Genomic DNA, 72089 nt, shown 5'->3' with positions numbered 1-72089 from the left:
ATTCTAAATGTTCTTTTTAAAGATAGTTATTTTTCTATGTTTCTCACTTATAATTTTTTGAAATCAGTCTCATCAATACTTGAGTGTACATGCGTATCAATCTTCCAACCCCACTGTTTCTGTTGGCATAAGGCTTCAAACTTACCTTCATGCTTCATTGATTTAATAGCTATGAGATTTAATTTTCACACCCTATTCAAGGGCCTGGCTGGGTATGTCTACCTGTTCCTCACCTTGATGAAACTTCCCAAGTCCCCTGATGTGACCAATATCACCTTTCTAGTTCTCAGGCCTGGTCTAGCCACTGGCCATTCACAGGAACCACCACCTCCAGGCCTCTCCCAGGCCACTAGTAACTTCTCAGCCAAGCTAGATTCTACAGATATTTCCCAAGGTCTACATCTTCATAGTTTGCCCTCCATTTACCCTCCTCAATCCCCAGATCTACCTCCCATCTCCATGCTTGAACAAGGGTACACAGCCTGCATGAGAGCCCAGAGCCCTGCATTTACCTAACTAGGCTACGCAGATAACATCATTTCACTTAAACTCTTGGAATTCTTTTGTTTTCTTAGTTTTTAAATTTAGCAACTTATTTCATGAAAATGACAGATGCACAGAAACACACATACATAATAATCACCAAAATTATTTCCTAATTTCAGACCCACTGAGAGAATAAAATTTCAAGAAAATATAAATACCAATTCTGTAATATGGGATTTGCGTTTCTTGTTGTTATCTCATGAAGTCTAGAACATCAAAGGAAACCATTTTACAATGTGCCAGTGACAGAACAGTATGCACTCCTAGCCATGTAAAAACACAGGGAGGACAAATGCTGCTATAAAAACTGAAGAGCTCGCTCAATCCTCTAAAATGACATTATTTTTGAGACATACATTGGAAAGAAAGTTTATGAAATCCCCCAAGTAGGGTGGGAAAAATTCAAAACAATTTAATGCTTTATTTCAAAGGAATTCTCATGGAAACTATCTTATGTATTATTTCATAATTAATCTTATGTAATTCATATTAATAAATATAAATAAATGTAAATAATATTTCTAAATATACTCAAGTGAATTCATATTAATAAATATAATCAAATGAAATGCACATTGGAAGAGACCTGTAGAATAACATGCATATTTATTTAGAGACATTTTTTCAATTTTCTTTTTTTAATTTTTATTTAAATTAAAAACAGTCTTATTTTACATACCAATCCAAGTTCCCTCTGCTTCCCATCCACCCATTCCCCCACGATCTCCCCATTATAAAGATTCAGGCATTCTTCTGGCCTGCCTCTGTCACCTGGCAGAATGCCAGACTTGCCTGTATCCCTTTTTTCTGTCCTCTCTCTGTGACTCTTCACCTCTTTTCTCTTTCCTTACCCCTTCCTCCTCTTTCTAATAAAATTAAATTCTTTTTGCCTGGCATGTTTGTCCCTCTACCTTGCTCAAAATCGCCAAACATGGAGCCCACCCAATGTCCCCTTTTGAGATTTCTCCTAACACCCATCAAACCCTATTCACTCCTCATGGAGGGTGAGGCCTCCCATGGGGAATCATTAAGGTCTGTCAAATCATTTGGACCAAAATCTAGACCCTCCCCCGTATATCTATGCTGAGAGGGTATCATCCATAGGAAATAGGCTCCTAAAGTCCATTCATTCACTAGGTATAAATACTAGTTCCTCTGCCAGCAATCCCATATACTGACCAAGCCCCCCAGCTGTCACCCATGTTCAGGAGGCATCGTTCAGGCTATACAGGTTCCCCAGCTGTCAGTCTGGAGTTGATGAGCTCCCATTTGTTCAGGTCAGCTGTTTCTGTGGGTTTCCCCAGCAAGGTCTTGACCCAGGTGCTCGACTCTCCTGCCTCTCTACAACTGGGTTCCAGGAGTTTGACACAATGCTTGCCTGTGGGTCTCTGCTTCTGCTTCCATCAGCTAATGGATGAAGGCTCTGTGATGGATTTAAATAGTCATCAATCTCATTATAGGGGAGAGGACATTTGAGGTAGCATCTCTATCATTGCTTAGATTCTAAGTTGGGGTCACCATTGTGGATTCCTGGAAATTTCCCTAGTGCCAGATTTCTCGTTAAGTCCATAAGGACTCCCTCTATTAAGATATCACTTTTTTTGCTCTCCTCTGTTCTTCCCCCAACTTAACCTTCCTGATCCCTCAGGTTCTACTCACCCCTACCTTTTTCCCCTCCTCTTTCTCCTACCTCCTTCCCCATCCCCCATGCTCCCAATTTACTCAAGAGATATTGTCCCTTTCACCTTCTCAGAGGGGTCAAGTATGTCTTTTTTAAGGTCCTCCTTGTTTCCTAGCTTCTCTGGAGATATAGGCTGATTATTCTTTGCTCTATGTCTAATGTCTATTTATGTGTGAGTACATTCCATGTTTGTCTTTCTGTGTGTGGGTTACCTACCTCAGGATGGTTTCTTCTAGTTCCATCCATTTTGTTGTAAATTTCAAGGTGCCATTTTTACTGCTGATTAGTACTCCATTGTGTGTATGTACCACAGTTCTTTATCCATTCTTCAGTTGAGGGGCATCTAGGTCACTTCCAAGTTCTGGCTATGACAAATAATGCTGCTATGAACACAGTTGTACAAATGTTTGTGGTATGAGTGTGCATCCTTTGGGTATATGCCTAAGGGTGGAATTGTGAGGTCTTGAGGTAGACTGATCGCCAATTTCCTGGAAAATTGCTATACTGATTTCCAAAGTTGCTGTACAAGTTTTCATTCTTACTCCCAGTGGAGAAGTGTTTCCATTTCTCCATACTCTCTCCAGCATAAACTGTCAGGGTGGTATTAATTTTAGACATTCTGACAGGTATAAGACGGTATCACAGAGTTGTTTTGATATGCATTTTCTTGATGGCTAAGGATATATAGCAATTTCTGAAGTGTTTTCCATTTTAAAATTCCTCCACTGAGAATTCTCTATTTATATCTGTACCCCAATTTTAATTTGATTATTTGGTGTTTTGTGACTAGCTTCTTGAGTTCTTTGTATATTTTGGAGATCAGCCATCTGTCAGATGGGGTTAGTGAAGATCTTTTCCCATTCTGTATTTTTGGTTGTGAGCCTAGGCTTTAACGGCTGAGCCATCTCTCCAGCCCCTTTTCCCATTCTGTAGACAGCTATTTTGTCTTGTTGACTGTGTCCTTGGCCTTATGAGAAATTTTCCAGTTTCATTAGGTCCCTCTTATTAATTTTTGATCTCAGTGTCTGTGGTACTGGTGCTGTGTTCAGGAAGCAGTCTCCTGTGACAATGCATTCAGGGGTACTTCCCATTTCCTCTTCTAAGAGATTCAGTGTGCCTGGATCTATGTTGAGGTCTTTGATCCATTTGGGCTTAAGTTTTGTGCATGTCAATTGTATGGATCTATCTGTAGTCTTGTACATGTCAGTATTCAAATATGGTAGCACCATTTGTTGTAGATGCTTTCTTTTTTCCTTTGTATAAATCAAGTGTTCATAGGTATGTAAGTTAATATCATGGTCTTCAATTCAATTCCATTTGCCTACCTGTCTGTTTTGGTACCAATACGTCAATATTATATATCATTAATAGATATATAATATTGTCAATGTTGATTTTTATTTGTGTGAAGAAGGAAAAAGTTATGTGACCTAAGATGGATTTGTGGAAAACCTTTGAATGCAGATGTAAATGTTCAGCTTATCTCCAAGCAACATTGTTAGAACATGATTTGACAGAGAACCATCTCTAAGAAGATATTTATAACAACTCCATCATTTATTAGAAAAATAAACTCACAAATATTATTAACTAAAGGTTACCTTTAGATTTCCACAAGTAAATTGACTAATTGAAAGAAAACATCAAAGTATTTAGGATGTGTAGAGTCCAGGTGATAATTTGACATTTATAAACTTCCAATTGTAACAGTATTTGTGAATTTTGCTTTATGTCCTTGGAACTCACATTCTATTAAATTAATGAAATACATATTTTTAACATATTTTTAAAGAATGATATAGCTCACTTTACAGGACCAAGAATACTAAATTCCATTGTATAATGGTTATTTTTACCTCTGCAAAACAATATGTAGAACTAAATATGGCTTAGAACAAAAAGTAGAGAAAATAAAGCAATACCAACCATTCTAAGAAAAGGTTAGTGAATGAGGTTGCTTGGAATTTGAAAGCAGACTCAATCAATTTTAGATAATGAACATTTAATATGACAAGGGCTTATGTATACATGCCTGTGGCAGATGGGTTACATGCGATTGTATTTTATTTATCAGGAAGAGGAATTCCCAAATTCCCGTACTTACATTAATTGATAGTGTCTTCTGGAAATGAGTTAGAGAATTCCTCTAATACCAGTTCCATAGATAGTTATTGACTTTTTCTTGGTAATGAACACTAAATAGATAAGACTGTTTCTTGTGATAAAACAATAGCTGGAAGGGGTTGAGAATATATGTCAATGCTTCATTGAGAACCATAGAGGATATTGTAATTGATACTATTGGTATTAATACTTTTCCTGGACCTGAATAATAAATTATCAAAGTGTATATGTTTACCCTGTTTCTCATGTAATATTGCATCAGTATTCAAGATTTATCATTCATGTTTACTTTTGTATTTGTTTACTTCAGAGCCCATCTGTTTAGGCATTTGTTATGCTCAATATTGAATGAGATAAAGCAATAAGTGATTCTTTAGTTTTTATCTGCTGTAATTTGAATTGTTTATAGTATTCTTGAAAATAATAAAAATCAAAAAGTAAATTCTTCACATGATTATTACTGTAGTAGAATTAGACTCTCACCATTTTTATTTCCAATGTACCCACACTTATCTTATTTCAAGGTAGTAAATTACAGATATATTCACTTGTAAAATTTAAAATGTATAAAGCACATGGCCCAGATGTCAAGTCACTAGGTACATACCCAAGGGATTAAGATCAGTACAAGCACTAACTCTCCACCCATGTTTATTGCAGTTTTATTTATGTGAATAAAGATAGAAAATTTCTTAATTAAAATACAATTACATCACTTACCCCATACCTTTATTCTCTTCTGCCATTTTCAATTACCTTTTTTTGAACCATCCCATGCACCCCCACCCCCAAGTGAATAGCTTATTCTTTTATTAATATTGTTATGTATGTAATGCAGAGATCAACATATCCTAGAGAGCCAGCCTCAACAGGTATATATAGATCACAGATCCACCATGTATTACTCAGTGTACATTGCAGAATGGGGGGAGGGCTAATATTTTCAAATTACAACAATGTCAAAAATACATATAATTTGTTCTAAGTAACAGAACTGGAATGCCCCAATAGAAGGCAAGTTTTGCTTTCCAAATTAATGCAAATAAGAAAGTATCATAGTACATTAGACTTAACTTTATAGACTTTATTTTTATTTCAAATATACATATCTGAAATACAAATATATATACACAGGGAGAGAATTGCATTAAATTTTAGTAACCATCACAACCACTTTTGTTTATTGTTTATTTACGCAATTCATAGTTTGGTACTGAAGGCAATACTTGAGAATACCTAGTGAAATAATTGACTAAACACTGGCCATATTATTTATAAGATGAAGAGTAAATTGATGTAATATCTCAATTCAAGCTCTACTTAGAATCTTATAGTCTTCTGTTACAGTACAGTTATATGTATTTCCTGTAATTTTGTATTTTACAAATACTAAATTTAGCCACGATTTGACAAAGGTAAGTGTTACACACATACAAAGCCAAACCCATGTTCACCACTACCCTTTATTTTCTGCATAACTATGGCATCATTTATCCTCTATGTTGTTTCATTATTTTCTTATCATTATACTGAATTATACTTACTGTAAGTGTTTCTTTTGTCTTACATCCTGAAATGTTATGTTCAACGGAGATGCAGGCTGTACTATTTCAGTACAAAGAAAGAAAGAAAGAAAGAAAGAAAGAAAGAAAGAAAGAAAGAGATTAAAATGATTAATGTAGGACTACAAGAAGGGTTTGGCTACCTCAGTTTAGCCTTGATTCAAGCTCTATATCTATATTGGTTCAAACACTTGTCCATAACTGACTTGAAAGCCTTCTTGGTAGTTATGAAATATCAAGTATAACAAATACCAAACTGGGCAATGATGGATTATTCCAAATGAGCAATAGTTGTCAATAGATAGTTTATCATACTGTGAAATCTGAATTCATTCTTGTGAACACAACATGGTGCAGGTCAGGAAGGGTAGCATAATCAGTAAAGAGCCATACTAATACCAATGATGTGAATGTGGGGTCTGCTGTTCTCAAAATTATTTAATTGTTACACATGTGTGATCCAAGAGGGTGCTAAACATATAGTTTATTTAATGTTCAACTATCTTGTCTAAGAATATCAGAAAGTCTAAAACAATATATTCACCAGATTATTTAAAATATTAGTGCCAGCCCATAAATTAAAATTATTCATGCTCCTAAATTTGTGAACTACTATTGAAATTATATAAGCAAAAACATACATTATACATTGAAATAAACACAAAAATTAAAAAGGTACTTATTGAGGTCACCATGATTTAGTCATATCTTTACTTTGTTGTAATGTAGAATTGGATATTGGATATTGGAAACCAGAATATTACTTACATATTTCCATTGTCAAGTTAGGGAGCCAGTGTCATTTTACAGTGGTTTCTCTTAAACACAATTATATCTAAGTAGGTGATGACAATCCAGTTAGTTTTGTTGTTTCAAGATTTGATTTTATATACAAAACTTTATAACTATAGAACAAATTATTGATAAAATTAGAGTGGATAGAAGCTAACCAGTAGGAGAGAACTCAGGAAAGTAAGGATTAATAATCATTTCATAATGAAGACAAAATATAAGGAGATAATGATACACTTGGCTAATTATTAATATCCCTTTTCTAATAAATCAAGAGTTTAAAGTTTTCTAAAACAGTATAATATCAAAATAATTTTTACTACTTCATCTGTCTTCACAGTGACTAAGAAACAGACATTACCAGAGTAAAGATACTGGGTAGTTTAAACATTTTTGTTTTTTCCAAGTTTCTTGGGAAGAAACTTATATTTGAATATGTTTTTCTAAACATTGTATTCAGTCTAAGCAGATTACAAATTCTTTAGACTCCAGCTTATGATATTCTTGCCTACAAAGTCCTCCTGGGTTCTGAGTTTTAGGTATAGAGACCAGGCCTGGATTATGTGGCGCTGAATATATATATATATATATATATATATATATATATATATATATATACGTAATTTCTGTACTATGCAAACACTCTAGCAAATAATTACATGCTAAGCCTGTGTTTTGAAATTTTGAAATATCCTTTCACCTCGGAGAAGCGAGGAATCACTACGATCAGCCATCACAACAAGGGTTGTGCAGAATGCTATGGCAAGTGCAAACTGATTGTACTGCTTTGAAATTAGTGGAGGGCATATAACATTTTAATCCAAACAGGTCCCTGAAATCTGAAGGTTCCTTCCACTAGCACACTTCTCTGGTCCTAGAAATACATAAGCATTTTTTATGACAAAAAAATTCTTCTTGTCTAGCATTCAAGTAGATAGACATGGCCTGGGATACCTGTAAAAAGGCAGAACTTCCCCATGAACATTTTTACCCACCATCTTCCTATTAGACTTACATTGTAATCAGCCAGATTAAGGACAAACAAGGATAGCAAGGTTGCTAGTTTGCCTAACACCTACTTTAGCAGAAATATGGTGAGGAGCAAATAATACTGGAAAGTAGAAGCCTGACTGTATTGCTAAATATTTCTGTCCCTAGAGTGAGTAATTTAACACATTGGCCCTAGTTATCAAAACTTTGATGCAAGGCAATTAAGATTGGCAATAATAAACTCTTCCTATAAATGAGCTTTCCAGATTCTCATGTATATAAATAACGCTGAAGATATTACTATGCTGAACATAATTCTATATCAGGGAGTTGTTTAATTCAAGCCACTAATCACTGTCTGGCTTCTGTGTTCTAAAGCTGAAATTTGAAGGGTTAAGTTCCACAGCCTTTCATTGAAATGAGAACTTTTCAGTATTTCCTATGTTTCGTATTCGTATGGCATATCACACAACTACAGATATATTAGTGTATTCAATAATTACTGCAAATTTATGGGATGCTCAAAGTGACAATATTGTAGCATTAGAGAAAAAAAAGAACTTTTCTCCAAATCAGACTTCATTTCTTCTCCATTTGACTTTTATACAATGAATGTTAACCTAAAAACTCATTAGATATTTACGATTTTAAAATTGTAATAGCTCATTAAAATATATAATGCTATATTTTTCAATTTATAAAATTATAAATAAAAAGCCTAGACTTATGCCCCAACTTAAATTTATGTTTTTAATCTGATTGTAGGCCCTTGTTTTGTAATTAACTTGGTAATTGATGGCAGAAACATAAGGATAGTGATGCTTGAACACAAATAGGAAGTGACGAAAGAGTTCATCAGAACAAGAGGAAAGGCCTCCCGCAGACCTTAGCATCCTTTTCTCTTTACATCTGCATAAACTCTTGTTTCCTGGCATCTCCATGCCAGTGGCCTGGAGATTGTGCTCTCCTTACTTCTTGACTCTTAGGGGAACTTCGGATACGCTCCATCATCGTCACAACAAGGTCACACATGGTTAGCTGATGGTCCTGTTAGGTCTAATCTGTTTTGAAAACAGAAGCACCTTATTAAAAACATACGCAGCATGGACATTAGTTGAAGTGTACAAACTTGGAAATCCAGACAGATGTTTACTGCTGTAGCTCCTCTACGCAGGTTCAGAGTGCCGGCATTAGCTTAGTAACCTCAGTGAAAGCTTCTGTGATTTACTATGTGTCACCTATACTTCATAACAGCAATTCCCAACTTGAGGTTGCTGAAATTCTGCTTATTTCTTGTTCAGTACACCTCAACAACTGCAACAACAGCAGCTACTCCAACAGCTGTCTAGGTAGTGCCTGACTGGACTTTGAGAATCTTCTATGGAGGAGGGGCAGACTTTTAAGTTGTGCCGAATCCATGACCTGAAACCAGGGCTGAGCTCAAGCAGAAAATATAAGTTGAAGATCTTCCCAAAATGTGGTATGCGGTAGCACTTTTGCTTGTGCTCTGTAAGTACACCAGTCTGTGTGCCCAGGTGCAAATTAGAAAGACAAAATTTGGACAGCAATATTCAGCAGTCTATCATGGATGGAAAAAAGAAACAAAATATACAAACAGAAACAGCAATGATTGTTGAAAATCTAATAGAACATTCCACACAATTGGTGACAAACACCCATTTTCATCCCTTCCATATTATTTTAAAGGCATTTCTTCATGCTTCCTGAAATAGAACCGCTCTATCCCATCATTATGCAGTCAAATCACACAGCATGAAATAAACTTCTGTGTGTATCTTTTTGCCCCCAGGTACAAATATGTTGCTATTGTACAGTCACCAACAAACACTAACCAGACTAGGGTATACGGACATTGAAAGGGGAGCTCCAAAGCTAGTGTAGAGAGGCTTAAGTTAGAAGCTCCACTTGACCACTCAGAACAATCCCTATTGTACTCAAAGTCTATTAATTCAAAGTGATGAACCCTGTGGCTTTTGTTTTTTTTTTTTTAAATTTGTTTCCTTCCATTGTGGTCCTTTTATCTATTCTAAAAAAGCACAGGTAAACAAGGTAAACATGCATTTCTAGAAGATGGGACAAAGCCGATCTGTGTGACTGAGTAATGTGTGTTTCACAAAACAACACTTACAGTTACTGCTCCAAACTGGAACTGAAACTTTTGGTGTAAATGTCTCAAACAATATCTTTCTACACTTGTAATTAATATTTTGAGCTTATTAGCTCCATCAATACTATCAACTACATTTCCTGTAACATTATCATGTTATCAATACAGGTCTACATGCATACATATATATTAGATATAGGTACAGATATGTATGAGCTTGTTTCAGTGTTTTCTTCTATTTCTATAACTGTCTATTAGTCCTGGATATGGTTGGTTTTGTGTAAAAGGAAATGTTGATATGGAAAGTACTTGCTTGTCCTCTCCTCAGCATAAGAGGAAAGTACTAAATATTTTACTGGTGAATTATCACACTTCAGTAATTGTTTGGTTTTGATTTTGTTTTAGTAAATTTGATTTATCCAGCTATGATTCAGTGGATCCTATATCCACTGTCTAGTTTCCTTGAACTTGAAATTACCACACAATTTTTGTGTTCATTATTATAAGTGATTTTTCTGAAGTTGTGTATCACTACAGGGCTTCACAGAATAATTCTGTCTATGTAATACCCATAGGCAATGTATTACCATGGGTGATATGACACATCATAGTTTTAAGTAACACTGGACTTGAGTAACTACTGATTTATTTGAGACTATATTTAAACTATCATTTTCTTTGACACAAATGATTAATGACCAGAGGCAGAAGATACAGGGGTTCAAGCTTCAAGCTGAAGATCAGAGAAGTAAAACAGATCTTACCTCAACTTCATGCTAAAGGGGCTCTCTAGTGCTCAGCATGGCTGGAGAATAAATCTCTGCACCAAACCTCAGACTGCAATCCGGTCTCCACCAAGCCTCACACGGAAACCCTATGGCTTCTCTGTCTGGAAAATAAATCCCACTTCTTCTTTTTATACCTCTCAAATCCTGCAATTAAAGTTGTGAGCTCTGATTCACTCTCTTGTATCCAAGGATGGTCTTGGACTCACAGAGATCCCCTGCCTCTGTTTCCCAAGTGCTGGGATTAAAGGCATATGATTCCAAGTGCTGAGATCACTTTTATGTGAGCTGTTTCTCTTTAGGACTAGATCAATTTATTGTAGCCCAGTGTGACCTTAAACTAAGAGAGGTCTATCTTCTTGTCTCTTGAGTCCTGGAATTAAAGGTGTGTGCCACCAATGCCTGGCTTTATGGCTAGCTTGTACGGCTGCTGGGATTAAAGGTGTGTATCATCATTGCCTGACTGTATGGCTTGTGGCTAGCTTTGTATTCTGTCCCCTCTGGCAAGCATTAATAAATCATAAATAACATATCACCACACTGCTCTTTATCTTTCTCTGTAGGGTTTGGGCTAATCTTTGCTCTCAAATTTATGCTTTCCAAATGAAACAAGTTGGCAAATTATACATTTTACCATGAATTTGTACAAAATATTCATCATTGTAGGGAGAGATCTAGGTACTTGTGGTGCTGACCACGCCCATTCTGGCCAGGGCCACAGGTACATACAGGGCATATGCATTAAGGACTGAGGAGAGGGGCACTCGCCATCTTTCAGGGTTCTGATCGTGTCTCAAAAGGCTACATAAACTAACCTGGGTTTTTGGTTTCTCATGTAAGTAATATCCCATAATAATAAACCAATAACATCCACATCCCATGTACTATTTCCTCTACAGCTGGTGTCAGGTACAGGATCAGGAATGGCCACTCTTGCTCCGGCCTGTGCTCTGCATTGGCCCATAAGAGGATGCCAAGGAAGCCACCACCACTGCACACCGCTGGCTCCAGTCACAGGCTTTCTGGCAGTCTCCCCCCATCTGGCTGCAACCTCGCAGCCTGAGATTTCTTGCTCAGCCACATTCACATAGGTGAAACATACGGTTGCCCGCCACATTGCAGCCTCCCATTCTGAGCTCTGCTCAGAACAACTTTCATCTCAGCTACACTCACAGCGGGACCAGCTCCCACTCCCCAACAGACCACATCCTGCTGCCTGCTATTTGCACGGGACTGTTTAATCTCCCTTTTAACAAAATCCTGCTCGTTCTAAATTTGTGATTAAGCTATTTAGAATTTTTCATATTCCATTTAGAATTGAACAACCATCCGCAGCTGAATTGTGTTTGGCAGTACACCTTTGCCACCTGCTGGCCAAATATAGTTACTACAAGTTGATATCCACAACATAACCCAGAGACTAGAAAACCATGGAAAGTAAGCATTTCATTCCTTGTATTTTTATTTTTAATTTTTTTGGCTTTTCAAGACAGGGTTTCTCTGTATTGCTTTGAAGGCTGTCCTGGAACTCTCTCTGTAGACCAGGCTCTGCCTGCTTCTGCCTCCCAAGTGCTGGGATTAAAGGCATGGGCTGCCAATGCCTGGCTGCATTCCTTGCATTTTAAGCATGTAATAATAAATAAGATTTACTAATCTATACCAATGGCAGATAATCTTACAATGCAGAACATTAGGGATTTTTTTTGCTTCTTATATGGATGAGATTTTAGCAGAGGATTACAACTTGCCCAGAATATATCTATTTTTAATAGCAACAATTAGCTTCATAATCCATATAATATCCTTAAAGAAATGGTTTAATAATAGAACAAAGAACAAGGAATTTATGCCAACTGTTCAGATCCTATGACAAAATAGTTATACATTGGAGAAAAGGATTCAGAATATTGAGAACAATAAGGAATGATGAACAAAGTGGAAGACTTAGAATGTAAAAATGGCCAACTAGAAACAGAATTTGTTCCACGTGTGCTGCTTTAATGACCAAAGTAGGAACAATGAGAGGCTGAGAGTCCAGGGAAGCAGCTGTTCCTCCAGCAGCATCAGGTAAACAGGCAGGCTTCGCGGCCTGTGTTCCAGTGCCTGCAGATTACCTGGGAACTGCACAGAGCTCCCAATCCCGGCGGGAGCCAAGCACCCCAGACTCCAGGTCTTCTCTCCCACCAACCAGACCAGGAAACCAGAGGAGGCTGGGAGTCCAGGGAAGCAGATATTCCTGCAGCAGCATCAGGTAAACAGGCCAGCTTCCTGGCCTGCGTTCCAGTACCTGCAGATCGCCTGGGAACTGCACAGAGCTCCCAATCCTGGCAGGAACCAAGCACCCCAGACTCCAGATCTTCTCTCCCACCAACGAGACCAGGAAATCAGAAGAGCCAGGGAGACCAGGGGAGTAGCTCTTCCGGATCAGGTACAACAGGACCCAGCATAGGGTCCAGGGGACCAGGTAGGAGGCTAAGCGCCCCAGATTCCTCTTCTTCTTCGCCACCCACAGGACCAGCATTTGAACAAGGAATACAAGAACCACCAGATTATTGGACTTGCTAGCACCCACCAAAAAGGGAACTCTGGTCCCCAGACCAGTAAGGGGCTCTTTCTGCACCCACTAGAAGAAGAGATGGGAAAGAGACAATACAAAAACACACTCAGCAACAGAAAAACAAATATGACACCGCCAGATTCTAGAGAATCCACACCAGCAAGACCCCAACATTCCAATGCGAACGAAGCAGAAGAGAACCACCTTAAAAGCACTATCATGAAAATGATAGAGGCCCTAAAAGAGGATATAGGAAAATCCCTCAAAGAAATGGAAGAAAAAACAAACCAAAAAATGCAAGAATTGGAAGAAAAAACAAACCAAAAAAGACAGGAAATGGAAGAAGAAACAAAGCAAAAAATGCAAGAAATGGAACAAAAAGCAAACCAAAAAAGGCAAGAAATGGAAGAAAGAACAAACCAAAAAATTCATAAAAGGCAACAAATGGACGAAAAGATAAACAGAAAATTGCAAGAAGCAATGCAAACACTGCAAGGGTTGAAAACTGAAATAGAGACATTAAAAAAAACACAATCTGAAGAAAAGCAGAAAATAGAAAAGCTGGACAAACAGTCAGGCACTACCGATACAAGCATTACCAAAAGAATAGAAGAGATGGAAGAGAGAATCTCAAGTGTTGAAGATACACTAGGAGAAAAGGATTTATCAACCAAAGAAAACCTTAAATCCAACTAATCCTTAACACAAAACGTCCAGGAAATATGGGACAACATGAAAAGACCAAACCTAAAAATAATAGGTATAGAAGAAGGAGAAGAAATCCACCTCAAAGGGGCAGAAGGCATATTCAACAAAATCATAGAAGAAAACTTTCCCAACCTTAAGAAAGACAAGCCAATGAAGGTACAAGAAGCCTACAGAACACCAAATAGAGTGGACCACAAAAAAAAAAAATCCCCTCGCCACATAATAATCAAGACCCCAAACATACAGAATAAAGAAAGAATATTAAGAGCAGCTAAGGAAAAAGGTCAAGTAACATATAAAGGCAGACCTATCAGAATTACACCTGATTTCTCCATGGAAACTCTGAAAGCCAGAAGGTCCTGGATAGATATTCTACCTACACTAAGAGACCATGGATGCCAGCCCAGAATACTATACGCGGCAATGCTCTCAATCACTATAGACAGAGAAAACAAGATATTCCATGACAAAACTAGATTCAAGCAATATATGTCCACTAACCCAGCCCTACAGAAAATTTTGGAAGGAAAACTCCAACCCAAGGAAGCTAACTACAACCAGAAAAACATAGGCATTAGAGAATCCCTCTCTACCAACAGCCAAAGAACAAAGGGGTGAAATTCCACACATAATTCCACCCCCAACAACCATTGCAAATCGAAGAAGGATGAGCAATCAATGGTCATTAATATCCCTCAATATTAATGGCCTTAACTCACCCATAAAAAGACACAGACTAGCAGAATGGATTCAAAGACAGAACCCTTCCTTCTGCTGCACACAAGAAACACACCTCACCCTCAAAGACAGACATTACCTGAGAGTTAAAGGTTATGAACCTTTTTTCAATCAAATGGACCCAAGAAACAAGCAGTGGTAGCAATCCTAATATCTAACAAACTAGACTTTAAAATAAAATCAATCAAAAGAGATGAAGGAGGTCATTACATACTCATCACAGGTGAAACCCACCAAGATGAAGTGTCTATCCTGAACATCTATGCCCCAAATACAAATGCATCCACATTCGTTAAAGAAACATTATTAGAACTTAAATCTCATCTAAAGCCCCACACAGTTATAATGGGAGATTTCAACACACCACTCTCACCACTAGACAGGAATACCAGACAGAAACTCAACAAAGAAGCAAAGGGTCTAATAGAAGTAATGACCCAACTGGGATTAACGGATATCTATAGAACATTTCATCCACATAAAAAAGAATATATCTTCTTCTCACCACCACATGGAACCTTCTCAAAAATCGACCACATACTTGGCAACATATCAAACCTCAGCAGCTACAAAAAAATTGGAATAACTCCATGCATCTTATCAGACCACCATGCTTTAAAATTAGAATTCAACAACAACACAAATTGAAGAAAACCTACAAACTCATGGAAATTGAATAATGCTCAACTGCACCATCCCTGGGTCAAAGAGGAAATAAAAAAAGAAAGTAAAGACTTCCTCGAATTCAATGAGAATGCAGACACAACATACCCAAACCTATGGGAAACTTTGAAAGCAGTGCTACGGGAGAAGTTCATAGCACTAAGTGCTCACATGAAGAAACAGGAGAACAGTTATACCAGAGAATTAACATCAGAGCTGAAAGCTCTAGAACACAAAGAAGCAAACTACCCCAGGAGGAGTAGATGCCAGGAAATAATCAAATTGAGGGCTGAAATCAATAAAGTAGAAACCAGGAAAACAAGACAAAGAATCAATGCAACGAAGAGTTGGTTCTTTGAGAAAATCATCAAGATAGACAAACCTTTGTCCAAACTTACCAAACAGCAGAGAGTGAACACGCAAATTAACAAAATCAGAAATGAAAAGGGGGACATAACAACAGACTCTGAGGAAATCCAGAGAATCATTAGGTCATACTTTGAAAACCTGTACTCCACAAAATTCGATAATTTAAAGGAAATGGATGACTTCCTTGATAGCTATCACTTTCCAGAACTAAATCAAGAACAGATAAGCAATTTAAATAGACCTATAACCCTTATGGAAATAGAAGCAGTCATCAAAAGTCTCCCAACCAATAAAAGTCAAGGTCCAGATGGCCTCAGTGCAGAATTCTACCAGAAATTCAAAGAACAGCTTATACCAATTCTTCTCAAAGTGTTCCACACAATAGAAGCAGAAGGGTCTTTGCCAAACTCGTTCTATGAGGCTTCAATAATCTTGATCCCCAAGCCACACAAAGATACAACTAAGAAAGAGAACTTCAGACCAATATCCCTCATGAACATTGATGCAAATATACTCAATAAAATACTGGCAAATCGGATCCAAGAACACATCAAAACAATCATTCACCACGATCAAGTAAGTTTCATCCCAGGGATGCAGGGATGGTTCAACATACGAAAATCCATCAACGTAATCCACCATATAAACAAGCTGAAAAACAAAAATCACATGATCATCTCACTAGATGCTGAAAAAGCCTTTGACAAAATCCAAAACCCCTTCATGATAAAGGTCTTGGAGAGATCTGGGATAAGAGGGACATACTTAAACATAATAAAAGCTATATACAGTAAACCAACAGCCAACATCATACAGAATGGACAGAAACTCAACGCAATTCCTCTAAAATCAGGAACAAAACAAGGCTGTCCACTCTCTCCATACCTTTTCAACATGGTACTTGAAGTTCTAGCTATTGCCATACGACAACAAAGGGGGATCAAGGGGATACAAATTGGGAAGGAAGAGGTCAAACTTTCACTGTTTGCAGACGATATGATAGTTTACATCAATGACCCAAAGAACTCTACCAGGGAACTCTTACAGCTGATTAACACCTTCAGCAAAGTGGCAGGCTACAAGATCAACTCAAGAAAATCAGTAGCCCTACTATATACAGATGATAAAAGGACTGAAAGAGAAATCAGGGAAACATCACCCATTACATTTGCCACAAACAGCATAAAATACCTTGGGGCAACACTAACCAAACAAGTGAAAGACCTGTATCATAAGAACTTTGAATCTTTAAAGAAAGAAATTAAAGAAGCCCTCAGAAAATGGAAAGATCTCCCATGCTCTTGGATAGGTAGGATCAATGTAGTAAAAATGGCAATCCTGCCAAACGCAATCTACAGATTCAATGCAATCCCCATTAAAATCCCAGCACAATTCTTCACAGACTTTGAAAGAACAATAATCAATTTTGTATGGAAAAACAAAAGACCCAGGATAGCCAAAACAACCCTGTTCAACAAGGCAATCTCCAGAGGCATCACCATCCCTGACCTCAACCTCTATTATACAGCTATAGTCCTGAAAACAGCTGGCACAAAAATAGACAGGTAGACCAATGGAATTGAATTGAAAACCCGGGTATTAACCCACACACGTACGAACATCTTATCTTTGACAAAGAAGCTAAAAATATACAATGGAATAAAGAAAGCATCTTCAACAAATGGTGCTGGCATAACTGGAGACTGGCATGTAGAAGAATGCGGATGGATCCATGTTTATCGCCATGCACAAAACTTAAGTCCAAATGGATCAAAGACCTCAACATAAATCCAGCCACACTGAACCTCTTAGAAGAGAAAGTGGGTGGTACCCTTGAACGAATTGGTACAGGAGACAGCTTCCTGAACATAACACCAGTAGCACAGACAGTGAGATCAACAATTAATAAATGGGACCTACTGAAAATGAGAAGCTTCTGTAAGGCAAAAGACACAGTCAGCAAGACAAAAAGGCAGCCCACAGAATGGGAAAAAATATTCCTAATCCCACATCTGACAGAGGGTTGATCTCCAAAATTTACAAAGAACTCAAGAAGCAAGTCTCCAAAACATCAAAGGATCCAATTAAAAAGTGGGCTGCAGAACTAAATCGAGAGTTTTCAATAGAGGAGTCTAAAATGGCTGACAGGCACTTGAGAAAGTGCTCAACATCCTTAGCCATCTGGGAAATGCAAATCAAAACAACTCTGAGATACCATCTCACTCCTGTCAGAATGGCTAAAATCAAAGACGCCAATGACTATTTATGCTAGAGAGGATGTGGTGAAAGGGGGACACTCCTCCATTGCTGGTGGGAGTGCCAACTGGTTCAGCCACTTTGAAATCAGCATGGAGATTCCTCAGAAAAATGGGAATAAGCCTACCACAAGACCCAGCAACTCCACTCTTAGGCATATATCCAAAAGATGCCCATTCATACAACAAAGATGTCTGTTCTACTATGTTCATAGCAGCTTTATTTGTAATAGCCAGAACTTGGAAGCAACCTAGATGTCCCTCTACCGAAGAGTGGATAGAGAAAATGTGGTACATCTACACAATGGAATACTATTCAGCAGAAAAAAATAATGGAATCATGAGATTCGCAGGCAAATGGATGACACTAGAAGATACCATCCTGAGTGAGGTAACCCAGTCACAAAAAGAGAAACATGGCATGTACTCTCTCATATATGGATTTTAGACATAGATCTGGGGAGTGCCAGCCTACAATCCTATGGCCAGAGAGTCTGGGAAACAGAAACTTCATTAATGGCTGATCGAAGAAGAGGCAGACTCCCTTGGTTAATTACTGAGTTGAACTCAAGAAAGCCAGTAACAGAGAGGGAGGACTGATGATCAAAGAGATTAAGACTGGGCTGGTTGAACCCCCAGAAACAGCTGACCAGACAAAGGTTAACTCTTGAATCCCAGGTATCAGCCTGGGAATCCAGCATGGGACTGATCAAGACCCCCTGAATCTGTGTGTCAGTGAGGAGGCCTAGGTAATCTATTGAGCCTTGGGCAGCAGATCAGTACCCATCCTGAGTATACACACGGACTTTGGACTCCCATAGAACAATGTGAGGTGCACTCTCACCCTGAACTCTTGGGGAAGGGTCTAGGCCCTGCCCTATATGAAATGACAGACTATGGACACCCCCATGGAGGGCCTCACCCTCCCTGGGGGAATGAGGAGATAACGGGGGCGGGTTTGGGGGGAGGGCACGGGAGGAGGGGAGGGCAAGGGAGAGGGACCTGGAACTGACTTGTGAAGCAACCTTGTTTCTTATCTAAATTTAAACTGGAAAATAAAATAAAAATTAAAAAAATAGGAACAATGAAAGACAGCATTAACAGACTAGCATAAACAACTCTTTCCATGTCTGATGACCCAATTAATAAAAGTCAAAGACTGAAACTTCAGACTCAAAAACTGACAGGCAGAATTTGTTCCAAATCCAAGGATAATGACCAGCTAGCAGATATAACACTTTTTTTCTGGAAGATAGTTTACATGCCATTCAGATAATATCTAAGGATGATAATATTAAATGTTTAGAATTGTATATAAATGAAGAACACAAAAAACTGACCAATTCTATGAAATCTTTAGAAACTCGTTGACACCCACATTCAGGAGGTCTGGGTCAGTCCCATGTTTTCCACACGGCTATCAATCTGGGATCCAAGATCTCCCCCTTGTTCAGGTCAACTGTTTCTGTGGGTTAAACCATCCCAGTATTAACTCCTTTGCCTATCAATTCTCCCTTTCTGACACTGGATTCCAGGAGTTCAGTGCAGTGTTTGTCTGTGGGTATCTGCCTGTGCTTTCCTCAGTCACTAGATGAAGCTACTGTTTCGCAGACTCTCTGGTGGTGGGATTGTATGCTAGCACTCCCCTGATTCATGTCTAAAATCCATGAATGAATGAATATATACCATGTTTCTCTTTTTGTGACTGGGTTGCCTCACTCAGGATGATTTCTTCTAGAGCAATCCGTTTGCCTGCAAATTTCAATACTCCAGTGTTTTTTTCCCGCTGAATAGTACTCCGTTGGGTAAATGTAACTCTGAGGTAATGTCTGTCTTTGAGGCTGATGTGTGTTTCTTGTATGCAGCAGAAGGATGGAGTCTGTCTTCGAATCCATTATGTTAGCCTGTATTTTTATGGGAGATATAAGACCATTAATATTGAGGGATATTAATGACCATTGGTTCCTCATTCTTGTTTGTATTGGAATGGTTGATGGTGGTGGAATTATACGTGGATTTCCATCACTTTTTACTTTTGGCTGTTGGTAAGGTGGGATTATCTATTGCCTATGTTTTTCTGGGTGTAGTTAACTCCCTTGGGTTGGCGTTTTCCTTCCATAACTTTGAGGGCCTCTATCATTTTCATGAAAATTTTTTTAAGGTCTTTCTCATCTGCTTCATCAGCAATGAGCTGTTCAGGTCTTGCTGGTGTAGATTCTCTAGTTTCTGGCCATGTCATATTGTTTTTTCTGTTGGTGGGTATATTTTTATGTAGTCTCCTTCCTATCATTTCTTACTGTGTGTGCAGAGGGAGTCTCTTCCTCTCCTGGTGGGTATGTGACCAAAGTTCCTTTCCAGTCGGTGGGAGCAAGCCCACTCCCCTGGTGGCTTTCCTTTTGCATGGATGGAGACTCTCCTGGTATCAGTACCTTGGCAATTTCTGGGTAGGCTGGATCCTTGCCTGTCCCATTGGTAGAGAATGGGATATGCACTCTGGCAGTCTCTGGGTTGGCTGGCTCCTGCTGGGATGGGGGGCTGCAGTGTGCAAGTACCCTGTTCTTGGCTAGCTGTGTGCAGAGCACTGGAAAGCAGGCTGTAAACAGGCCCATGACTATCTAGCGCCTTGGATGAAGAAAGGACTATGGTGCTGGAAGTCTCTGGGCAGGCTGAATCCCATTGGCCTGTTTCCACTGTGCAGTCCCCAAGTCTCCAGTGGTTCTGCTTAGGCCACCAGAAAGCAGGCTGGAGACAGACCCACACTTACCTTACCTGTCCTGTGGGTAAAGAATGGGACTTGGATGCTGGTAGTCTCTGGGAGGGCTGAATCCCTTCGGGTTGGTATCCATATCTGCCACGAGCAGTTCTCAGGTCTCTGGTTGTTCTGCTCAGGGCACTGGAAGTTAGGCTCACCTTACCTTGCCTGTCCCATGGGTGGAGAATGGGACTTGGAAGCTGGCAGTCTCTGGGCCGGCTGATTACTGTTGGGCTGGGATCCGTATCCAGTGTGCGTATTCCTCAGGTCTCAAATGTTTCTTTATGCTCAGGGCACCAGAAGTTAGGCTGCCACAGACCCATTTAAAGTTGCATCAAAGATATTAAAATATCTGGGAACAAAAATAACCATGAGGGTGAAAACTTCTGCCATGTAACTTTCAAATTTCTGGAAAAAGAGACTGAGAAAGACCAGAGAAAATGGTAGTTAGTGTTAAAAATAAATGTTAAAATGTGTTTATTTTGTGAAGGACACAATTATGTCATGGATTGCTTACAGGGCTCAAAGGACAATGTGTGCAAAATTTTCCTTTATTCCATGCATGTTCTGAGGATCAAGTTAAGGTCATTAGGCTTAGAACCAAATGCCCTTGCCCACTTAGCCACCTGGCCAATGCCTTCTTATTTTACACTGTTATATGTGCTCCTGTAATAACTTCTTGTTATATTTGTCTAGGATTTCCACAAGTTATAATAACTACTTTTATTATTTGAAATCATTTAGGAAATGTTTGTATCCTTATTTAAATCACAGTTGCCATTCTAGGTTGGATGTTGGGATTATCTAGTTGTTCACTGCTATATCCCAAGTGCAGACATAGTGATAGGCCCTTGATGCTTCTTCTAAATAATGGAAAATTAATGACTCTAGATTAGACTATCACAGTTACACTTGTCACTAAAATAATAAGATATCAATTTCTCCTTGGTATCATTTTAAACAAATCAGTTACTTGAAATGCAGAAACATAAAATGTATTTTCTATGAGCCATTAAGCCTTTAAAATCAAAGAGAGTTTGAAACTATTTCATAAAACTTACTGAAGCGATTTATTGCTCTAAAATTATAAAAAATAAGTGAAGAAAATCGAAATGTTAAAAGTGAGCACACAAAAACCTAGGTCATATAAATTTAGCAATATTGCATTTTTAACCTCTGCTAAAATTTGTCCTATTTCAAAGCTGATATGTTGAAATAATATATGACTAGACATATAGCTTTACCAACTTTAAGCATACATATCCCTATTTACCAGGAGGCTTCTACATCTGCTAACAGCTGTATCTAGTTATATATGAGTGAGGTTCTCTGCATTTTACTTCATCATAAGCATATAATTACACTATAATATATCTGGATTATAAAAGAAAACAAATTCAATGTAACTTTTTTGTGTTTTTTTTTGATACAGGATTTCTCTGTGGCTTTGGATGCTGTCCTGGAACTAGCTCTTGTAGATCAGGCTGGTCTCCAACTCACAGAGATCTACCTGCCTCTGCCCCTCAAGTGCTGGTATTAAAGGCATGCTCCACCAATGCCCGGCTCAATGTAACTTTTAAAAATCTTCCTCAGCAAATATGTATATTAGCCACTATACTGTGTTAACCTGTTAACCAAAGTATTTCAGATGTATCCCAAATTAATCGTGGATGTGATATGCATAGACATATATATATATATGCAATTATATATACATAGAGATATAAAAATAGACATGATATAATATACTTTCCCACAATGATTGTATGAGCCATATGTAAAATGAAACAAAGACAATGACTTGTGTTTGACATATCACTAGAACTTTAGCTACATCTTAGTGTCTTGCTACCTTTGTCTACTGGGAAGTTGGAAGTTAGATGTGACAGAGATACTTTTTTTTACTTTAATGTTAAATAGCTTCCTTCACATGTCACAGTTCTCTGTCTCTCTTCCCTCTCCCTCCCATTCTCCTGCAACCCCCCATTATCCCCACCAATCTCCCACCCTTTCCCCACTTCCTTCCACATAGGGGATATCCAGGGTCTATTATTTCACGCAGGACAGGGTCCAGGCACTGACCTAAGAGTCCAAACTGAGAGAGCATTCCCACATTGTGTTATGCACACATGGAGTCTATTTGTATGCCAGGGATGAACACTGATCTCCTATCCAGGGTGCCATAGGTTGCCCAGGCCTCCTCACTGACTCTCACACTCAGGGGGTCAGGATCAATCCCATGCTGGCCTCCCAGCTGTCAGTCTGGGGTCCAAGAAACCCCCCCCCCCGTTCAGATCAGCTGTCTCTGCTGGTTTTGGCAGCCCATTCTTTGCCAATTTGCTCATTGCTCCCCTCTCTCTGTGTCACTGAGATCCATGGGTTCAGTTCAGTGTTTAGCTGTGGGTGTTTGCCTCTGCTTCTATCAGTCACTGGATGAAGGTTCTAGGACGGCATATAGTGCAGATGTCAAGTTCAGCATCAGGAATGGGCATTTAAGTTGGTCTCTCCACTATTGCTTAGCTTGCCAGTTGGTGTCATCTCTTTAGATCACTAGAGGTCTCACTGGTGCCAGATCTGTCTTCTAATCTATGACTCCCTCTTTTATGGTATATCTCATCCTGTTCTCCTCCCCATTCTATCCCCCATTCATCCTTCCAATTCCATGATGATCTACTCTCTCTTGCTCTTCTCCCCCCCCCTCTTCTTCCTAGCTCCCACTCCACCCCACCCATCGCCGTGTTCCCAAACTGTTCAGAAGATCATGCCTCATTCCTCTTTGCTGGGGTACCATGCATATCTCTCTTAGGTTCTTTCCTGTTTCCCAGACTCTCTATCAGTAGAAGTGTAGACTGGCACTATCCTGATCCATGTCTAAATTCCATAAATGAGTGAGTACATACTATGTTTGTCTTTTTTGTGACTGGGTTACCTCATTCAGGATGGTTTCTTCTAGTGCCATTCATTTACCTGCAAATTTCAAGATTCCATTGTTTCTTTTCTTCTGAGTAATACTCCATTGTGTAAATGTACCACATTTTCTCTATCCACTCTTCAGCTGAGGGGCATCTAGGTTGCTTCCAGGTTCTGGCTATTACAAATAATACTGCTATGAACATAGTGGAGCAGATGTCTTTGTTATATGAATTTGCATCTTTTGGATATATGCCTAAGAGTAGAATTGCTGTGTCTTGTGGTAGATTGATTCCCATTTTCCTGAGGATATTCCATACTGATTTCCAAGGTGGGTGTATGAGTTGGAACTCCCACCAGCAGTGGAGGAGTATTCCCCTCTCGCCACATCCTCTCCATAATAAAGTGTCTCTGGTGTTTTTGATTTTAGCCATTCTGACAGGAGTAAGATGGTATCTCAGAGTTGTTTTTGATGGGGAAGTCCTGTATATATGTCATTAAAGGACTGTTAGCCAATAGATAAGCAAGATAGGTGGGACTAGGAGTCTAGGAGGACTCTGGGAAGGAGAAACACAGAGAGTCACCATGTTGCCGCCATAGGGATAAGAAGTCTGGACTCTTTCTCCCCTAAGAGAAATACTGAAATTAACAATTATGGAGTAAATACTTAAGTCAGAGATAGGCAGTAAGAAACAAGCAAATGGCCAATATCTTCATAATTAATATAGTCTCCTGTGTGTTGTTTGGGGCCTATAACATGGCAGAGCCCAGGTGACTGGTGGGGAAAAACCAAAGTGGCAGGCAAGGAAAAGGCTTCACTCAACATAATAGTGTCAGCATGTGGGATTGAATTTCCATGTAGAAGGACAAAAGCTTTCAAGGAATTTTATAAACAAGAGAATGGAGAAAAGCATGGGTTCTTGGTGGCAGCATTTTCTCAGGATGGCTCTGTTATGCTAGCAACAAGCAGAGACTCACATGGCTCACTTAAGGGAGTTTTACTGACTCAGCATAAGAAAAAAAACAAGGTTCTTTTAAGAGGCTCTGCTAACAATTCAAAGGTGTGTATGTACAGCTAGAAGTGGCAGTGACCATATCTCTAAACTGGCAGCTTTTGCTGGATGTCAATTTTGACTGAGACACTGAGCTGGAGTCACGAATATGCCCACCATCTTGGAATAACTACAGTTTAAACAGCTGTGGTTTTAACAGATAAGACAAGTAGCCAGAAAAACACAATGATTTACAGTAAAGTCAGGTTTGGATGAATAAAAACCTCTGCAGGTTTACAGTGTGTTTAAAAATATACATAGGATTGAGAGAGAAAAAGAAACGGCATAGTAGTAAATAAATAGAGAAGCCAGCTGTGGTGATGCATGCTGGTAGGATTTGCTCCAGAGGCAGAGGCAGGCAGATTTCCAGAGAAACCCTATCTCGGAGAAATAAATAGATAAATAAAAATAATAGAAATAGAGTAATGATAATAGATAAATAAATAAGCCACGTAGAGATGGAAAATACACAGAGAGTCTGGATACTGTATGCTTTTGTGTTTTTCAGTTTTTTGATTGCTAAGGAAGGAACAACTACTAAAGTATACTTGATTAGAAATGCTGCTGAATTAATTCAACTTATATCTTTTGAAAAATGCCTTGAGTTCAAAATTTAAGTATAAGGATATGTTACTTTGAAAAAAAGTTTTCGTTTATGCTTCTACGGAAAATGGAAAGCTGTGGATTCCTTCTAGGCTTTTGTGGTTTAATGAAACAAGACCCCCAGTAGCTGTGGGCCAGGTGTTCCAACAATTGAGACAGCTAAGATGATGCAGCCTTACAGACCCCGAAAATAAGGACTTATACAAGTTTCTGAGTCTTGTCATGATCCCCATGGTATGAACATCGCCCCCATCCAGCAGGAAGCAGTTTGGAATGAGCGACGTGTCTCTCAGCCATTTTAGACTCCTCTACTGAGAATTCTCTATTTAGTTCTGTTACCCACTTTTTGATTGGAGCCTTTGGTGTTTTGGAGACTGGCTTTGGGTTAGAGGAATAGCTCAGTCGTTAAAGGCAAAGCTCACAACCAAAAATATATAATAGATTGTTTTTAGTAGACAACAATGTTAGAAAAAAATTCTAATAATAGCAGAAACAATACGGAATAAACAACTCAGAGGAATGAAAAATGTTATGTTCTTTTCAGAAGATAGTCACTGATTCTTAATGTTATCTTGCAAACATTTGGTAAAACCAAAATGCTATTACAAATGCAATGTAATACCTAACTAACCATGAAGGTTCTAAAATAAAATATAAATGTTTAATGGGAATAACGTTTTTAAAAAGTAGTTAAAAAACCCACTGATAAGGAAAAGAAAAATTAGTGAAAGATGCAAAACAGATACCAAATATAGTAATTAAAATACCATAGTCTACTGGTACATACAAGAGAAGAATAGTATCCTTTTATGTGAACCTATTAAAACTCATGAAAGAAGTTAGAAGTCATTGCAAATTCTTTCCTCCTGCTTATAATCCTTCTCTTCCTCTTCCTTTTCATCATCGTTGTTGTCATTGTAGTCCTCCTCCCCCTCCTTCTCTTCCTCCTCTTCTTTCTCCTCCTTCTCCTTCTCCTCCTCCTCCTCCTCTTCCTCCTCCTCCTCCTCCTTCTCCTCCTCCTCCTCCTTCTTCTCCTCCCCCTCCTTCTCTTCCTCCTCTTCTTTCTCCTCCTCCTCCTCCTCCTTCTCCTTCTCCTCCTCCTCCTCCTCCTCTTCCTCCTCCTCCTCCTCCTCCTCCTCCTTCTTCTCCTCCTCCTCCTCCTCCTCCTCCTCCTCCTCCTCCTCCTCCTCCTCCTCCTCCTCCTTCTTCTTCTTCTTCTTCTTCTTCTTCTTCTTCTTCTTCTTCTTCTTCTTCTACAATAACTTCTTTTTCAGTGATTTCTGCAGTTTATCTACCTTAATATCAGAAAAAGATAATTTTTATTTTAATTTTTGTGAAAGTATTTTTAAGTATATTTCTAATAAAGGGCAAAGGCTTCTTAATGCAAACAAATGAAACAGGAGAAAAGAGGTAGTCCAAGGAAGCTATTAGTTAAAAACAAAATAACCTAAAAGCAGTGGGAATCAAGGAGAGGAGAATTACAAAAGACGGGGAAAAGTAAATCTAACATACCTACAGTCGAAGAAAAGTACATAGGTTTGCTTTTTATGTCCTTTTTTATAAACATTCCAACTAATGTTATTAGTAAAGCTTATTTTTGATGTAAAATACTATGCCCCAAATATAATTGGCAAACCAAATGATATATTTAATCTAATAGCATATAGTGTATCATCCAGAGAATATGGTTCTTCATGGTTTATTCAGCCTTCTATTTTTTAGTACATAGGACTACCAGTCCAATGGTCACACTATACCCACAATAGTCTGAGCCCTCACCTGCAGTAGATTCTAATAGAAGCATTTTCTTAATTGATGTTTCTTCATTTCTGATGATGCTAGATTATTTCAAATTGATATAAGACTAGACAATATGAGTCATTTGATTGCATTTGGGTTTGTTCATTTTTTTCCATTTGTTTTATTAAAATTTTATTGAAAACCCATTCAAGAACTTTTATTTCAGACATCCTTGTAGATCACAAATTAGTCTTTAACTCTCTGTGTAGCAGAGGATAGCTTTGCACTTCTGATAGTCCTGCTTAATTTCACAAGTGCTAGGTCTGCAGGATGTCACCCTCACTGGTTTAAAAAGTTTACAGGAAGTATAATTAATAAAAGGAAATAATTATTCATCTTTTATATAGAATGGGCTCAGAATTATTACAACTTAAGCTACATATTAGGTCATTAATGTAAAGGATATTTAAATAAATGAGTATCAGAATTTGGAACTCCAGAATTGTAAAAAGTTGATCTTGCTTATTTACAACATACAAAAATTTCATGGAGAAAATAATGTTATCTTAAAATATTGACTCCAGAAATAATTCAATAATTTTAAGAAAATTCTCAACCAAATGTAAAATCTAAGGAAATACTTCATTTAATAAAGCAGAAAATAGCTATCCAAAATTGAAATATATTCATGATCATTTTGTATTCATTTTATGCATGAGACTTTTCATATACTTAGACAAATATTCAAATATATTGCTTTTGTTTGAAGCCACAAGCTGTTGATCTTATTAATACAATTTATGGCAGTATAATTTTGTGAGGGTTAGTGCTTGGTCTGGAGTATGAACTTTTATATTTAAGTAAAAAGAATTGCATTACTCTTCTCTTTCTGTTATTTTAGGGAAAATAATGTTTTGGAACAAACAAGTCAATTAATTCTGAATTCAACTGTTCCCTGAAGAATTCTTCTCTATGAATGCAGTGTCAATAATTCTAGCTTTACAGATTCAAACATATATATATATATATGTCAATACATCATGAAAATAGATGCAAAAGTAGAGAGATAGATGATAGATTATTAAAAATATGGATGCAGTTGAGGAGACAGTAATATAGACTTTCCTGACCTAAGTCTAGAACACAAAACACAATGCAAAAATACATATATTCCTTTTTACATTTAGATATTGTATATCTTTTTCACTTTCAATATTTATTTTGTTTTTCATTTATCTCTATGTATTTGTTTATCTGTGTTCATACATAAATGTGCGTGAGTGCCCCCAAAAGCCACAAGAAGAGGACATCAGATCTTTTGGAACTAGAGTAAGGGTGGTAGTGATCATTCTAATGTAGGTAGCTAGGAACTGAACTCAAGTCTTCTGGAAGAACACAAACATTATCAACGTCAGAGACATCTCTCCAGGTTCTCTTTGTGTTTTTAATATGAATTGTCAGATAAATGTCTTCCTTCCCAGGAAAATGAAAAGAGAAAATCATATTCAAACAAAGCATTTTAACCAGTATATTCTCCTATTATATGCCATGATTTTATTTCTTTATATTTTACATTCCAGTCACAGTTTCCCTTCCCTCCACTCCTGTCACTCTCTTCACTCACCCCCTCCTCCCATCTGCTCCACAGAGAGGGTAAGGCATCTCTTAGGAAGTCTTCTAAGTCTCTCCCATCATCTAGTTGGGGCAGGACTAAGACACCTCTCCACCCCCTACACCCCTGTGTCTAGGCTGGGAAAGGTATCTCTCCACATGCAATGTACTCCATTAGTCAGTTTGTACATTAGTGTCAGATTTTGGACTCATTTATATGCCATGTTTTTTTAAATAAAAAAATGTTTGCAATTATTTATCTGAGATGTGTTTTGTCTTCACATAAATTTAAATATATGATTAGGAAAAATAATATTTATTATTATTTAAAGATTTTGTTATATGATTTTGATCAATTTGTTTTCTCTTGTGAACTTACATGTCACTGGGAGAAGAATGAGGTAAAAACATGAGCCTCGATCAAAAAAGATAACTTGGTAAAAAATGTGTTTTCCACTTAATGACTTCTACATGATCAAAGAAGAAAACATACTGCCATAAATTGTTCTCTGACCCTATGTCCATGTGTATGAATACACTCCAAATAAATAAGTGAATATATTGTGAATTTTCATTCATACAAAGAATATCTACCTGCCTGAAATATTAACTACACTTCAGGGGGATTATATTTTATTGTATCTCTATTGAAAATAACACAAAAAAATATCCGATTTGAACTAAAATGACATGTCATGGTTTACTACCTATGCTAATGATGGTTATTTAAAAGAAGCATAATTTTCATATAACCATTAATTCTAGATAAAAATATATGTGTAAACTTAAAGTCGGGTTTTATTTGATATGCATGTTTTAAAAGATAATTTTATAAACAGTCGCCGGGCTGTGGAGGCGCATACCTTTAATTTCAGCACTCGGGAGGCAGATGCAGGCGGGTCGCTGTGAGTTCGAGGCTGGGCTGCACTGACAGCCTCCAAAACAATACAGAGAAATCCTGTCTCGTAAAACCAAAAAAAATTATAAACAGTTAAGTAATTGTAGTGAGGCAATACTGAAGAGTTAAGGAATCATACCCTTCAAGGAAATAATATAAAATTAAAATATTGAAAACAAAATTAAAATTATTTTCATTTTTGTTATCACTTATAGAGAGGATCTGCAGACATTACTACTTCAATTTAAGAATAAAAAGGTCAATCATTTTTAACAGAATTCAAACTAGGAAGTAGAATGTATTCAAATTGTTTGAACTATTTAAATCATGTTCATCAGGCTATCTCCCTAAAGGAGGATAATTTAATTTAAAACGATTAGAATATTGACTAAGGCATAGATCCCTAGGTACTTAACAGATAAATGAAGCAGATTAAAATGAAACTTACCAGTGTGATATATTCCATGTGGATATTTACATTTAAGCTTATTTTCTTAGAATAGTAAATTATTTACAAGATGATACTGCTTAGAAGACTTTCACTGACCATAATAAAAAATATAGTAATTTATAGCACACAGGTCAATTGTTAAATATCATGAGATGGCTATCTTGTGAGCATATAGTTTTCAAACTTCCATTGTGTTTGAAAGACAATTGGTAGTGTTTTGGCCTAAGGACTCTTTACTTGCTTACCAGCAAAATACCCTTCAGTAAGTTTGTATTAACTCAGTGTGAATATTTTTTACCTTTAAAAGTTTGGTGATGGAATGATCTAACTACTCATAAAGTGAACATTAAACAATCTCATATATGTAAAACATTCTGCAAAGGATTATCATACATAAATGTTAGCTCTTCTTTTATTGGTGATTATTTGACTGTTTATATATATCCTCATCATCCTTAGAGTAAAGAATCCTACCAAGTTTGTCATTAACACAAATATTACTTTGTTGAAATACAAGTTGATAAGTAATCTATTAATCAAATGATATTGTCTTGTTAATAATTCATATTAAAACAGCACAAGTATACACCTATAAGGCCTTTAAGTATTCATTATGCCTGTCATCATTAATGAGAGGAATCAGTCATTATTCATTCTATAAACATTCTATTGTGTTTCATGTTGCAGGCCTTAGAGTAGAAATCTAAAGTTAGGCAGCACTTCAGTTACTTCTGTGTTTGAATTGCAGATACCCAACAAACCACTCCCATCTCTAGCAATGTGCTAGGTAGAAACAGAGACAATAGAATTAGTAAGTGCCCAAAGACTAGAGGGAATACTATATGAGCCAGAATGACATAGAACTGTAGAAGGAGGATGTAAGGTTACAGGCTTCCTAATTTCTACACCTTAAAATAAATTTTGAGATTAAAAAATCACTGAAAATAAATGTAATTGTAAGACAATATGAGAATGTCTCCTTTAAAGTGAGAGAGGAGTATGGAAGGAAAACAGGTAGGCCCAGATAAAATGTAACACCTATTTGAAGGGTTATATGGAAACTTAATGCAGTAGAAGTTTCCAAAAATACTTATGTACATGAATACAATCTAAATGAAATTTCCAAATTACAGGTGAAGAGTTCCAACTTGATATTTTTCATTATGAAATGAAGCTCCCAGTAACAGGAATGTGTTGCATTTAATCTAGTTTTGGGCCAAAGGGTTCCCCTGGGAATCCCCACACAACCTACTGCCAAAGTGGTTCACTACAAGCTAAAAAATGAGTCTACTGCTGAATACAATATCTAAGCAACTCATTCAATGTGGAGAAGTCAAGCTGGAGCCTACACTTAGATAATTCACCCCTACAGAATAGTGTTCATGGTACAGAAAGATTGTCTGCATGCTACCAAGAGAGAAACATAAATACCAACACAGCTACAAGCTCTTTGTTTTACAACAGTGACATGTCTCCAAGACATACTGATGCAATAGTGGCACAAAGCTTGTGGATGAAATCAATGTCTGATTTGACTTAAGGCCTATTCTGTCAGATGGAACCAATCTCTGATGCTTCTTGGCTGGCCAAGAAGCTGAGCCTGAGAACATAGGTGGAAACAAAATACTAGAATTATGCTAAATGAACAGAGATGTGAATTGATGTATAATGGCATTATGTTATGATCATAGATTCATACCTTGCTCAGCCATTGCCTTCTCCTACAGTAGATGTGAATGAATAAGGACTCATATCCAGACAAAAACCTCAGAAACTCTGATATTGTGCAACTCTCAGACCCAAAAAAGGGTGTCTCCATCAAATTCTTTCCCTGGGATCTCAGGGAACTGTAAAGAAGAGGAAGCTGAAAGAATATAAGAACCAAAGGAGATAGGCAGCACCAAGGAAACAAGGCCTTCTATACATAACAGGGCTGACTGACATATGAACTTATAGACAAAATTTTCTGTTCCACCCAGTCCTGCAACTGTTTCATCTCAAATAAGCACAGTGAGTCTTATATTAATTATAAACTGTTAGGCTGACTCGAGCTTATTATTGGCAAGATATTTCTCAATTATTAATCCATTTTCTGTGCATCTCTACATGGTCTTGGCTTACTGCTGAAGTTTGAGCCCCTTTCTTCCTCAGCAGCTACATGGTGTCTCCTTGATGACTCACTCCCTGCATTCCTCTTTCCATAATTCTCTTAGTATAGGTAGTTCTGCCAATACTTCCTGCCTGATTACATCCTGCCTTTCCATGGGCCAAAACAGCTTTATTCATCAACCAATAAAAGAAACAAATATTCACAGCATATAGAAGGACATACACGATTATGAATATTCACAGACAATGAGACAAAATGCACATGTCTATACTAGATAGGCTACTAGAACTAAGAAAAGAGATAGACAGGTGCGCTCATCTCTAACAAAGACACTGTCTTCAATTGACAGCAGTTTTAAAACTGAAAATTCCTGCAGCGAAATTCCAATGGGAAAAACAAGTCTCCTTAAATGTGGGTCCCACGGCCAGAAACAGATGTTCAAACAAAATGAACTCAATGGAATCTTTGGAGTTTCTTTGTATCATAATGCTTTAACGTTTGTTAAGTTTTGGCCTTTGTTGTTATTATTGTTGTTAAATCAACATGTTTTTGCACATATATTATAACTTACAGTTTTGTTTGTTTTTTGTGGTATTCCTTTGTGTATGTACATGCGTTATTCTGGGTCATAGGAGGATATTTTTCTTTTGGCTTTTTATTTAGTTCTTTTTATTTTTTGGTTGTTTTGTCCTATTCTGATTTGTTTTTGCTTTATTTTGTTTTATATTATTACTTAGATGTCTCCTTTTGTAAGGAGAGACAGAAAGTGGGAGAGGAGGAGGGGAGGAAATGGGAGTGGTAGAGGAAATAGAAACTATAATCAGAACGTGTATGAAAAAATCTATTTTCTATAAAAGAAAAAGTAAACTGTAAGGATAAAATGACTATATGTAAACTGTGCAGACAGTTTATCTGACAGTTTAAATCCATGGATATTTGTCATTCTGAGCCCTAAACATTAGTTTTCTGCAGCTGTGGGACTTTCAATATCAATATGCAGTTTTTGGCATAAAGGTATATACAGGTGTTAGGGTCCCAGATAGAAATATAGAAGGATGGAAGGACAAGAAACAACAGGAATTTGGGAGAATATGGGCCATTGATTAATTGCTATCTAAAGAAGAAAAGTGGTCTTTATCAATGAAGCAAATATATGATGCTTTGTGAGAGTGTAGTGTATTTCACTGAAAATTACTATTTCAGAATGAATGAGATTTCTGATCATTCAAAAAATACCATAAATAATAATTAATACTAACTTGTTATGGTAACACTGAGAAATAAGTGAGTTCAGTAATGTCATTAATTATTCACTTTTTACATTTGAGTGATTTTTCATCAGAAAAATTTTCAGGCATTCACTTATTTATTCATTCATGTGTAAGACTGTATGTGTTGTTTTTCTTTGGGGTTCAAAGAACAACTCAAAGGATTCAGTTTTTGTCATCTAACTTGTGTGTACAGGTGATCTCATATGTCAAAATTAATAATTGTGTAATGATTGCTTCCTATTGTTAACAAAAAGACTTTGAAGCATATTTTGAAGCCTAGTGCTTTCCCTACTTAGTATATGGATGGACATTACTCACAACAATTTTGAAATCAATACCAAAAATTCAGTTGATTAAAGTATCAGAGAAGTTGCTCCCCAAAAGAGAAATACAACTAATTGAAAAAAATACATGACAAAATCAAAGCCTAGAACACCAGCATAAGCCATTGTGTTTAGTATGTATAATTTAAAAACAATATAAACTTAAATTACTCTAAATTATCTGATCATCATTTTATGAGAAAGTATGCATGGATCAGTCAGAACCTTAGCAGGAAACTGCTTTCATGACAGAATCATCTAGAACCAGATACAAAACTGTAACAAGCAACAAATATTCATGTAGGTGATGCTGAATTTTTTGTAGTCTTTATAATAAAAGTGATTTTGTAATTCATACTAAGCTGAATAAACGAAAAATAAATATTTTATATGCTATTATAGTAACATGTTTTAAGGAAAACCTTTCTCTAATATGACAAAATGTCAGGCTGCAATACAGTAGTGTTACAGTTCTGCAATAAAAAATAATAACGTTTTCCTCAGAAATGATTTTTACTCTTGGTAATCATTTTAAAAAGTGAGAAAAGAACGGCTCTGTAGGTGGTGACTAACAGAAATAGCTTTTACTGATAGCAGCAGAACCTTGGTTGGCTTCTGTGTTAATTTGTACCACAATGAGACAGTTGCTAAGCAGGACACACTTTCGTTTTTTTTATTTCTGGGGGTTATATTATGTAGTGAGTTTGTTTGTACACACAGCTCATATTCTTCCTCTCAGATTGCTAAAGTGAAAGAAAGACTTCTAGAGCAGGCTGGCTTTGTCAGTAATAAATCCTTGCAGAATTCATATCCAACTCGCTCTACCTTAGTCTATACCATCATATAACCAAGACTTTGTTCAGGATAAGAAAGTATTCAATTTTAAAGAAAGTACTCTAAAGTCTAGAATCAACATCTCTTTAGTGAAAAAATGTACTCTCATTTTATTTCATGACAACACATCGCTAAAATCACTCCTTGAAAAAATTAATTGAAAAATTGCATTAAACATAAGAATTATGAAAAAAACTCATAAAAACCTGTTTCCTTTCACTTCTCAGCCTCTGATTTGCAGTAATAAAAAGCTTAAAGTCAGTCTGAAAGAAGTGCTCTGAAGAGGAGGCCACTTCAAACTCACATTGAGCAATCACTGGGTCATACAAACACTGACCTAATCAATCAATTGATAGATTGATTTAATATCATTTAGGAAGGTTACAGAAAGGAAGAATGTCAGACTTTTTTTTATTTGAATGAAGGTACTTAGAACTTGTCTTTGTTTATCTGTTCCCTACCCTCCTCTGCTCCTGGCTCCAAAAAGGTGAGTAGCCTCCTTGACTATTCTCCCACTTTTGTGAAGTTTAGCCTGGCCAGAGACCTGAAATAAATGGAATATTTTGACCATCTATAGGTAACATTCTACTCTTACCCACCATCGTCTCTTATACTTTTCCCACATGAATCAACCTCCTTCCTCTCAACAAGTCCTACTCCCAACTACAGTTTCTCCTTTACTTAATTTTTGGTTTTTAATTTGTTTTGTTTTGATTTGAAACCTGCTGAGTTTAATAAAAGCTATCCATTTGGGCACTTTAGAGCAGGCTATTCAACAATGGCTACACCACTGTAGGCAATGACTCCTCTTCCCCTCCTGTTGCCAACTACTTACAGATCCACAGGAAGATTGCTAGTCCCATGAACTCTCTTCCACCTTTGACTAAACAGAAAATTATATTTTCCTAGTGGCTGGAATTACTAAATTGTGTAGTTACTTTGGGGTCAATGAATTATAACTAACAGAAGATAATTGACATCATCTATTAAATCAGCTACAGTTTGCTCATTTTTTTTCATTTTTGTCCTTGTATTGAAAACATAATTTTCTCATACAATATATCCTGATTATATTTTTCTCTTCCCTCAAATTCTTGCCATTACTCCTCACCTCTTTTCTCTTTTGAGTCCACTTCATTTTGTCTCTCACTAGAAAAGATAGGTTTCTACACATTAACAACCAAACATGACGAAATAAAATTAGATAAAGCAAAAATATGACATCTTGGCTGCACAAGGAAACCCAATAGAAGGAAAAGAGCCTCAAGAGCCTCAAAACTCTGGTGCAGATATGTACAAGTGCTGTGCTTGCTGCCTCATTATCTGTGATTTCATAATAACCTTGCTTCCCCTAGTGCTTTTCATCTCCTCTGGCTCTTATGCTCTTTCCTGACGTCTGAGGGAAGGGATTAGATGGAGATATATCATTTAGAATCTCTCTCCACAAATAATGTCTGCCTATGTGTCTCTACATCAGTTTTTCTGTTCTATCTGCAGGAGGAGGCTTCTTTGATGATGAATGAATATGGCACTATGACTAGTAGAATATTATTAGAAGTGTGTGTGTGTGTGTGTGTGTGTGTGTGTGTGGTGATTCTACCCTAGGTCTCTGGGCTGTTTTATCTAAGGCAATTGTAGCACAAAACTTATGAGAGTAACCAATGTATTTCTGATCTGAATAAAGTCCCAGTCCATGAGATGGAACCCATGCCCAAAACTGGATGACCAAGAACCAGAGACTACATATCTCTGAGACATAGGATAATTTTTTTTAAAAAGAGATAGGGGCTGATTTGATAGTACTAATACCTCCATTTAGATTTAGTAAACCTTTTACATATGGACCCTTCTTCTGTTTTGTTTGTTCATACAATAACCACGTATCTCATTTAGTAAATGATGCATGAAATTAGAAAAGTATAAAGAAAAAACAAGACAAAAATCACACACACACAGAGACAGAGAGACAGAAAGACAGAGACAGAGAGACAGACAGAGAGAGAGAAAGAGAGAGTGAGGGAAGATGTATTCTGTTTTGTGGTGGTCAGCTATACAAGAGAATGGGGATTGCCCTGGAGTTTGGTTGATATATTCAGTTTCATTCTATTAGGGAAGATTAATTTTGCCTTTTTATTAGTTTAACTATATTTATTCATTTTCATTTTATTTGTTATTCTGTTGTTTTTAAGTTAGTTTTGTAAAGAAAGACAGAACATGAAGTTGGTAAGAAGGTAAGAAAAAATGGGAGATTTGTGTGAGGGGTAGAATATGCTACATCATTCAGTGGTTAATAAATAATAACCCCTTAATGAATGTTTAATACATATTGACAAAATGGTGAATGGGCTACCTGACAACTAAACATTGTAATGGAATATACAGAGCATTATTAAGGAATAATAGGCATGCTTACCTTATATGAGAAACCTCTATGTAAATTTACATAATGAGACATACCAGCCCTGTGCATTCCTTAGGATTTAGTCGGTTTTTGCACCCTTGCATAGTAAAATATATCATGTTAGAAATTAGGCAATTTATACATTTCTCAAGGTATATCAAAATATTTTACCCAATATCATTTGGATTTGTCTTTCACTCAGATATAAAGACATGAACTACTATAGACATTCTTAAATGAAGTATATGAGTAACATAAGCCTTATTCTCCATAGATAGATATTTAGGGGTTCAACTTTAGTGTATATGAAAATGTATATTAAAAAGTAAGAGAAATGAGAAAAATAGGCTTCAAAATATTTTTACCATTTACATTTAGGTCAGAGAAGTACAAACACTATAGTTGGTGAACATTTGATTTAATAGTTTGCATTTTTAATATTTTATATTCACAACCATAGTAGGTATAATAGTCTCACACTACGGTTTTCAATTATGCCATCTGGCTATAATAATGTAGAGTATATTTCCATGTGCTTGGACTCAAGTCTATCTTAGTATATGAGATACAAATTTCAATGCCTTGGGTGATTTTCCAAAATTGTATTCAAAGTCTTTGAAATGCAATAAAAGTTGAAAAATGTAGCACATGGACATTCATGCTCATAACATGAATCTCAACATTAATTATTCTTTCTTTATCAAGAATGACTATATCCCATCATCACTGTTTCTGTCTGTTTACATGACCTCTTCCTGAGGAAATGTTAAAGACCTGTATCTGGCCCAAACAGGGTATTAAGGGAAAGACAAGGTAACAATTCCACCGAAGTTCAACTTGGTAAAAAAAAAAATGAGTTTAATTGTCTTAAATGCAGAACTGCATAAGAGTTTACTGGCATGAGCATATGTGACCCCAGAACAGCTGCCTCACAACAACGTCCTACTTAATCACAGATACCAGGGTCATGTATGCTGCATATTTCAGGTAGTCTTCCAAGTTTTATAAACTCTAGCATTTTTCTTGTTTTTATCAAAGCTTCATATTCACATTTTAATCATTCATTTGGAGACAGGGTTTCTCTATGGCTTTAGAGGCTGTCCTGGAACTAGCTCTTATAGACCAGGCTGGTCTCAAACTCACAGAGATCCACCTACGTCTGCCTCCTGAGTGCTGGGATTAAAGGCATGTGTCACCGCCGCCTGGCCAATAAGACAGTATTTTATTGGAGAGATAATTCACTATGTTCACCTTATATTTTCATTTGTGTATCAGCAATTAGTTTGTTTTATTTACCAAAAAACCGAAATATATTATTATGAATTTAGATTGCCTTATCATTTGTTTTGTTTCATTTTGGTTTTTAAAGACATATTCCCTGTGGGAAAAAGGGCAAATGGCTGTTTTCTAACTGAGATGTTCATGGACAAATCAGATATGTTTATTTCCTCTGCATATTTTCACTCCTTTTGAGTAAATACCTAGTAGAATTTCTAAATGTAGGAGATTTGTGTTGTGTGGTGGTGTGGTGTGGTATATGCGTGTGTGTGTGTGTTTGTGTGTGTGTGTGTAAGTGTGTGCCTGTGTTGAGTCAGGCTCTCTCTATACCCTGACTGTCCTGGAGATTACTATTTGAGCCATGCTGACCTAGAACTGTCTACCTCTTTCTGCCTTCCAAGTGCTGGGATTAAAGACATACAACATCATGGGGTCTTGTTGCTGTATGAAATTGAAAGAGGGATTTTCTCCGGGTAGTTATGCCAACCTAAACAACAGTGAAAAGTGTTTTAGAGACTCATGTCATATATTTTATAACCAACATTGGTTATTTACAATAGATTTTATTCTTTCCATACATCAGAGAGTGAATCTAGCTACTGAGTAATTCTTGGCCTTCTCCAAGTACACAGAACATTGAGAATACATAGTACTCTTGGTTTCCTAGTGAACCCTTTCATTATTTTTCATGTAAGAGTTATTTTAGTAGTAAAATAATTTCTTAATTATCTGTGATGTTTATGAATTTTATTGGGCTTTCTTTCCATATCCCTAGTCTCTGTTTATAAATAAGTATGAAGCCGGGTGTTGATGGCACACATCTTTAATCTCAGCACTCAGGAGGCAGAGGCAGGTGGATTTCTGTGAATTCAAGGCCAGCCTGGTCTACCAAGCGAGTGTCAGGACAGTCTCCAAAACAGTACAGAGAAACCCTGTCTCAACAAACGAAAAATAAAAGGAAAAAACAAACTTCTTTTTGACATTTATCATTTCAGACATTGGTCCACATCCTTGGAGGTTTTTTGAGGCATACTTATCTGAGATGGCTTATTAACCCCTCCCTGATGTATTCCTAGAATACTCAAATGTCTCATAATCATACTAAGTATAATTTAGAGCTGATTTGTCCTTTGACCACATCAAGTTCCTGGGACACTGCAAATGAAGCAGAATTATTCTTCTCCTCAGGATGTCCTAACCACTTGAAAGTAATTCTGAATTCTACTTGCAAAATTAACAATCACCTTCTTAGTTCATTTCAGTATTCTATTTTATCATATACAGATGAAATTAAATGAAAATTTTCTGTATTTGCTGGAGAAGATACTCATCAGAACTGTCCATTCCCTTTTCATTTCTCAAGCTAGGCAGATTAAGGAAGTCCACGAGCACCTGAATAAAAGAGTAACAGATATTTATTTGGGGAACACTCACACAATGAAGGTGAATAGCTGCCACAATCTTCTGCCCCTGGAAGTGTCGGATGCTGTGATGCAGGATGCTCAGACCTCCACCCAAGAAAGACCCCTCCTCTTCCTTATAAGGGATCATACCCACAGACAGAAGCCACACCCTAAGGGCCGTACCCCAAAACTATTGATGAAATAAATTCCCACTACAGACAAGTCTACAGCTTTTACTTCAACAGCCAGAATGTTGTCTTTCAGAACTCGAGCATACTCTGTGACTCATTTTCTGGAAAACTTGACTCCTCTGTTAGCAAGTGTTTACATTATAATAGTTTACTTTGATTTAGCTACATCTTTCCCAATTTCCAAGACTATTCCTTCTATTTTCATCATTCTCTGGTGCCTAATAATAAGTCAATACTATTATTATTTCCTCTCTGTGAAACCAGGGACATCTGGGAGACACATGCTATTCTTGAAATCTTAATGTCCTTTTTATGTTTTCTATTTATATTTTCAAGCACATTAACAGAGTAATTTATCTGGGTTAAAACCATCAGATAACTCTGTTATTTTTACCAGGTGTGTGAATCATTTTGCTGTGGGTTCTGTTCTTGAAAGGAAGACAGGAGCAAATGCTAATGGAGAAAAAGGATAAACAACACCTTCGTTTTCATGATACTGAACTTGGAAGAGTGGCTGAATTAAGGACTTACTATGTTTTCATGAAATTTGTTATAGGATAAGTGCTAATGGTGGGAAAACTGAAAGGAAGCTCAGTTTTTTCTGACATGATTATATATTGGATCCTCAAGATATTAAAATGTTAAATAAACTTGTTCCTAGGTGTAGGATAAAATAAAATGTCAACATGAAAGAATCCATATATTCATATTCTGATTTCGTTTCAATCACTGATGGTGATAAAACAGTTTTGCCTAAAAGCAAAATGCAGATACTAAAGCACTTTGTTCAGAACAATTTATTTTTGTTAGATTTGGAAGCACAACAGTTTATTTATCAACCAAAGCACAATCTGCTTAACAGAGGCTGATGCTCAGCTCATGCAAGATACAGGGACAATTGCAACTCTACTTAATAAGTGCTCATTGTCAAGGCCTACACAGAAAGTACTGTGAGAAAGTTGTGCCTACTCTGAAGTAATTATCAGCCTGGTAGCAGTTTTATAATACAGAAAAACAGATAATTTCCAATACTTATCTCTGAATAAATACTTACATATACTTAAAAACTTGTGTAGCAAACATTTCTCTGTTTGGCTCTATCTCAGCTGTTTGACAACACATACCATGAATATAAATGAATAAATCAATGGAATATTCATAGCCTTTTAAAATGAAAATATAAATTATATCATTTTGTATTTATAAAAAGTGACATTTAATAAGTATTCATCATGTTTAATATGCTTATATTGTTATATATAAAGACAGTTGTTTTATTATTAAAACATTAGTTATAATAAAATAAAAATCACACGAAGAAGACAAACATGCATGTTTCTAATACTAGCTATGTACTCAGGTAACTTGGTCTTTGCCATATAATAGAAATACAAGTTCTCTCTGCTGTTTTTTATCATGACATGGTGGCTGGTCAAGAATCCATGTGCAAGGATGGAATCACAGTAATACAGCCAGTCCAGTACTTAATCAAATGTTCTGCTAGGCAGAATGGCTAATCTAAGGACGGACATTAATGCAAAAGATTGTACTAATGGTGCCTTCAAGCCATTTCATGTTTTAATGCATTCTGATGGACAAATCATCATTTTACAACCATGTGAGTTCTTCTCTGAGTAAGGTAGAAGAAAGAATGAAAAGAATATTCTAATTATTGGATCAGAAATGAGTAGAAGCCCTAATTCTTACTAGTTAATGTAGGGACAATTTGTGGGAAAAAATGTCTACGATATATCAACAAATCATTCTATTCTGTGTACTAGAAAAGGAAAGGAATAATTTTTCTCTCAACCTCAGCAGAGGTACCAGTAGGAATATAAAAAAGGTGAAGGCAGCAACTCTGACCCCATTCTAAAAGAAATCCTAAGCCACCTACTAAACACATTGAGGAGATGGTTTTGAATACTGAAGAAGCATCTTCAAAAGAGTAGAGAAGTGAATAGCTAGTTCTTCTCTTTCCTAGCTGTAAATATATATACACACATATATAATATTTCTTATAAATACACATATATACAGAGAAACATAAGGTAACTAACCCAGGTGAATTTCCTTTGTGGAGAAAGTGGCACAAAATCCTTCCATCATCAATTAGGATATACACTAAGAAGACATACAGATACACTCAGTACTTCATTTCTAATGCAAAGCCACTTTGCACTCTGAATCATTTACCCATGTGACACTGCATTCCTGTGTCTGTGTGGGGAACAAAAACACCAATCCCAACCTAAAATTATCTAATAGAGAAAATGAAAATTAAGTCTTTGTTATTTTAAATTTCAGAGTTTCATCCTAGGATAATGTTAAATAAATAAAATGATGCTGAAATGAATGAGAGTCATACTGTCTCCAAAAATGTATCAACCTACCCATCAGCATGCCCCATCATTTCTATGCTGGTAATAGCTGATCATGGAAAATCAAGCTACCTAAAGAGAGATGAGGGGGGTGCCATCTTTAGACCATTGGGGTACATAAATATTTAATAGGAGACTAAACAATGATTAAAATGATCTGTGACATCAAATGAGCAAGAATGAAGTCAACTTTAGAAACATCACCAATGTATATGAACACCCTTTATTCTTCGAAATCATACTAATATAAAACAATAAAATTAACTTTTATAAAACCCTAAGTATAGGGCAAAAAACCTAGAATTATATATCTAAGAATATTTTAATCATTATAAATCAACATAGTCTAAATTTTTCCTTTTTATTGAAATAAGACTTTCTTGTATAATATATTTTGAATAGTTCCTGCTCCCTGTACTCTCCAAGTTCCTACAAACTTCCCCTCTCATGTGGACTCAAACCCTTTCTGTCTCTCATTAGAAAACAAGTGGTTTCTAAGGAATAATAATACAAAACAATAGAATATAATATAGTAATCTAAAACAAAGCCAAACACCTCAGAATGAGATAAAAACTAATAAACAGGAAAAAAGTGCACATGAAAAACACCAGAAACAAATATATATGCACAGACCTAATCATTTACACAGTAAGGAATTACATAAAAACACTAAACTAGAAGACTTGATACAAATGCAAAAGACATGCATGTTAAAAAGAGAGAAGAAAATATATACAAATAAAATTAAAATTAAAATAATACATTACCAAAAAATGAAAGGGTCCTGGCACAACATTTTGAGACAAGGAACATCCAGAAATAATACTGAATTAATTTTCTGTTGTCCATCAACTGCTGGGAATGCAGGCTACATTTAACAGAAGTTTGTTGACACAGTTAGAATCCCTCAGAGAAAATTAAATTTTCATTTGCAAATAGTTATCAGTTGAAGATACATGAAGGGGTAGTGTTGTGTTCCTGTGTCCATGTCTCCTTTCAGCTCTAGGAATTAAAGTGGTATACACTAAATAAGTCCTGTGCATGTTGCCTCAGTCTTTTTTAATTCATTTGAGCATCACTCCTGTTGTGTCTAAAGAGTCTTATTTTCTTGCCATCCTCAATACCCTCTGCCTCTTAAAGTCTTTCTGCCTCATCTTCTGCAGGGTTCTAGGAGTTGTGTGATATTTGATGGAGGGATCCCATTAAGTGCTGAATAATTTATAGTTTCTGGATGTGTGTTTCTGTATTTCTCCCCATTTGCTGTAGAAGGAGGATGAATGAGAAATGCCCTAATATATGAGTATAGTACAATGATAAGAGCCATTGTATTGCTACAATTTTTGAATGATTTAGTTTTACCCTCAATTATTGGCTCATCTAGTCATCAGTGTTGTGTTTTTGTTCCATCTCACATATGGTGTCTTTAGCTAGATCATATACTGGTTAGTTGCTCCCAAAAGTTTTGCTCCTTTATTGTACTAGCATATCTTACAGGTAGGATATCATTGCAGGTCAAAGGGTTTATGGCTGGGTTGGTGTTTATATTTATCCTTTGGCAACATAGCAAATGCTTTTCTGTACCAGATACTAGCACATAGGGTTGAAGACCTGTAGGCACAAGTTCAATTTTTCCATATTCAGTGAGTTGTGTAGATGTTATCTTCAGAAACAGGGCATTTCCAACAGATTTGGGAATAGCAATGCATAGATTTGACCACAGATTTGTTTGCTTGGGGGTAATCATGAGATCGTCTAAGCCAGCAACTCAGTTAGATATAACCCCTTACCTGTACTGAAAAATAAAATTGGTGACAAGAGATGGCCAGTTGGAGCTCTTTATCATCCAATATTTGGCAATTATATTTAGGTCATCCTTCTTCATATATGTATACATGATAGGAATCTTTGAATACACGTTTTCCATGCTATACTTCAAATGGTCCTTAATTTTGTGCTTCTACTTGTACTCACTCCCTCATCCCCTTTTACAAAGATCTCCTCATTTTATCTTCCCCACTCTATAATCTCTCCATTTATCCATCCATAAATATCTATTCAATTTTCCTTTCCTTGGAAGATCTGTATATAACCCAATTCCATACTTTAAATATAATTTCTGGAATTCTATGGATTGTTGCTTCATTTTCATTGACCTAACAGCTAATATCTACACCAATCAAAATTATCATTTACCTGAGAATTTTATGACTTTGCCATTTTAATGGCTGAGTAATATTCCATTGTGTGAATATACTAGTATGGTGATATCTTGCTTGTACAAATAAATCCTATCTGAAGATCAGTGGATGGAGTTTGTTACTAGCTAATCACAGAGGTCTGGAGGTCTGTACAGATTTTCCTTATCCATTTATCTTCTGTGGAATATCTATGTTGTTTCTGGCTATTATGAATAGATCAGAGATGAACATGAATGGAAAAAATTGCTCTGGTAGGATGATACATTGTTTAGGTAAATACCTAAGCATAGTATAGCTGTGTTTTGATATACATTTATTTCTAGCTTATTTAAGAGCTACCACACAGATATGCAAAATGACTGCACAAGTTTATATACCCATATGCAATGGATGAGTGTTTCCCTTAGTTCACATCCTTGCCAGAATGTGATGTCACTTGTTTTATTGATCTCAGCCATTCTGATGTGTATAAAATGAAATCACAATCCCAATGTAGTTTTGATTTGCATTTCCCTGATGTCTAATGATTCTGAACACTTGTTAAGGTGATTTTGAGCCATTTCAATTTCCTTTTTAAATAATCCTGTTTAGATCTGCACCCCAATTTTAAAATCAGGTTATTTATTTTTATAACTAGTTTTTTGAGCTACATGTTTAAGATTTTCAATATTAAATTGCCATCTGATGTGTAGTTGGTAAGAAATTTTCCCATTCTGCAAGATGTTGCATTGTCCAAATGAAGTGTCCTCCACTGTGCAGAAGTGTTTGATTTTGTGAAGTCTGATTAATTGTTGATCTTTGTGGCTATCCTAATAATGTTCTGTTCATAAAGGCTTTTTCTGTGCAAATGAATTAAAGATTAATCCCCACTTTCTTTTCTATCATGTTCAGTTAATCTGATTTTAGGTTGATCATTATAGAATTGAGTTTTGTGCAGGGTCTTAAGTATGTTTCTACTTGGATTCTTCTACATATAGTTATCCACTTTGGCCCACTTCATTTATTGAAGATGTACTTTTTCCAGTGTATATTTTTCTTTTTATTTAATAAAAAATAAAATGTCCATATGTGTGAGTCTTCGATTCCTTTTCATTTATCTATGAGTTTTTTTTTTCTGCCAATACAATGCTGCTTTTTGGTTTTTGTTTTTCTTTTTACTTTAGCACTGTAGTACAATTTGAGGACATAGATGATGATACCTCCAGCAGTTATTTTATAATTCAGGATTATTTTAGATGTTCTGATGTTTGTGTCTGTGTTTCCAATAGAAGCTTAAAATGAGCCTTTCAAGGTCTCTGCAAAATTGTGTTTGAAATTTGATGGGGATTTTATGCAGTCTGTAGATTGTTATCGTAGGATAGTCATTTTTACTGTATTAATTCTACCAATCATGAGCACAGGAGATCTTTCCATATTATAATATCTTCTTCAGTGTCTTCAATTTAAGTCTTCCATTGTTTGATTAGAGTTATCCTAAGATGTGTTATCCTATTTGAGGCTATTGTGAAGGACATTTAATTTACCATTTGTATACAGGAAAATTTCTACTTCTTGTGAGTTATTTTTGTTTCCTTATATTTGGCTGAAGGTGTTTATCAGTTGTAGGAATTTTCTGCTGGAATGTTTATGGTCATTTATGTATATTCTCACATCTTCTGCAAATAAACACACTTTGACTTCTTTCCAATTTGTATTAACTTGATCTTCTACAGTTGTTTTATTGTTCTAGCTCATACTTAAGTACTATAGAAGCTAGATGACAGCTTTGTCCTGTTTTTTATTTTAGTTGAAATGTTTGTGTTTGTCTCTGCTAAAGATGATGTTGGCTATAGACTTGTAATAAACTGCCTTTATAAAGTAGAGATACTTCTGTGTACTCCATGGAAAACCTTGACTTTTATCAGGAAGGTTACTGGATATGGTCAAAGGGTTTTCTGTATCTAATGAGATGATCATCTGCATTTTGTCAGTTATTCTTAATGTGGTGGATTAAGTTTACAAATTTGCATATGTTGAAATATTCCTGCATCTCAGGAAAGAAATCTATTTGATTATGGAGAGTGATCTTTTTGATATGTTCTTGGTTTCAATTTACAAGTATTTTATGGAATTTGTTTACGTCTGTGCTCAGAGGGGAATTTTATAATTCTCTTTCTTCATTGGATCTTTGTGTGGTTATTATTATTTTCCTATCAGGGTAATTGTGACCTCATAAAATGATAAACAATGTTCTTTCTTTTCTATTTTGTGGAATAATTTGAGGAGTATTGATATTAACTTTTATTTGAACATCTAGTACAATTTTTTGCTGAATGCCGAATCTAACCATTCTTTGAGCATTTGACTGTTTTCTTCTTTCTTTTTTGTTGTTCTTTTTTTCTTTTTTTCCTGTTGGGAGATTCTTTTTCTTTATTCTTCTCTCATGCAATGCATCTTTATCAAAGACTCCCCTTCTGCCAGTTCTTCTCCACACCTCTCATCTGCTCCTCCCTTTCCCTTCAGAAAAAAAAATGACCTCCCAATGATACCAACCAAACAGAGAACAGCAAGCAGCAACAAGTATATACATATATTCTAATATATAAGATAGAAGAAGCAATCCAGTGGGAGGAAATGGGTATCAAGAAGTGGAAAAATCAAGCTAAACAACTACAGCAAATATGCAGAGGGCCTACTTCTTACTCCTGAAGTCCCCATAGTTGCAGCTTCAGTCTCTGGGCGCCCCTATGAGATCGGTTTAGTTGACTTTGTGGGCTGTGCTCCTGAAGCTTAAGGAGACTTTTAAGAACCATCTCTGTGCCAGGCTATGATGGCGCACGCCTTTAATCCCAGCACTCAGGAGGCAGAGGCAAGTGGATATCTGTGAGTTCCAGGACAACCTGCTCTACAAAGTGAGTTTTAGGACATCCTTCAAACCAATACAGAGTAAACCCTGTAACGAAAAACAAACAAACAAAAACCAAAGACAAAAAAAAAAGCTATCTGTACTTTGCTAGGGTTTATACTGTTTATCTGATCTTCATTTAACTTTAATAGGTGGTGTGTATTGAGAAAATCCATTTGTTTCTGAGTTTCAAATCTGGTGGAGTACAGGTTTTTAAAGTATGTTTTTACGATTCTCTGAATTCCCTATTTTTATGTCCTCTTTTTACTTCTACTTTTGTGGCTTTGTGTCTTCTTTCTCTCCTTCTCTGTCTTTGATGAGCATGTACTTTATCTCTGTTGTTTAGTTTTGAAGTCTATGTTTTCAGCTATTAAAATGGTTGTCCCAACTTTGTTCTTATGTCATTTGCTTAGAATATCTTTTTCCATTCTTTTATTCTGAAGTGAAATTGGTACTTGACGCTAAAGTATGTTTTTTTTTTGGATGTAGCAGGAAGATGTACACATTTGTGAATCCATTCTGTTATTATGTCTTTTTGTTGGCAAATTGAGACAATTATTATTGAGTGGTATCAAGGAACAGTGTTTGTTGATTACTGCATTTTGCTTTGGTGTGTGTGTGTGTGTGTGTGTGTGTGTGTGTTTGTGTGTGTGTGTGTGTGTGTGTGTGTGTGTGTGTGTGTGTGTGTGTGTGGTTTGATTCCTGGGTGTGATTGACCACTTAAGTTGTAATTTTCTGTCTATAACCATGCGTAGGGCTCCTTTGAAAAAAGATTTTGCTTAAGCTTGGTTATATCATGGAATTTCATTTCATCCATTGAAAACATTGCTGATTATAGTACACTGGGTTTACACTGTGGTTTCCTTGAGATTGCAGATTGTCTGTTCAAATACTTCTGTGTCTTTTCACTAGGTAATTGAAATCATTGGTGTTGAGGGCTATCAATGAACAATGTTTGTCATGTTATGATATTTTTTTTTACTTTGTGTGTTGGTGTATTGGTGTGTGTGTATGTGTGTGTGTATCTGCGTCTGTGTGTCAGTGTGTCTGTGCGCGTGTGTGTTTCCTCTCATGATTTTCTGTTTTGAGAATATTTACTCATTTTGTTTTCTTGGGATTGGATAAGCTTTTTAGGTTTCACTTTTCCTTATAGCATCTTTTGATTGACAAGATTCATAGCTACATAGTTCTTAAATTTGATTTTATCATGGAATGTTTTATTTTATACATCTCTTATGATTAAAAGTTTTCTGGGTATGATAGTCTGGCCTGGCATCTGTGATCTCTTAGAATCTTTGGAATATTTGTCTAAGTTCTTCCGTCTTTTAGTCTCCATTGGGAAACTATGATGTATTCTAATAGTGCTGCCCTTACATAATACTTGACCATTTTTTTCTTGCAGTTCTTAATTGTCTTTCTTGGTTCTCAATTTTTAGTGTTTTATTTGAGATGTGCTTACAGGATTTTCTCTACTGATCTAATCTGTTTGGTGTTCAGTATGTGTCTTGTACCTTGAGAGGTATCTCCTATTTTAGTATAGGGAAGTTTTATTCTGATATTTTATTGAAAATATTTTCTGTGCCTTTGAGCTAGGTTTCTCCTTTTTCCTTATTCTTAGTAGTCGTAAATATGGATTTTTCATAGTACTCTGGATTTCCTGGATGTTTCATACCAGGAGTATTTTAGATTTATCATTTTTCTTTGACCATTGTATTTATTTCTTCTAATGTGTCTTCAATATCTGATATTATATTGTGCATCTCATGTATTCTTCTGGTGTGCCTTGCTGCTGAGATTCCTGCCTGTGTTCCTTTTCATTTCATATTTCTCATTTTCAGTTTTCTTCATTGGTTCTATTTCCAACTTAAAGTCCTACAACATGTTTTATTGATTCTTTTGACTGTTTTCATGTTCATAGATTTTCATACTATATTTTATTCATTTCCTGATTAAGGATTTCTGTAATATTCCTAAAGGCTATGCCAAGGTCTTTTGTCTAATAGTTCAGCTATACTGCAATTCTTAGTTCCTGCTATGGTAAGATACTTCACTCCAGTGGAGGAATATTGTCCTGGATGTTTTTGATTATGTTTTTACAGTGGAGTCTAGGTATCTAGGATTATGGATATTGTAATTATAGGTACTGATATTTGGTCATGGTTTTGTTGGGTGGGTGTTCTTTTCCTTGGTTTTTGTTTCTTTTCTGTTTCTTGGCAGAGTGTGGTGGCTCTGTATTGCCAGAGTGGAGAATCTTCTGAGGTCCTCATAGATGTAACCACTGGGTGATCCAGGTATTGGGAGAAACACTTAAGAATGTGAATGCCTGGGTATGAGGTAGAGGTTAAGTACACAGAAGGGAAATAAGCAGAGTGTTCCACCAGGATCTGCTTGTTTACTTGGAAATAGGGTCAGAACATGAGGACACTTAGTCTGCTACAGTGATAGGCTGAGTCTGGGAGCTTGTATATGGAGAAAAAGATGGAAAGTGGAGATCAGAAGCTTATCAACTGTCATTGCTGACCTTCTTTCTTCTCTGGCAGGCTTGCTGGTAGATTCTAAGGGAATGCCTGCTGGAGTTTGGTGTTTGATAACAGGATGAGTTGTTAGGAAGGTTGGAGAAGAAGATTTGCATGATACCCGAGATGGAGCAAAAAGGAGAATGAGGCTGTGGCTGTGGTTTCCTACTAAATTAGGGGTTGGGATTGGAGAATTGTAATTTAAGGAGAATACATGAAACCCACAGTTTCTCTGATGGCTTGCCTGGCCAAAGTGGCCTGTGAGTTCCCACGGAATGTTTTCTGGAGTTAGATACTGGTATAAAGTGATGAGTGTGAGGAAAGAAGGTTGGGGTGAAAGATTTATGTGATACTCTGGAGATGGGATAGGAGAGAGGCAAGGCCAGGTGATCTGCTACAGTCCTTAAGGTGAGACTAGAAGATTCGATTTAGATGAGCTGAAGGAGAGGTGAAAATCTACAGTTAACCTACCTTCTTCCCTGGCTGGTTTCCTTCAGGTTAACAAAAAAATTCTGATTTTGCTTTAATCTCCTCACCTCCATTCTCTCCAAAATCGATTATGGGAGACTCAAGATGGTCTTAAGCCCCCAGAGATTCAGTACAAGCATCTACCGTTGTCAACATTTTGATCTAGCTTGAAGATTACTGGCTACTTCTATCTTCTTAGGATTTTGTGGGATTTGTTGTTGTTGATTATACCAGAAGGGGAGAACACACAATTTCCAGGCAATCCCTGAATGAAAAGAAAGAAAGAAAGAAAGAAAGAAAGAAAGAAAGAAAGAAAGAAAGAAAGAAAGAAAGGAAAAGTAAAGAATCTACTAGCAACATCTTTTTTGTCTACAGCCCTGATCTCAGTTGGTGCCATTTGGTAAGACATACAGAAGGAAAAAGGAAATGTTAGAGAACTTTATTTCCTATGGAAACTTTATAAAAGCTCCAGAATCTACAATGTCTGTGCATATTCAAAGCCATTCCAAAAAAAGAAATGTTGGCAGAGTGATTGCCACACTACCTTATATTTGCTGACCAGGATCTTACAGAGAGAGTCACTAGATGATGTAGTATGTTGCAAAGGAGTTGATGTTTGAGGATGTTATATCAAGTATGTTTTTTATGAAAAAGTAGCATGAGCAAGAAAATTAATAAATCTTCCAATTGATCTTAGGATAGCTACTCAGCTCTTCTTACTACCTTGTGAACTCTGAAACCAGGCACAAAAGTGAAAACAGGCACTTACAAATTAACAAAATCAAAACAAAAACTAAATAGCTATCAGTGATGCAGATAGTCATATACAAGTCATACAGTTTCCATAATTTTCATTGAGAATAATAGTAGAGATTGAACAGAACAAAGGAAATAAAAACAAAGTCTGAAATAGACTGAAACCAAACTTTGGGAGCCTTGTGACTGTGAATGAAGTGAGCTCTATTGTTCAAAAACCACAAAACAGATTACTAGATACACAAACAGGTAATGATGCAAATGGCAGAAACGAGAAAATGCTTCCCAGAGATAGTCCTGAATATGTATATCTGACCCCAAACAGAATTAAATACAATCATTGTGTTAAAGAATATAAAACTATGTGTAATGAAAATAGTGAAATGTGTATCAAATACAGAATGTCAAAAAGATAAAAAGTAAGCATGATTCTATTGTTGAAAGACAGCATGAATAAAATGTCACATTCTTTTCAATGACATTCTGTTCCAGTAGATTAATGTTGACACAAGTGATGATAAATCTATATAAATCATCCAATCTGAAGAAAGCAATGTTGCTGAACAAAATGAACATAGTAACCTTCTGAACACATAAAAGGATGTATGTTGGAGAAACAGAAATTTCTATGACATTGATTTGATGACATTGATTTGATTATTATACATTTTGTGCAGATATGTAACTATAATTCATGTCATATAAGTTTATAAAACATTGTTGCAAGAAAGGTGTAAGTACAAATAAAGTGTAGTGCAACCAGATAACCAATAAAGTACATGTATGTGAGTGTATGAGAGAGAGAGAGAGAGAGAGAGAGAGAGAGAGAGAGAGAGAGAGAGAGAGAGAGAGAGAGAGAGAGAGAGACTGCCAGGGAAAATAAGAATGGAATCAGAAAGAAAAAATTTTGAAGGAGCACAGTCTCAAGACTTCCTAATGGGATGCAAAGTATTGGTTGGCATATTAGTCAAAATAAACAAACTTTAAAGCATACATACACCAAAGCAATCCAAATACTGTGTGATTTCAAGTCCAGTTGTAAAGAAAAAACTACTAAGAGAAATATAATGCACTGTTTACAACCTAGTAACATTGCTAAAAATCATGACATTTAGAAGAATGAAAAATACTATATTTAAATTTAAGGAAAGAAACTCTACACCAAAAGCTATACCACCACTGAAAGACATTAAAATAGGAAAAGAAGATATTTAGAAATGCAAATATAGAGAAGGTTTCAGGGTAAATGTTAATTAAGGAAATATGAAAATCAGTGTTTCACTAAGAAACTCCACATGCTAGATTACATTTAAAATACAAAAATTATGGAATAATGAAAGGTGTTGAAAACTACAAGAAAGAGCAGTCAAGTCATTTATAAAAGCAGCCACATTATAATAACACATGATTGTTCTATACAACTTTTAAAGCCCAAAGACCTAAAAACATGTTGTCCAAGCTGCCAACCAAGACTATTCAAGAAGAGCTGTCTCTACAGGAGAAATGAAGACTTCACATTAAAGATAAGGCAGACACATCCAAAAGGCTGCACAGGAGAAACATAAAAGGAACTAACTAATCAAATCACTGTGAAAACATGGTACCTTTGATGATTATTATAAGCATAACATGACTACAACAACAAAACACCCAAAATGTAAATGGAAACTAGATTGTAACACCCTCAGCTGGATAGAAAACAACTGCAAACATGCACATTTAACACCAGACTTACTTGGGATAAATGACAGACCTAGCATAATTACACGAGCAAATGAAACAAAATACATCTCATTTAAAAGCTAATAAAAGTCATATATTTATAATGACAATACTTGTAGATATTAAGTAGATTCCATTATAATTTCCTGGTTATCTAGTTATCACACCTTTGGAATAAACAACATTCTAAAACACAAGATGAATAGAAATTTATTGTATTCCTTGGAACTAGCTTTGAATTATACGAAAATCATTTAATAAACCAAATGTTCATAGGTATATTTCTATAACCATAAGGAAAATAAAACGCCTACATTACTGGTATGCCTATATTTAATCAAATGCATAAAATAGTTTACATTCATATTATACAACACTAGTGAAGAAAATACCTATATAACTAAAGATAACACAATGTTTATGACTTGAAAAAGTTACCCTTTATAAATGACAATAACTGGCTAGTGATCTTTATATCAAAAAAGTTTGTAACAAAATGTAAGAATATTTTGTTTCTGTAATTTGGGCTTTGGTTTTGTTTGCTTGGTTGTTTTATAGAAGTAATGAAGCTGAATTTAAAATATATTTCTGTTTATAAGTGGCCAGGATATGTTAAATCATCTTTAAAGATAACATAGTCACAAAACACAGTGATCTTAGTCTGAAGAGATATGAAAATCTATAGTAATCAAATGATATGGTATTTGTATCCACTTAAACATATAGATCCCTAGAAATGATTTCACATACAGGGTTAAACCCTCATACTTTTGGTCAGTTGATCCGTTATCAGATCCAAAATAATTTTGGCTTGGTGAATTATTTTAGCCTCATCAATAAATGTTTAAGGTTCATTAAGGGATAGTTTCTAGTGTGGAGGGAATCAAAGCTGTGTGACAGGATTTCAGGCCCACTGCCTCGGCAACACATCTCAGCTGTCTCACTATTACAGACTAGTCAGAGGGAAGTGTCCTACCAGAAGATTCATGCCACAATAAGACAATGTGCTGGCTTGGCACCTGCAAGCTAACCTGGCATTAGGGAATATTTACTTTTTAAATGGTGAATCATTCACAGTCAACTAATTACTGTAGCTCTCCTCTGTGCATTTGAACTCAAAATGTGCTAAAGAAGCTTATTAACAATCTCCAAGAGCCGGTTTGGCAGGGCATGAAGATTAAATGTTGCTTTTTGATAAAGGTCTCACAATCTGAAGATTTTATCACTGTTTCCAGGCAAGGCTGCTGTGCTGAGAGGAGGTATTTCCTTGCCTGTCTTTACAGAGAACAATGCACAGATAGGAAATAGATATAATTACTAAGGACCTTTGCTTTTCAGCCTGTTTAAGCTATCTATGAACAACTTATTTTATAAGAGAGATGGTCTATACTAATTTGAGATACAAATGATTTGTCCTTCATGTGACGCTCTGACAGAGACAGTAATGCAGATGGTTATTATGTTGTTCTTGCATTTTATTACTATGCCCAATTTCATGTGTTTTCTATTAGATTCAAGAAAAAATTTTAAACTACCAATCTAAAATGAATAAAATAAAGCCCCTTTAACTAGAAAATTCAAACAAATAATGTCCCTTTCAATGTCGTCATTTTAATGCTTTCCCTGCATGCTTCTGTGCCTTAATTTGTTGTGGTCACCTCCTTTTAAACTGTTTTCTTTATTACCTTTTGCTAAAATAACTAATGCAGGGGCTTTGCTCTTCTTAGTATTGGTGACAATTTCTGGATGTCAGATATATTCAGTAATTCCCAGGTCTCATTTTAATTAAACTTTAAATATTTAGATAATATTAAAATATAAATACAGTTGATATAGAAAACATCAGTTCTTCAGCATACAATACTTCATTGTATCTACTTAGGTAGTTTCAGACTTTTTTCATTATGTTTGTGTGTGTGTGTATGTGTAATTTATGTGTGTGGTGTGTTTGTGGATGTATGAATGTGTGAGGTGGGTTTAAATGTGTGAGTGTATGTGTGATATGTGTGAGTGTGTGTGTTTGTGTTATGTGTGTGTGAAGTACATGAGTGTGTGTTATGGGTCATTGTGTATGTGTACATGTGTTATGTTGTTTAAGTATGTATGTATGTATATGTGCATGTGGCTACTGTATTGGTATGGTGTGTTTTGGTGTGTTTGAGTATATGTGTGGTAGTATGTTTGCTATGTGTATGTGATGTGTGTAGGTAATGTATGAACTGTGTTTATGTAAGTATGGGTTTATGTCTGTGATGTGTGAATGTCTAAGTATGTTTGTGTATGTAGGTGAAGTGTGTTGTGTGCTGCATGTAAGTATGTGTGTGTTGTGTGTTTGTGTATGTGTTTGTGTATGTGAGTGTAATGGATTTGACATATGAGTGTGTGAATGTGTCTGTATGCCTGAGTGTGTATGTAATTGGGTGATGTGTGTATGTGAATATAAGTGAGGTGTGTATATGGGTGTGTGCTGTATATTGTATAATATGTGTGAAATGTGATTTTGTGGGAAGTGTGTGCGTGTATGATATGTGTGTTTGCATGATGTGTAAAAGTGAATGTATTTGAGGTATGTTGTAAGTGTGTGTAATGTGTCCATGTGATGTGTGCATCAATGTGAGACGTTTTAATGTGTGTGATCATAAGTGTTAGATTGTATGCATTTGTCATGTATTTGATGAGGATGTGTATGTATGTTTTTGTTTTATGTGTGTCTGTGAATTTGATTTGTGTGGTGAATGTGACTATCTTTTTATGTGATATGTGTTGTCTGTGTGTGTGTATGTGCCTCTGTGTGTAAGTCTATATGTGGGATTATGTAGGTCTGTGTGTGTGTGTGTATGTGTGTGTGTGTGTGTGTGTTGCTGTGCATATGCCACAGAGAGCATGTGTAGGTCAGAGTATAACCAATAAGCTCTTGCCTCCCACTATTATAAGACAGGATCTTTGTTTTTCTGATTTTCTTTGAACTTCATGGCAGTAAGCTCATGAGTTTCCACCCTATTCTCATGTCTGCCTTCCACCTCCCCAGAACAGTGCTGGGTCATAGAACACACACTGCATGTATCTAGCTTTTTCTGTGGCTCTGCTGAAAAAACTCAGATCAGTCCTATGTTTACACAGTTTTACCAATTTAAATACTGTCCTACCCCTTACTCCCTTTTTAATCAATTCTTCCTGAAAAATTTGTTGTGTAAGTCCTGGAACTACTGGTCATCAAATCCTTCTAATCTCTTTCCTCACTAGGCAGGCTTGCCACATGTTATTGAGTGATAGATTACATACCACTTAATAACATAAAAATTCATTTCTTTAACCTAATTGTTATAACTACAAATTAATATGTCCTACTTCCAGTGGCCACATCAGAGGAGCAGCAGGTGGGAATTAAACTTCCAGGTGCCAGCCCACCAGAAGACACTCTACTCTCTGATGGCTCATTCTTGCCTAGGTAAGCCAGGACACTGCAGATGCTGGAATATCTTTTGCTTCTGCTGTTTATTTACATGTCTACTGCATCGCTCTTTCTCTGGTAACTAGACTGGTGTGGGTGAATATGGGGAGAGATCCACTGCCTGTAATGCAGTCTGTTTACCTCTTGGAGACAAACCATTCTGCTGGGTATATTTGTAACGTGATAAAAAAAATCCAGAGACTGATAGTTGGGTTCAAGCTTCAAGCTGAAGGTCAGAAAAGCAAAGCAACTGGTCACTAGCTCTTACCTCTACCTCAGGCTGAAAGATGATCCTGGCTCCACTAAAGCTCAACCTGCAATGCCAGACTGCTATATTCTCTTCATTAGAGCTGGAGAATCCTGAAACTGACTACTGGAGACCCTGCTCCTATCTTTAATATATCTCTAGTGATGGGCTTAAAGGCTGATTCAATATCATGTAGGCCGGTGTCACCTTGAACTTAGAGAAATCCATCTGCCTTTGTCTCCTGAGTCCTGGGATTAAAGGTGTGTATCACCACTGTTGTTCTCTATTGCTTGATGCTGACTTTGCTTTCTAAATCCTCAGGCAAGCTTTAATAAATAATAAATAATAGATCACCATAAATATTTTACCAGTGGATTGTCAAGAATATGACCTCTCTCTAAGCTGTATTGTCTAAATTGATAATAACAATGATAGTCTATACAGAGTTTTGAAGAATAAAAAAAAAAGAAGGATATGTTTCACAGAAAAAGCTTGTGAATTTCCCCTAAGGAGCTGTGTAGATTGTAGCTCAAGTTAATGGTAGCCCAGACAATTAAATTCTTTTAACTTTACTGTTAGGAGATGTATTCACAGATTTCAGAGTGTATCACAGCTGAAACAAATCTTTTAAAATAGCAAAGTTAAGCTAAGTTATTTTTGGTAAATAGCTTTGAGGTAAAAAAAAATTCTAAGCAGAAGAACGAAAGTTTTAGAAAGACCCATAGCTGAATGAGAACCTTGGTAAGTTCAGAGAACAAGAACAAAGCAGCCCAATTATCACTGACTGACATACATTTCTTGCTAGGATTGATTGATGACCAAAAATGGCGATTAATTCCTTTTATACATTTTGCCTTCAATCTGCTGATATAAAAAAAAACTATTGATGAGTGGGTATGTACTCTAAAGTTTTAAAGTAGAACTGACTTGTCCTTTGATGGGTGATGTCCTTCTGTATGCTGTGAATTTGTGTTTCTCTTATTGGTTTATGAATAAATTCTGATTGGCCAGCAGCCAGGCAGGAAGTATAGGCAGGGCTAGCAGACCAAAAGTCTGGGGAGAGGAAGACAGATAGAGAGTCATCAGAGAGACACCATGTGGACACTGGGAAGGTAGGATCCTCATGAACTCTCTGGTAAGATAAGGCCATGTGTAAATACATAGATTAATAGAAATGGGTTAATAATTAAGATAGAGCTAGCCAAAAAGAAGCCTGATCCACCTGCTAAACAGATTATAATTAATATAATCCTCTGGGTGTTTATTTGGGACTAACCAGCTGCAGGACCAGGTGGGACAGAAACATCCATCATCAGTTCTTTTTCATAAATGAAAGTTAAGGTTTGTGATTCCCTTAAGAGTCTTTATAAGAATACATTTCAAGTTCAGTAATAAAATAATCTGCCATTCCTTTATAACTGCAAAATGCAGCCTGCCCATAAAAGACCTAACAAGAATAGTGTGCTTGCCCACACAGCTAGTCTATAATAAGTTGCTTGGGTATGCATATATCTGGGTTCTAGGAATAATCTGTTTTTCACTTGTAGTATGTAAAATGTTTAATCATGTAAAGGATATGAAATTTATGCTGTTTTTACTGTTTGTCTTGTATTCATTGTTATAATTCACTTGAAAAACATAATGAAACCACATTATAATTCCTATATTACCTGAAAAAATTGTTGGGATATATAATTTGCAGAAAAAAGTATATAGTATAAAGAATGAAGAACAAACAAAGAATACAAGAGAACATAGAAAAGGAAGGAAGCCATCAAGAGAGTATGAGAGTGTCTTCTTCCATAAACCCTATCAGATAGAAAAATCTAGTTTAAACCAACTCCCTGAGTCTGTGGATTCCTCTCAAAGCCCTATGCTGCTGGAAACTGGTCCCCCAGACCAGTATCCAATCGTTCACATGCTATGTCTACTAAAATACCTTATAAATGACTTCAGGGTGATACATTCAATATCAGCTTTTATATATACTTCAAAATAGTTTAATTGTGTACTTAGAAATATGGTTCTGACAGAGTTTTATTAGTTATACATATTCCATTAAAGAATCTCACAATAAAAATATCTAAAACTCCTAATATATGTTGGTTTTGAGAGAGGGATCTGGATGACTTAAACACTGTGCTCTCTCACTATACAAACCCAGAATTCCCCTGAATGTTTTACCTAAGGGACCATTGAAATACAGAACAGTAACCTCAAAATGAAGCTGTTGTTATGCTTTCATGTAGCCTTAGAACTGAATAAAAAAGGAAACTGTTTCTAATTAAGGTATATTAATTTCTCCGTAAATTTATCAAAACTAGATCTTTTATGTGTGTGTGTATGTGTATGTTTGTGACTTCACGTATATGTTTTTGCAAGTGAATTCACATGTGGGTATGCATACATGTGTGTATGGAGGTCAGATGACAACTCCAGGAACTCAATCCTAGTCTTTCACCCATCACACATAGATAGAACACATTCTATGATTTGAATACTGCAGTAAATGGAAATTGCATATTTCTAATGGGTCAGGAAAAACAGATGCAGTTATGTCTCATTTCTTCTAAACTCATGACCCACAGTAATTCATAAGTAAAAACTTCTTATGCACTAAACCTTCCACATCAATGTGCTCTATATTAAAATTCAATTAGTCAACATGCAAACCACCCAGAAATGTTTCTTGTGTCTTAGTCATTAACATATTTGTTTTCTTATTATCTTTGCCTAAAGAATATAATATAACGACTTTTTATGTTGTTACAATATACTAAATATTTTTTAAGAGTCTAGAGTTAATTGAATACTACAAGAGATTGTATGTAGTCGACATGCACATATCTTTTTCATAAGTCTTCAGCTTTCAAGGAATTTGGCAGTTTCAGAATTTGGATCCAATTCTTTGTGGATATCCCCCAAATCAATCAATAAAACAAAGACTGCATATTCCAATATATTCAAAGAACACTCATCTGTTATCACTATCACAATTGATGTTAACGATACTAAACTTTTCTGTTGTGAATATGTTCAAAGAACAACCACAATCTATACTGATTTTACTAAAGTATACTGTTTTATTCAACATAATAAGGTTGCAATATGTAACGGTATAATATTGACCTACTTCTATCTGGACAACACTTAAAATCTCCTGTATGTAAAACACTGAAATATGTTCCTAGAGTCATACTCTGTTAACCTTATGATCCACATTTCCTAGTGAATTTTTGTTATTTGGTATAAAATTGAAACTAATTTATGTATCCTACAGACTACTTGACCCATTGTAACTGTTTAATTTTTTCTCTAATCTACCTCATACCACCTCCACTGAATTTAAAATTGTCTATGTACTTCACACTCTTAATTCTCCAAGCTGTTCCCTTTTTAGTGTCTGAAGTACTGCTGTGCCACAGAAAACCATATCTCCCATATAAGTATATATCATACGATATATGTATGTGTGTGTATGAATATATATGTTTGTATAACTATTCAAGTTCCTGACTTACATTGTATAAAATATTTATATCAGAGGGAACAAGTTTGGTTATTATACTAGTGAATTTCATTCACACTTGTAAACTGATGGAGTTGGAGTCTCTAGTAATATAATCCTATAATCCTGTAAATGCTAACTTTAAACAGCATTTGAAATTACTGTAGAAGTATATCCATATGTCAGAAAGCTGAAATAAGAAATCTGACAAGATCCAATGTAATATGGGATATGTATTTAAATATGAGAGACAAATTTTAAGAAATTTATAAATCCTTATTTTCATTCTTAATTGCAGATTTGTACATTTTAGGAGCAAACAGTCAGTTACCATAGCAACAAGTATAAATAACTCATTAAACTTTCTGACTGAACTATGATAAGTAGGACTAAGGTTCATTGTCAAACTACTACATTTCGGTTTCCATTTCTCCATCAGATAATTCTGTATGTTTAATTCTTCTATAAACCACTTTAAGGACAAGGAATGCCATTATGTATAAAGCATAATGAGGGGGTAGACAGATCCTAGCATCAGTGTATTCCTTGAAATCAGCAAAGATGGTTCCCAAATCCCAAATAAATCAAGTATTCACAGAAATGAAAAAACAAAAATGGATAGAATCCTAGTCAAAACAGAATATCAGTACAATGAGCTTTGAAGTAGAGTGTATCATCCTGTATATTGATTACAAGCAGCTAGCCTGAAATGGCATGAATCTGATATGTGTCTACTACACAACCCAAAGGCAAGGTCGTCAAAGCAAAAGAGACCTAAAGATGTTTTTAGTAGCAGTGTTTCATGGAGAGAGAGAGAGAGCTATTAACCTGTAAGAGCAATCTTAGCAGACTATTTGTGAAACAAAGACAGACAGATAGCAAAAATACAAAGCCTCACAGAAAACAGTGTGAGCAAGTTCAGAAGTGAAACTCACTTCCAAAACAAAGCCCCATCTATAATAGTGAAGCCTCATTAACTGAAAAAAGGAAATTACCTACAGCAAGAAAAAATGCAGCAAAATCATCCTTGACAAGTTTTATTAGATGTGTTCTTAGGAGAGATCGCTAGGTTAACAAAGACTCAGTGGAACTAACAGAAATAAAATGAAACCATTATGCAGTTGAGTGGCACCTAGGTTGTAAGTTAAGTATTTATACAAATAAACAGCCAGTGTTATGAAAGTTGCTTGGTCACACTTTGTTTTTACTGTGTAACTCTGGGGATTTTTATATTCTGAATGACTAGTTTATTAAATTTCTTTCAAAGACTATAAGGTATTTATGCATTAATGTTATTATAATAATCTTTATTAGAAATCAAATGTTTATAATGTATCAAAATCCAGAAATGACAAAAAATTAAGAAAGCAATCTATGTTCCTGGAAAAATGTTCTTGTTTCATCTCAGGTTACAATCTTCATTGACCTTAAAGAAGCACCCTGGGGGAAACATATTCAACAAAATCATAGAACAAAAAAGTCCCCTTGCCACATAATAATCAAGACCCCAAATATACAGAATAAAGAAAGAATAATAAGAGAAGCTAAGGAAAAAGGCCAAGTAACATATAAAGGCAAACCTATCAGAATTACACCTGACTTCTCCATGGAAAATCTGAAAGCCAGAAGGTCCTAGATAGATATTCTACCAACACTAAGAGACCATGGATGCCAGCCCAGACTACTATACCTGGCAAAGCTCTCAATCACTATAGAGGGAGAAAACAAGATATTCCATGAAAAAACTAGATTCATCCAATATGTATCCACTAAACCAGCCCTAAAAAAGTTTTGGAAGGAAAACTCCAACCCAAGGAAGTTAACCACAACCAGAAAAACATAGGCATTAGAGAATCCCTCTCTACCAACAGCCAAAAGAACAAAGGGGTGAAATTCCACACATAATTCCACCAACAACAACCATTCCAAATCAAAGAAGAATGAGCAATCAATGGTTATTAATATCCCCCAACATTAATGGCTTTAAGTCACCCATAAAAAGACACAGGCTAGTAGAATGGATTTAAAGACAGAACCCATACTTCTCCTGATACAAGAAACACACCTCACACTCAAAGATAGACATTACCTGAGACATAAAGGTTGGGAAAAATTTTTCCAATCCAATGGACCCAAGAAACAAGCAGGGGTAGCAATCCTAATATCCAACAAATTGGAATTTAAAATAAAATCAATCAAAAGAGATGAAAGAGGTCATTACATACTCATCACAGGCAAAATCCGCCAAGAAGAAGTGTCTATCCTGAACATCTATACCCCAAATACAAAGCCATCCACATTCGAAAAAGAAACATTACTAAAACTTAAATCACATATAAAGACCCACACACTTATAGTGGGAGATTTCAACACAACACTCTCACCACTAGACAGGAATACCACACAGAAACTCAACAAAGAAGCAAAGGCCCTCATAGAAGTAATGACCCAAGTGGGATTAACAGACATCTATAGAACATTTCATCCACATAAAAAAGAGTATAGCTTCTTCTCACCACCACATGGAACCTTCTCAAAAATCGACCACATACGTGGCGACATATCAAACCTCAGCAGCAACAAAACATTGGAATAACTGCATGAATCTTATCAGACCACCATGCTTTAAAATTAGAATTCAACAACAACAAAAATTTCAGAAAAACTACAAACTCATGGAAATTGAATAATGCACAACTGCACCATTCCTGGGTCAAAGAAAAAATAAAAAAATAAATTAAAAACTTCCTCGAATTTGTTGAGAATGAAGACACATCAAAACCAAACCTATGGAACAATTTAAAAGCAGTGCTACGGGGAAGTACATTGCACTAAGTGCCCACATGAAGAAACTGGAGAATAGTTATACTAGACAATTATCAGCACAGCTGAAAGCTCTAGAACACAAAGAAGCAAACTCCCCCAGGAGGAGTAGATGTCAGGAGATAATAAAATTGAGGGCTGAAATCAATAAAGTAGAAATTAGGAAAACAATAAAAAGAACCAATACAACGAAGAGTTGGTTATTTGAAAAAAATCAACAAGATAGATAAACCTTTGTCCAAACTTACCAAACAAGAGAGTGTGAATATGCAAATTAACAAAATCAGAAATGAAAAGGGGGACATAACAATGGACTCTGAGGAAATTCAGAGAATCATCAGGTCATACTTTGGAAACCTGTACTTGACAAAATTTGAAAATTTAAAGGAAATGGACGATTGCCTGGATAGCTACAACTTGCCAAAATTAAATCAAGAACAGATAAGCAATTTAAATGGACCTATAACACATGTGGAAATAGAAACAGTAATCAAAAGTCTCCCAACCAAAAAAAGCCCAGGTCCATATGGCCTCAGTGCAGAATTCTACCAGAAATTTATAGAACAGCTTATACCAATTCTTCTCAAAGTATTCCACACAATAAAAGTAGAAGGGTCTTTGCCAAACTCTTTCTATGAGGCTTTAATAATCTTGAACCCAAGTCACACAAAGACAAAACAAAGAAAGAGAACTTCAGACCAATATCCCTCATGAACATTGATGCAAAAATACTCAATAAAATACTGGTAAATCAAATCTAAGAATACATCAAAACAATCATTCACCACAATCAAGTAGGTTTCATCCCAGGGATCCAGGGATGGTTCAACATATGAAAATCCATCAAGGTGATCCACCATATAAACAAGCTGAAAAACAAAATTCACATGATCATCTCACTAGATGCTGAAAATGCCTTCACAAAATCCAACACCCCTTCATGATAAAGATCTTGGAGAGATCTGGGATAAAAGAACATACTTAAACATAATAAAAGCTATGTACAGTAAACCAACAGCCAACATCAAACTAAATGGACAGAAACTCAACCCAATTCCTCTAAAATCAGGAACAAGACAAGGCTGTCCACTCTCTCCATACCTTTTCAACATTGTACTTGAAGTTCTACCCAGAGACATACAACAACATAAGGTGATACAAATTGGAAAGGAAGAGGTCAAACTTTCACTATTTACAGATGATATGATAGTTTAAATAAATGACCCAAAGAACTCTACCAGGGAACTCTTACAGCTGATTAACACCTTCAGCAAATGGCAGGCTACAAGATCAACTCAAGAAAATCAGTAGGTCTTCTATACACAGATGATAAAAGGGCTGAGAAAGAAACCAGAGAAATATCACCCTTTACAATTGCCACAAACAACATAAAGTACCTTGGGGTAATGATAACCAAACAAGTGAAAGACCTGTATCGAAGGAACTTTGAATCTTTAAAGAACAAAATTAAAGAAGCCCTCAGAAAATCAAAAGATCTCCCATGGTCTTGGATAGGTAGGATCAATGTAGTAAAAATGGCAATCCTTCCAAAAGCAATCTACAGATTCAATGAAATCCCCATTGAAATGACAGCACAATTTTTCACATACTTTGAAAGAACAATAACCAATTTTGTATGGAAAAACAAAAGACCCAGGATAGCCAAAACAACCCTGTTCAACAAGGCAATGTCTGGAGGCATCACCATCCCTGACTTCAAGCTCTATTATAGAGCTATAGTCCTTAAAGCAGATTGGTATTGGCACAAAAAGAGACAGACCAATGGAATTGAATTGAAAACCCTGATGGTAACCCACACACGAATGAGCATCTAATCTTTGATAAAGAGGCTAAAAATATACAATGGAAAAAAGAAAGCATCTTCAACAAATGGTGCTAGCATAACTGGAGGCTGGCATGTAGAATAATGCAGATTGATCCATGTTTATCGTCATGCACAAAACTTAACTCCAAATGGATCAAAGATGTCAACATAAATCCAGCCAAACTGAACCTCTTACAGGAGAAAGTGGGTGGTACCCTTGAACGAATTGGTTCAGGAGACAGTTTCCTGAACATAACACCAGTAGCACAGACAGTGAGATTAACAATTAATAAATGGGACTTCCTGAAACTGAGAAACTTCTGTAAGGCAAAGGACAGAGTCACCAAGACAAAAAGGCAGCCCACAGAAGGGGAAAAAATATTCACTAATCCCACATTTGACAGAGGATTGATCTCTAACATTTACAAAGACCTCAAGAAGCAAGGCTCCAAAACACCAAAGGAAGCCCATTAAAAAGTGGGCTTCAGATCTAAATAGAGAATTTTCAATAGAGGAGTCTAAAATGGCTGAGAGGCACTTGAGAAAGTGCTCAACATCCTTAGCCATCCAGGAAATGCAAATCAAAATAACTCTGAGATACTATCTCACTCCTTTCAGAATGGCTAAAATCAAAAACACCAAAGACAATTTATGCTGGAGAAGATGTGGTAAAAGGGGAACACTCCTCCATTGCTGGTGGGAGTGCCAATTTGTTCAGCCACTTCGGAAGTCAGTATGGAGATTCATCAGAAAAATGGGAGTAAGCCTACCACAAGACCCAGCAACTCCACTCTAGGCATATATCCAAAAGATACCCATTCATACAAAAAGGATGTCTGTTCTACTATGTTCATAGCAGCATTATTTGTAATAGCCAGAACTTGGAAGCAACCTAGATGTCCCCCAACCGGAGTAGATAGAGAAATTGTTATACATAAATATACAATGGAGTACTATTCAGCAGAAAAAAAAAAACAATGGAATCCTGAGATTTGCAGGCAAATGGATGACACTAGAAGAAAACATTCTGAGTGAGGTAAGACAGTCACAAAAAGAGAAACATGGCAAGTACTCTCTCATATATGGAAATTAGACATAGATCTGGGGAGTGCCAGCCTACAATCCCATGGCCAGAGAGTCTGGGAAACAGAACCTCTGTGGATAATGGAAGAAGAGGCAGACTCCCATGGCTAAGCACTGAGCTGAACTCAAGAAAGCCAGTAACAGAGAGGGAGGACTGATGGCCACAGGGATTAAGACTGGGCTGGTTTAACCCCCTGGAAACAGCTGACCTAACAAGGGTTATCTCTTGAATCCTAGACTGATGCCTGGGAATCCAGCATGGGACTCATCAAGACCCCCTGAATGTGGGTGCCAGTGAGGAGGCCTAGGCAATCTATTGATCCTTGGGCAGTAGATCAGTATTTACCCTGAGTATACAAATGGACTTTGGACTCCCATCCAACAATGTGAGATGCACTCTCACCCTGAACTCTTGGGGTAAGTTCTAGGCCCTGCCCTGGATGAAATTACAGACTATGGATACCTCCAAGGAGGGTCTCACTCTCTCTGGGGAAATCAGGGTATATTGGGGGGGGGTTGCAGGGAGGGCACGGGAGGAGGGGAGCGAAATGGAGAGGGACCTTGAACTAACTTGTGAAGCAACCTTGTTTCTTATTTAAATTTAAATTTAAAAATAAATAACAAAAAAAGAAAAAAAAAGAATCACCCTGAAGTCATTACGGTTAACAATTGATAAGACTCAAGGCTCCATGGTTTTTAAACCCTTAGCTTATAACAGAAGTCTAGGTCTTTTAAGCCCCTTGTCAGGGCAAAATGCAGTGAGATACTTGTCTCTAATAATATAAGAGGTTTTCTCAGATGGGCAGTCTTTTATTATACATGCCTTCTTTCAAGCAGACTTTTTTGATTGATAGTGGTCCTGTGACATTTTTCCAACTTTGACTCATAAAGCATGAAAACAAAGGAGAACTGTAAGAAGGCATTCTAGAGGACTCTGTGGTTATTGATTCCTGATACATTTGTTTTTTGTCTTGCAAAAACTCTTATGGGTGAATTTTGCTGGACTAGGCACAGAATATTTATGGACGTGAGCAGAATAGTCAGTAAAAAAGAAGTCAAACTTTCACTATTTGCAGATGATATGATAGTTTACATAAGTGACCCGAAAAACTCCGCAAGGGAACTCCTAGAGCTGATAAACACCTTCAGCAATGTGGCAGGATACAACGTAAACTCAAAAAAAAAAAATCAGTGGCCCTATTATATGCAGATGATGAAGTGACTGAGAAAGAAATCAGAGAAACATCACCTTTTACAATAGCCATAAAAGCATCAAATATCTGGGGATAATGTTAACTAAGGAAGTGAAAGACTTGTATATCAAGAACTTTGAGTACTTAAAGAAAGAAATCAAAGAGGATACCAGAAAATGGAATGATCTCTCATGATCTTGGATTGGTAGGATCAACATAATAAAAATGGCAATCTTGCCAAAAGCAGTCTACAGATTCAATGCAATCCCAATCAAAATTCCATCACAATTCTTCAAGGACCTGGAAAGAACATTAATCAACTTTATATGGAAAAACAAAAGGCCCAGGATAGCCAAAGCAACCCTGTACAATAAAGGAACTTCAGGAGGCATCACCATACCTGACTTCAAGCTCTATTATAGAGCTATATTCCTGAAAATAGCTTTGTATTGGCACAAAAATAGGCAGGTGGACCAATGGAACCAAATTGAAAACCCTGATTTTAACCCACACACCTATGAACACTTGATTTTTGACAAAGAAGCTTAAACTATACAATGGAAAAAAGAAAGCATCTGCAACAAATGGTGCTGGCATAACTGGGTACTGATATGCAAAAGAGTGCAGATAGACCCATGTTTATCGCCTTGTACAAACCTAAGTCCAAATGGATCAAAGATCTCAACATAAATCCAGCCACACTGAAACTTTTAGAAGAGAAAGTGGGAGATACTCTTCAACGAGTTGGTACAGGACACCACTTCCTAAACATAACAGCAGTGGCACAAACACTGCGATCGACAATTAACAAATGGGATCTCCTGAAACTAAAAAGCTTCTGTAAGGCAAAGGACCCAGTCAACAAGACAGAAAGGCAGTCCACAGAATGGGAAAAGATATTCACTAACCCCACATCTGACAGAGGGATAATCTCCAAAATATACATAGAACTCAAGAAGCAAGTCTCCAAAACACCAAAGTATCCAATTAAAAGGTGGGGTACAGAATTAAATAGAGAATTCTCAATAGAGGAGGCTAAAATTGCCAAGAGATACATAAGAAAGTGTTCAACATCCTTAGGCATCAGGGAAATGCAAATCAGAACAACTCTGAGATACCATCTTACTCCTGTCAGAATGGCTAAAATCAAAAACACCAAAGACAATTTATGCTGGAGAGGATGTGGAGAGAGGGGGCACTCCTCCACTGCTGGTGGGAGTGCCAACTTGTACAGCCACTTTGGAAATCGGTATGGAGATTCCTCAGGAAAATGGGAATCTACCACAAGACCCAGCAATTCCACTCTTAGGCATATATCCAAATGAGGCAAATTCATACAACAAGGGCATCTGCTCCACTATGTTCATAGCAGCATTATTTGTAATAGCCCGAACCTGGAAGCAACCTAGATGCCTCTCAACTGAAGAGTGGATAGAGAAAATGTGGTACATTTACACAATGGAGTATTACTCAGCAGAAAAAAAAAAACAATGGAATCTTGAAATTCACAGGTAAATGGATATCACTGGAAAAAACCATCCTGTGTGAGGTAACCCAGTCACATGGTATGTACTCACTCATATTTGGATTTTAGACATGGATCAGGATAGTGCCACTCTGTACTTCCACTGATAGAGATTCTGGGAAACAGGAAAGAACCTTAAAGTTATGCATAGTACATAAGAGAAGAGGATTGAGACAAGATCCTCTGAATGGATGGGGAACACGGCGAGGGGGGGGAGTGGGAGCTGGGAAGAAGAGACGGGGAGAAGAGGAAGAGAGAGTAGTTCATGGGGGAACAGGAAGTTTGAGTGGGGAGGGGTAGAATGGGGGGAAGAGGGAATCATAGGTTAGTAGACAGATCAGGCACGAGTGTGACCTCTAGTGATCTAAAGGGATGACACCAATTGGCAAGCTAAGCAATAGTGGAGAGACCACCTCGAATGCCCATTCCTAATAATGAACTTCATGTCTATAACCATCCGGGAGCCTTCATCCAGTGACTGAGGGAAGCATAGGCAAATACACACAATTAAGCACTGAACTGAACCCAAGGAACCCAGTGACAGAGAGAGAGGAGTGATGAGCAAAGTGGCAAAGAATGGGCTGTCAAAACCAGCAGAGACAGGTGATCTGAACAGGGGAGAGCTCTTGGACCCCAGACCGACAGCGGGGAGGCCAGCATGGGACTGATCTGGACCCCCCGAATGTGAGTGTCACTGAGAAGTCCTGGGCAACCTATGGGGCCCTGAGCAGTGGATCAGTGTCTATCCCTGGAATACAAACAGTCATCGTGTGCCCATAGCACAAAGAGGGATGCTCTCTCAGCCTGGACTCTAAGGGGAGTGCCTGAACCCTACCCTGAGTGAAAGGACAGACTCTAGATATCCCCTATGTGGAAGGAATTGGCAATAGGGTGGGAGGCTGGGGGGATTGTGGGGGGATGTGGGAGGAGGGGAGGGAGAGGGAACTGGGATTGATATGTAAAACAAGCTATTTAAAATTTAAAAAAATATTAAAGGAAAAATTGTTTTTGTCCTGTTGTAACTTGAATGCTTTCAAAACTTAAAAGGCATTTGATTTCACCCAGCTCCTTTAAGTTTGTGGAGTTTAAAAGTAATCTTTGCAGTATAGTTACAATTTCTACATACTGAATCTTTCCAAAGTTTCCATCCAAGTCAAATAATACTCAGTGCCAAGAGAATAGTCACATCCCCAGCTATTAGCCCTTTCTTTCAAGTAGACTCTCACATTCACTTCAGAAGAATTCATTTATATTTTCTACCTTGATGAATGTTTTTATTAAACCCAGAAGCACATTAAATTGATAGTTTCATTTCATCTTGCAGCTTTTGCAATTTAAGACTAGCATTGCCAAAACAAGCATGAGAAATCATAGATGAACACAATTTTTAAAAGTCCTGTTATAAATCTAAAGGTTGGAAATTCAGTTGTAAGTGAGGATTGCTTAAATTTTGTTGAGATCTCTGCTGAAATACATAATTGTGCTAGAGCAAGTATCAATCATTTATATTTATTTGGTATGCTCCTAAACCCAGTTTCAATATAGTTTGAAACTTATCTGAATTATCTATACACTATATATATATACTTCTTTGAAATTTAGAAAACTGAAATAATTATATTTCAATCAATTAAATTGGTCTTTATAAGCAGGTCTTTGTTAGTGGATCAGTATTTATCCCTAGCATATGAATGGAATTTGGGTGCCCATTCCACATGAGGGATACTCTCCCAGCCTAGACACATGGGGTAGGGCCTAGAGACTTTGCTCCAAATTATATGACAGGCTTTGAATAAGCCACATGGAAGGCCTCACCCTTCATGGGGAGCAGAAAGGGCATGGGATAGGAGGCCAGTGGGGGACAGGGGAGGAGAGAAGGAAGAGGGAAATTGGATTGACATGTAAAAGAAACTTGTTTCTAATTTAAATTTAAAGAAGGGAAAATGCCCTTCATAATACCTTTAACACCACAATTTTGACGTATGTATTTCTTTCAGGTGTAAAATTATTGTCTGTGAATATTTACTTACATAATCTTTGAAGCCTCATGTGTTCATAATGTTTACCTGATAATTTCTTCTGTTCCCATTAGTGGACCTATCACTCCAGCTTTAGATGATGCCAGAGTTAAAAATATTCTAATTGCTTTTCTAGCATAAATGAGTTTAAAGGTAAATCTTTAGTGGGTATGCTGACCTGTTTCCAACAGGAAAATTGAAGCAGTATAGAGAATAATTAATTACACACACAACAAATTTGGTTTCGAAGAGGAATGAAGCATACTGGAGTTAAATTAAAGGAAATTAATGACTCCTTTCATGACAGCTTTGTTTCTTTTTCCAGATAAAATTTTTCTATTTTTAAAATTTTATGTTTTTGTAATCTTAATATTTTTATTTTTCATAGAATATATTTGATCATATTCTCTATCCTCCCCTGCTTCCCCTATCTGACTACCCACAAACTTTATATTATTTTTATCTCTTTCAAAGAAATGCAACAAACATAACCAAACACATGAAAGTCAAAGAAATAAAATACACACACACACAAACACACACACACACACACAATTCCCAAAGGGGTACACATGCCCCACCCCCATACACTGTGGAGTCTGTTTAGTTTTAGTCAACTATTCCTGGGCATGGGGCCTGCTATGGAGCACGGTTGACCTACCCAATGATATTCCGTTGATGAAATTAGATTTCCCCTTTTCCAGCAGCCTTCTTTTATAAATAATGTGTTGGTTACCGTTGGAGCCAAAGACCATTTCCCCTTCCCTGTGCCGAGATTTTGTTTAGTTTGAACTTGTGCAGGTCTTCTCTGCAAATTTATATGTAGATCAGTGTTGCTATTTCCTTGGAATTATCCACCACCCCTTAGCTCTTACAATATTTCTGTCACAAATTCCACGTATATCCCTGAGGACTAAGTGAAGGAATTGATGAAGATATCCTGTTTAAGTCAGAATGCTCCAAATTATCTCACTCTATAAACATCATCCAATTGAGAATATTTATATTAATTACTATCCACTGTAATAAGAAACTTCTCTAATGAGGATTGAGTGATACCATGATCTTTGGGTATAGCAACATGTTATTAGAAGTCACTCATCTCTTAGCATGATAACAATAATAGTCTATGACCATCTAGTATCGGGTTTTGGTTGTTTTAGTTATGGGCTCCGTCTCATGGAGTGGACCTTAAATCCAACCAAAATGTGATTGGTTGCTCATGTAACATTTGCTCCACTATTGAACCATATATCTTTCAGGCAGGTCTCTTTTGCAGGTTGCAGGGATTGTAGCTGGGTGATTATTATTTTTCTCCTCTGGTAACATGCAAATTATCTTCCAGCCCCATAAAATTTAGTCAGTAGGTGTGAAGCTTAATCTGGTGACCTAATTGATTTCTCCATGTATGATGACATAAATAAGTGGTGTCTTCAGAAAAAAGATGCAACCAATCCTCACTTTCTATGACTGGATCGCAGGAGTTTGGCCCAGTGCTTAGCTGTGGATCTCTGCATCTGCTTCCATCAGTTACTGGATGAAGATTCTATGATGGCAATTAAGGTACTCATAAATCTGATTGCAGTGTAGATCCCTTGGACATTTCCCTAGTGCCAGATTTATCTTTAGACCTACAATGGCTCCCTCTATTATGGTATCTTTTAAGTTGCTCTCCCCTATTCTATCTCTTACTGAACCATCCTGCTCCCTCAGGTCCTCTGTTCCCTTCCTTGTCTCCCCTTTTTTCCTTCAAGCTCCCACTCCCCT

The sequence above is a fragment of the Mesocricetus auratus genome, unplaced genomic scaffold, assembly GCF_017639785.1.
Source record: "Mesocricetus auratus isolate SY011 unplaced genomic scaffold, BCM_Maur_2.0 Super-Scaffold_6730, whole genome shotgun sequence".
Taxonomy (NCBI): Eukaryota; Metazoa; Chordata; class Mammalia; order Rodentia; family Cricetidae; genus Mesocricetus; species Mesocricetus auratus.
The sequence above is the reverse complement of the archived record's forward strand: the minus strand, read 5'-3'. Positions refer to the sequence as shown.